This window comes from Gigantopelta aegis, chromosome 10 (genome assembly GCF_016097555.1).
Source record: "Gigantopelta aegis isolate Gae_Host chromosome 10, Gae_host_genome, whole genome shotgun sequence".
Lineage (NCBI taxonomy): Eukaryota > Metazoa > Mollusca > Gastropoda > Neomphalida > Peltospiridae > Gigantopelta > Gigantopelta aegis.
The window spans coordinates 60,008,740-60,080,828 of record NC_054708.1 but is presented as its reverse complement, the minus strand read 5'-3'; the positions used below and the strand labels follow the sequence as shown (position 1 = coordinate 60,080,828).

The window sequence follows — 72,089 nt, the reverse complement described above, 5'->3', positions numbered from 1 at the left end:
AAGACTAGTCCAAGATTCCGGCTCTAATGCCACAACAATCCTATGTTTGATGTCAAATATCTTGACATCAAATATTTTTGAGTTCCGTGATTAAAAAAATCCACATATTAATTACTAATACACACACTACAGAAAGAAACCTGACGGCACCCACATTCAGCTAAGCTTCGGAAAACTACAACACCAGTTTACTAAGGTCACTGACCTATATTGTGATGTATCGTCACATGATCGCCCACTCGGTGATTTCATCTTCCAGTTCCCAGAGTCCATCTCATATGAAAATATGGCAAGTTTTTCTCTAAATATAGTACAATGTGTGTGTGTGTGTGTGTGTGTGTGTGTATATATATATATACTGAACAAAATAAGAAACTTCCGCTAACTTTGCTTGACCATAACTTGATGAAAACAAACCGGGGGAACAATTGTTATATATGCATTTAAAGAGTGTTCCATGATGCATCGTTTGGTGCAAAAATCATGGCCATAGGTTAACAGAAACTGGGAATTTTTTTGACCAAGTGTGGTAGGGGTTAAAAAAACAACAACACCCACTTAATAACGGGTATGACCACCTCTTGAATTGGCCACTGCAGTGCATCGCAGGTGCATAGAATTGACTAAAGTGTTGATTTCTGCCTGTGAAATATTGTTCCATTCCTGAATGAGCGCTTGACGAAGTTCGTTGACGTTAGCGGGTGGGTTGGGACGACGCCTCAATCGTCTGTCCAGACTATCCCAGACATGCTCGATGGGGTTGAGATCAGGACTTTTAGCGGGCCAGTCATCAATGAAATCAATATTATTTATCCTAAGAAAATTTACAGTGTCTCTAGCTGTATGAGAGGTGGCATTATCATGCTGAAAAATCGAGATGTTGGTGTTGTTATGGAACAGAGGAATGACGTGATGAGCGAGAATGTCATCGCGGTAACGTTGAGCATTTAAATTGCCATCAATGACGACTAGTGGTGAACGATAACCATGGGCAATGGCTGCCCAGACCATGACACAACCCCCACCCCCGAAACGATCTCGTTCAAGAACACAGCAGTCAGCATAGCGTTCATTTCTCCTACAGGAGACGCGCACCCTGCCATCACCACGTTGTAAAGAAAATCTGGATTCATCCAAAAAAAGAACGGTATTCCAGCGTCGCCGTATCCAACGAGTGTGTATATGCGCCCGATTTAGACGATGACGTTGCGTTAAAACGCATCCGACTAAAGGACGTCGTGCATGTAAACCGTTCTCCCGCAGACGATTACGAACAGTTTGACCACTGATTCGGTTATTATGAAGCCCAGGTGTGTTAGCGGCAGTAGCAGTGGCAGTCTGGAATCGATTGCGCAAATGCGTGTTCTTGATATAGCGGTCTTGAAAACGCGTTGTAACACGTGGACGTCCACAACGTGGCAAGTCGTTGGTGCTTCCTGTCGTGCGTTCGAAATCTTATGCGAAGATGTTTTATTTAAATCATGTATGCACAGTGTTAAAGAGAAAAATATGTGACACATCATAAAGTAAGGCATAAAGTAATAATATTGTGAATCCCAACCCCCATTCATATAATCAGTTGTGGAAGAGTTGTAATTGAACCTTTATGCAAGTGAGTTGTGAGACAAGTCAAAGTAATAATATGGTGGCAGGGTTTCTGCCAGACGGTAAAATGGGTATGGCGCTATACACAGATTTGTTTGCAATTGTTTTTTTTTTAAAGTTAACCTTTTAACAAAATTAATTACTCTTTATCATTAATGTATGATTTTCTTAACCCTAACCCTAAACTTAACCCATTTTCTTTCTGGGGGAGGCTCCCCACACCCCCTGGTGACTGGTTGCATTCAATTCCATAGGCCATACCAAAATATTTCTTTCGAGCAGAAACACTGGGTGGATAACTGCCTCCCCCCCCCCCCCCCCCCCCTCCCCCACCTGCCCCCCTTCATGTAATCAGTTGATTATTATATATGTTATAACTGTTTTACTGTTTTAGGGTGAAGTTTCCTTTGAAAACGATAAGCTGATTGAAGGTGGCCAAAAGGGCAGGATGACGAATGGGACGTCTTACCGCGAGGTGCGTCAGTACCGTACGGACCACCATCTCGTCCGGTTCTACTTTGTGACGCGCTGTTACAACAAGTACGTGCGCACGGTCTTGGCCGACCTCGGTAACGAACCACAACCAGATGTTGTCATTATGAACTCGTGTCTCTGGGATATCAGCAGGTATTTGTTTGTTTGTTTTGTTTGTTAACTGTCTCCCCTTATGAAGTAAAAAGGCCAGATATAGGTATTTACTTTTCATCGCAATGCATATTAAAAACAAATTAAATTTATTAATTTGAAATTTTTAAAAGTTTATTTAAAATAAAAACCCTCAAAAAGTACATTGGGTTTTAACATGCACCAAGATTAATATCAGGTCTCGAAATTCTCACCTATGACAATTTTGAGCCTGATGACAGCATTTTAACCGGATTTCTTTAGCAAAAATTAAATACACAAAAAGTATCCCCTCAAAGGACAGCAATGGTATTTTTGTCAGTTTTGACAGGGTTATGGCCCATGAATTTAGGAAATTTATAAAATTTAGCAGCACTCTCAGAATGCGTGGGGTTTTTTAACTCTTAAAGGAGGGGACAATTAAGGCATTTGGCCTGATATGCATAGTCAACAATATATAATGCACATTATTGCTTAATATCAACAAGTGTAATCGTATAGTTAATTAATAAAACGCTTAAATGTAACGGCTATCATATATAACGGGCGCAGCCATTTAGTACCATCCCAGCAATGTTCGAGATTAAAAATTTTGGGCAGTATCCCAGTTGGATACTAACATTTCAAAATCTGGTATCCTACCTGAGAATTTAGTATCCCACTTAAATGAAATTCACAGGGCTAAAGATTTGTGCAAATCTCGGAATCTGATTCGTGCCAGGATTTGCGCAATCATAAAACATCTGAATCTATTTGGATTCGCGTGATATATTTCCACAAATTTATTAAATTGAATAATCAGTGAGTAAAACGTTACAGAATTAAAAAAAATTAGTCTGTTTAAACTGGCTTAAAAAGCGTAGCATACATGTGTATATTCGCATCCATGCATGTTTGAAACAAAGGTTATCTAGAATAGTCTGGCCTGGAGCCAAGCGGTGGTTGGTCCATTTCTATGAACCAAATTGCCAACGAAGAGAACCGAAAGGAACATGTTTCAGTTATTACATAATAACAATAGACAATAGTGCCACTTTTAGTAATACATCAAACATTTCTAGTTCGCTGATATTATGTTCCTAACCTTGAATTACCTGCTCTTTTTAATCAATAAATCTTTGTGTCGGTAGTGAAAATGTACTTCAGTAATATCCATACAAACAATGAACCAATGCGCAAAATACATCGGCAAAAGTATCCCATGCTCTGTTTACGAATAAGCAATCTTTGAAAAGTAACCTGGGCTGCGTTCAGCCAGACCGAGCGGAAAAACATCCGCTAGACTGGTTTATGCGCTTCACAGTAAACCAAATGGCCAAGTTAGATACCAGTCAGTTAGTTTGCGACCATTAGCCAAACGTTTGCTGGCAGAACTTGGGGCTGGTAAGACACCAAAAAGAACTTGACTGCAAAGAGAAAATGGAATCAACAACTAAACAAACTGTTAGTAAAAAAACACTTTTGTTTGTTTGTGTTTTTTGTTTTAAACTTTGATACACTGTTACTGACAAATTGGTTATTCTTTCCAGTCAATAGTAAGGGCTGTTTTATATACACTAATCCATATACCGTATTTTCCAGTGTATTATGCGCATTGGTGTATAATGCGCACCCCCCACTTTGAACGTTTATTCCAAAAAAACAACATGAACAGCTATAATGCGCACCAGTTTTTTTAACCCACAAAATTAACTAAAACTAAAAGGGAAAGCAGCGGTATATTTAAGAAACAAAACTTAAGTTAGGTACTTGTGTAGATAGACATACATGTCACACATAACGTAGGCTAGTACTTGCATACTTCCATGTCACACATGCATAAATCAAGACAAAAGTATATACCCATACACTGTAATAAATAATTGAAAACCAAAATATAGCATATAGCATATTACATTTGGTTCTCGTGCCCAATGTGAATGCGCGAGATATCTAATTTTATAGTCGTATCGTATATTTCCGGTTTGACGGAAATGGCCGAATTAAATCTCATGAAAATTAAAAATATTTACGGTCTATTTTTGGGCACTTTTTGGCTAGATATGGATGCTTTTGTACATTTATTTTACATTTATTACAACCATCACAAGTGAAAAGCGATTTTTAAGAGTGTTTTGGCGTTTCGTTGTAATGAACACTGTCAAAAACCTGTAAAGTACCGTAAACTACCGATCAACAATTTTTATGGGTGATCGCTGGACAATTTATAAAAAAAATGAAATTCTATTGTTATGTATAATGCGCACCCCCATTTTTAACCTGTATTTTTTTGAAAAAAAAGTGCGCATAATACATGGGAAAATACGGTACGGTTAGTAGCATATGACACATAAGTCTACATACTAACAGTGTTGATAAAGTTCTCTGAAAATGTTTACAATCGGAGGATTCCCGTGGACTGGTTCCATGGGAATCTACATGGATTCTTGTGAAAAAAGCTGAATGTTTAGCCCTGCCAATAACATTGTAACAAACTTCGACGACACTCTTCTCGTTCCAAGTCTATTGCTATGCCGCAATCAAAATAGCAAAATTTGCAATCAAATGGAATCTGTTTTTGAGTAATACTGACATAAATTAATATTTAGCAGTAATCTGTAAGTGTTTCTAACACTGCAAATAATAAACCTACCTGTATCAATTTTCTGCAACCGTGGAATCAATATCTCAAATACAATTTGAAGGGAGGAAACATCCAACAAAAATGATATCGACTTATCGGTTCCCAGTCTATTGCTACGCCGTATTTGCTCCAGTGTAGCATTAGACTGGGTATGAGTTGGTGAGATATTGTTATGGCATAGCATTAGACTAGGTACGAGCACGAAAATACTGTGACTTAACTTCACCAGTAAATGACGACTTTCATTGTTTCAGCGAAAAATAAAAATGCAGGATTAAAAAAACCAACAACATTATATGGTATCCCGGTGGGATATTGGGTTATTGAAGTCAGGTATCCAAAATTAAATTCTGGTATCCCAGGGATATCAGGATACCATTAATCTCGAACACTGCCCAGTGAATACGCCCTCTGGCAAGCGGGTTGTTATGTAATACCTAACGTGTCACGTCAGGAATTAGTCTTAGAGATGAAGAAACAAAACATACCTGACTTTTGCAGATGCATCGCAGTGTTATGTAATAATATACATCTCAGTAAGCCAGCACCATGCAGGCCTCGAAATTCAATGTTAAAAGGGCAGGCTATAATAGCCTTTAAAAATCTAGGAAATGAAGGGCACCAAGGCTAACCTAAAAGGCACAAAGGCTACGTTCATACATTTTCAAAGGGCACCAAGGCAGTCTTTTTTAGGAAGTCATTTTGACCAGAAAAAAACCTTTATCTGTAATTCTGTTAAATTGGTCATTCATCAATACATCAAAGTATTGTAGTGGTGACATTAAACAAAACAGTATTTTAATTTTTTTGTGGTGTCCTTAAAGACAACTTTGGTGGAGAGAGATTATGACGTATCTGGTCTCCTTGAACAAACACTGCTGCTGTTCTATCTCATTACAGCAGGTAATGGATCAAAGTCCACTGGTTTCGGACCATCTGAGCAGATGGAGTATGACTGAAAGAAAATTATATTTGAATGGCTGGACAGTTATGTTAAAGTCTTAACATTAAAGAAATAAAATAAAATAATCTATAATAAAAGTAGATATGTTAATTTTATCTATTATGTTAATTTTATCTATTAGTTTGTGAAGGTATCTCCAGAGAATCACTGTAGAATACAGGTACTAAGTTTCAGAATTAACCAATCAAGATTTCTATTTCAATTTTACAATCTCATTAATTAAAAAAAAAAACCCCCAAAATAACAACGTTTTTACAAGTTTAGACACTTTTATTATTTTGTGGAGACTACCAAGAGAATATGTGTATTACGTTTCAGAACAATACAATCAAAGCTTTAGGAAAAGGGATGAAATGTTCAGTGTTAAATTATTTGAAATACAAATAATTAAATAAATAAATGTTCAAACCAAATGATTTAGGTTTTTAAAAATTTAATCTTTATATTATTTTTGTTGTAAATTCTATATTTAACAATAATAAAAAAAAATCCACCCTAATTTTAACTTTTTCTCCAACATACATAGTTGTAATAATAAGATTAACCAAATGACCCATTTAATTATAGAATAAAAAATGTGGAGGGAAATCCCATTCTGTCATGTGACTGTATCCACAAAAACGTAAACATTGTCGGAGGACACCATGGCCTATTTTCTTAAGTATGTTTTCATCATTTATGGATTATTTTTAATGTGTCTGTGTGTTTTAAATGGAGGTTGAGGGGTGTGCATGTGGGGGGGGGGGGGGCAGCAGTGATGGTTTTTATACACCCCCACCCTACTTTTTGGCACCTTCTTACGCCGTGCCCTGGACCCAATCACTGGCTTTGTTAGAGACTGAACCCAGACTAGACACGCCTGGACGTTGAATGGATATGAGCATAACTAATTTGTTTGAAATTGGAATCATACACACGAGATCGCATGACAGTACAGTAACGTGTGTGGCGATTAAACGGCTTTTATTACAAACTGCTAAATACTGTAGGCCTATAGAGGAAAATATATCGTATTATCGTAACTCCAGTCATCTCATACATTGTAGGTTTATTTTCCAAAAACAGCAACGTGCGATCTCAACAAAACAATCAAGGATTTCTCGATACCACATGCACAGACTACAAGTCATCGCGGTTTTTTCCCGCATGCAAAGGTGAAGGTCATTTGAAGAAGACATGGTACAATTTTCGTTGTTGGCTACTGCTTAGGCCTAGTACCCAGAATTTGTTAATATACACGGGTGTAGCCTGTAGGAAGATACCAAAAAGTGGAGTGGGTGGGCACACAGACACACGTATAAAATTAATATATAAACCATCGATGCTGCTACAAAGTACCCCCTTCCCCCACTTCTTACGCCAGTGAATGAGTGATGTATAGGCCTATCAGCTGCCGAGCATGGGTAATAATTAAACGGAATATTCAAGAATAACCACAAACATTAAACAGTTAACATTTATTTCAGTGTTTCAGTTAATTGGGAATAAATTAATTTAGCATGGGTCTGTTCAATAGGCTAATAAATATTAAAACTATAAGTCCGTCCCACAGGGAACGCCTTTTTTATTACTATGAAATTTACTACAAGTTATTCATTTCTAAGCCGATTGATTTGTAAATTGTACACAAAATTAGTATTGTTTTGTTATTTCCAATACAGTTTTACTTTTCTTGTTATGTCAAACAAAACTGAAATTAATAGCAAAAAACATTTTTTATAGAATGATGGGACAGACACAAATTTTTTATAATTTAAAAATTTGTCATGAAGAATATCGATAACAACAGCCCCAAGTTCAGCCAGCAAACGTTTGTCTAACGTTCGTGAACTATTAGATTGGTTCTCAACATGGCCATTTGGTTTATTGTGAAGCGTATAAACCAGTCTAGCGGATGTTTTTCCGCTCGGTCTGGTTGAACGCAGATGACATTTAAATAGCTAATAATAATAATAATAATAATAATAATTTTTACCTGAAATAATGAAAAAGGTTTGACAATTGCCCCAGGATTCTTTTTCGGCTATTTACGTTTTTTTTCGTAAATGTACGACGTTAAAACTTTCGGCAATTTATGATGGGTTTTTTTCCCCCGTAACGCTGTACGTTTCAACCATAATTTATCATTTGTTACGTTCGATGTGCAATTATAATACATGACCAAGAAACTGTATAAAAACACTACCGAGGAACATTGAATTCGTGCATGTTTAATGTTTTAAAATAAAAGTTATACAAGTTTAAAAAAAAAAACATGCACAAAAGGGGCACCACGGCAGGTAATTAAAAGGGCACGGTTATTCATAGCCGTAAAGTAACTGGTATTTTTGAGGCATCACGGCAAAGGCACAAGGCAGTACGGCAAATGCCGTGGAGCCGTCGTGAATTTTGAAGCCTGACCATGTATATATTATTTTTCAATACAAAATACAAAGTGTTGAAATAACTGTATTATGTTTTGTACATAAATTAACCCATGTACTGAAATAATAATTGGAGTGTTTTCTTGGTTAATTGGTCTTTTTTTTCCGTGGCCTGTACCTGAGGTTCCTGATTGGCAGGTGTATATTTAGACAGTCCCCAGACACTATGTCTAGTCACACTAAAAAGACGTGCCTCTTTTATTAAAATCACAGGGTATTGTATGATAACCGCGTGGACACCCCTCAAATCGTAATGGACATTATCAGCCGTCCTGCTTTATTACTGTAAGTAATTCTGTAAAACCCTTGATTAAGTAGACTTTTCCATCTAAAATCACAAACTGACCAATTATATAGTCCCAAAGAAAAGAAAATTATCATTTGGGTGTCGTGAGTGGTCGTATTTGCTCAAACATACCCAACCAATAGGCCTAATAATATGCATTTTTTTCGTTCTATCGATGCAAATTGAAATATATTTAGTTAGTTTATTATACTATGTATCAAGTCATTTATGTTGTTTTACAAGTCAGGTTGATGAAAGCGAAGTGCCTTGTCATAAATTAGAGCATTTGTTTACACTGTGCATAGAGCCGTTGGACAGAGCTGACATCACTTTGCCCCAAGCTATACCACCGGACGTCACAAAAACGACACAAAATGGCTGCCCCCAGTTAGCAGGAATAATCACGTTTTTTTTTTATTAACTCTAAAATTACGCGTTTTTTATTTCTTAGTGTCAGTATGTTGGTCGTCTGGGTATGATCTTTCCAACACATCAGGCTCATATTTGAGTTGATCCTCCCTTTAAGTTGCTTACTACCTCTTTTACAGATATGGTCCTTCATCCATAGAGGACTATAAGAAGAACTTGAAAACACTGTTTGCTCGGTTAAATGAAGTTGTGCCAGAAGCCTGCCTGCTTATATGGAACACGACTATGCCTATTTCGAAGAATGCGCGTGGCGGATTCCTCATCCCAGAGATTGCCTTCATGAACAGTACCCTGCGTCTGGACATCTTGGAAGCCAATTTCTATGCTGCAAAGATAGCTGTGGACCAGAACTGTGACGTGCTAGATCTTCACTATTATTTGAGACATCAGATGAGCAGACGGGTACAAGATGGTGTGCACTGGGACATGCTGGCACACAGAATAATCACAAATCTAATTCTTTCACACATCACTGATGCATGGGGAGTGACGTGCTCCAGTAATAAGCGTCAAGCTGTCAAAAAAGAGCCAGACTTTAAGTTTGGGTTGGGACAGAACCGTGACCATCAAGACACTAGCAGAGAGCAGAACTGTAATTCTAGCTTGGGACCGGACCGCGAACATCAAGGCACCGGTAAAGGACATAACTGGAAGTTTGGCTTGGGACAGAACCGTGACCATCAAGTCTGCGATCAAGGACAGAACCTTAACTTTGGTATGGGACCGACCCGAAGTGGCTCCTCTCACAGGCTTCACTCGAACGAGAGTCGGTTGTCTGATAACCAGAACTTTGCCTTTCATGGTGCTAAGAAAACCAGTATGGACTCACGTAGAGGTAGAAGTTTCCATGGGATGCAGTCAAGCAGATGTTATTATCAGGAACTACACAACTTCAATGAAAACAACTTCCAAGCAAGAAGTAGTATTATCTCCAGGGCAAGACACATGATTTCAAATATGCGCTTCAGTCCTTACAGTGGTAGAAGACATCGATGATTATGAAGTTTACCATGCATTTCACAATCCAGCATGCATTCAATATATACTACTCAAAAGAATTTAAGGGTCAAAAATTTATAACCAAATAAGTTTCAGAGTGTATTAGATTGATGATGTAAACTACACCAAAAATTTAATTTATTGTTCCATATTTACAAAAAACCACAAATAAACGTCACTGTATACAAGAAAGTCACATGACATGCTGTCAAAGTTGAAGGTTGTCAAACATGGATTTTATACATTAGAACATTCGTTTAATAGTGTGTGAATCCACCCCTGGCGCGAATACACTCGACACATCGTTGCCTCATGCTGTTGATCAGACGTCTGAAGAACTCTTGGGGAATGGCCTGCCACTCTGCCATAAGAAGTTGACCCAGATCATGAAGGTTGGCCGGAGGGGCATGGTTATCCCGAACTCTCCTGCCTAATTCGTCCCAGGCGTGCTCTATTGGGGCCAAGTCAGGCGAATATGATGGCCAATCCATCCTGGCGATACCTTGTTGTCTGAGAAAGTCCGTTACCACCTTGGCGCGGTGGGGTCTGGCATTGTCATCCTGCAGAACTGCCCCGCCGCCAATCTGCTGAAGGCCTGGGAGAACCAACGGCCGGATAATCTCATTCAGATAGCGGATTCCATTCAGATTGCCATCCACCACATAGCGGGGGGTCCTGTGGTGGATAGAGATGCCGCCCCACACCATGACGCTGCCACCACCGAACCGGTGACGTTGTCTAACGTTAACGTCAGCAAAGCGCTCCCCAGGACGTCTGTAGACACAACCCGACCGTCGTTGAACTGGAGACTAAACCTGGACTCATCAGTGAACATCACTCGACCCCACTGAACACGTTGCCACCGCAGATGAAGCGTGCACCAGTGACATCTGGCCGTTCTGTGACGTGGTAGGAGTGGTGGTCGAACAGCCTGGCGACGGTAGCGTAGATTATTGGCTCTCAAACTATTGCGTATGGTTTGATCAGACACTCGAGTTCCAGTCGCAGTCCGCAGATTGTCACGTAATCGGCGTGCAGTGGTTGTGCGTTGACGTAGAGCCATATTTGGAGTGCTTCGGGGTCTTCCCGAACGTGGACGATTTCGAACAGAATTCGTTGCTTGGTACCGTTGCCACAGTCGGCCAACGACACTCTGACTGACACCAAGTCTCAGAGCAACATTTCTTTGCGTATTGCCATTCTGGAGCCAAGCAATAGCCCTTCCTCGATCTTCGATAGTCAGTTGAAGTCGTACCATTGTCGAATTTGGAGTGTGCACCGTACACAAACGCAAGCTCCAATTATACGGAAATTCAGCATTGGGAACATGGAATACACGTGCAAAGCGTGCAAATGAAGCGCTTTGTGAAAAAGCAAGTTATGGGCACTTAGCAGACCTTTCGCTTTCGCCCTAATTTACGTGCAAATGTAAGCTTGTTTTCGCTATTAGAACTAGTCGACAGTGTCAATGACAGTGGATTTTAATTCATTTATGGGTTGCTTAGACCCACTTTCGTCAAAATGGAACAATACCATGCGTGACATTATGGTCTAGCTAATATAATTGACATTCAGAAAATAATGTCGAAAATATCGTCTGACCCTTAAATTCTTTTGAGTAGTATACATGTTGGAAAAGAAAACCTTGTGCTATTTTAAAAGTGTTACAATGTTTGCTCACTTCAATGAACATTTTTGTGAGATGGTTAATTGTTATTAAATGTTCAGTTACTTGAAAGAACTGGTAATTTGAAAATATATTGTTTTTATGCGTAAGTTCTTTATTTTATGACAATAGGAATTGGTGAAAGTGCACTTACATATTGGTATGTTTCAAGTTGAAAGCTGGAAATGTTGGCGCACTTTTTGAGTGACACCATTTCACCCATTGCGATTAAATTTGGTTTTGAACTGGCATTTTTTGTAATATTGCAACATACAACATACATACGTTGTTTCGCATCTTTTCTTTTGGGTTTATTATCTGTGTCACTTTTGTTATATATTAATTTTGTATGTTATAAAATGGAACAAAGAGTTCTATGCGGAGGATTATTACAAAAATTTTAAAAAACTTTTACGAATTAGTGTTTAGAGCATCTAATTTTCAAAATTGTTCAGGGTTTCATGATCCTCGCCCATTATAAAATCTGCTCTCAATTTTAGTGTCAGTGTGTGCTACCATTGTAGCCACCGGCCTCGGTGGCGTCGTGGCAGGCCATCGGTCTACAGGCTGGTAGGTACTGGGTTCGGATCCCAGTCGAGGCATGGGATTTTTAATCCAGATACCGACTCCAAACCCTGAGTGAGTGCTCCGCAAGGCTCAATGAGTAGGTGTAAACCACTTGCACCGACCAGTGATCCATAACTGGTTCAACAAAGGCCATGGTTTGTGCTATCCTGCCTGTGGGAAGCGCAAATAAAAGATCCCTTGCTGCCTGTCGTAAAAAGAGTAGCCTATGTGGCGACAGCGAGTTTCCTCTAAAAACAGTGTCAGAATGACCATATGTTTGACGTCCAATAGCCAATGATAAGATAAAAAAATCAATGTGCTCTAGTGGCGTCGTTAAATAAAACAAACTTTACTTTTACTTTTACCATTGTAGCCATTGTTCATTCACTGCCATCTCCCCTCCCCCCCCCTCCCCCCTCCCAACGCCACTGTTCACTTCTGTCATGCTTGTTTGTGTCCACATCCAATCAATATTTATAACATTTTATAACTATGGCATCAAAATTATACACATCCATTTTTTGTGTGCTTATTACATAGACCGTTCATGAAAACCTAAACAGTATATATTGACATTATCATGAATTATTACTATAAAAAAGCCCAACAGACATGATAAACACGTATCAAATAATTGCTTGGTATAGATGAACAAAAATAATTCAGTTTAATACACTCTACAGGGCTTCTAGATTATGGTAGCCCCACTTCCATGGCTAGTGATATTCAATGTTGGGCTAGTAAATAACTACTATTGCCATGCCCGACAGCTAGTGAAAAAAATTAAAGTTGTCAAATGCTGCAGTTAAGTCTATTTTGTTAATATATATAAATACCACCTCCACTAAGTGTTAGTGTTTTTAATCTCTATCTCCCCCTTTAGGTGACATATCTGATTATTACTATTAATTAGTAAAATTGTATTAACTTAAAGGAAAGTAGGGCTAGTGAATTTTTAATCGTGGCTAGTGAATTTTTAAAATCACTGATCCTATGGCTACTGGATTTTATAAAAATTCTAGAAGCCCTGCTCTAGATATTATATTCAAACACGAACAATCTGAATCTTACTATATAAAATCAATTGCAATAATTGACAAAGCTGGACTGTACTAATATTCATGTCAGATGATCCCATCTGTTTGATGTAATGTTAGGTGTAGTAGTGCCTATTACAGATGGGTATGAATATTTTCAGCACAAACATTTTTCATTTATAAAAGGCAACTTAGAAAAACGCCCAACAAATCATGTCTCCTCTATGTGTATATTGTAGCCATCATAATAATAATACAATTTTTAGGTTTTCATTCCAGGAAATTTCATGAATGTTGTGTCATAAGCAAAAAAAGTTATTGTGTATATTGTTGATTAAAACTTTAGCATTTGAAGTGTTGTAGATATCGGCCATGGCTCGTCAGTTAAAATGGGTTTTGCATATCTGTAGATAAAAGAATACAATACAGTTTGATGTAAAATTTTAATAGATTCATTTTATATACTGTACATGGTTTACGTATAAGCAACATTTTTCACCCACTTATAAATGTTTTGTATCAAACCTGACACCTTGCACCTTTCAACCAGTGTATATTATTTTAAAAATTGCAGTGGGTTTTCCTCAGAAGAGGAGTCAAAATTACAAAATGTTTGACATTCATTAGCTGATGATTAATTAATTAATGTGCTCTAGTGGTGTCATTAAATAAAACAAACTTTTTTTTATATGATTATATATAAAACAAGTACATGTAATTTGTTACAGATATTATTTTGAAGCAAAAATAAATTGCTATTGCAAGAAATGCTTTTCTCCTGTTTTGATTTGTTCTGTGGCAATTTCCAATGATAGCATTGTTGTGCAGTGAAATATAATGTCTTCATAGTAGCCATGTATCTTGGATTTGTCCTTAAAGCATCTCATTTTGAAAGATGTTAGATAACCATGTATTGATTTTTCGTGTGGAATTGTCCATTTGAAGACAAGTACAGCATTCAGCAGGTGCAATAAGCATTTGTCCTTGGTTTCCTTGTGGGAATTTATTTTGAGTGGGAGATTTCTTTGTCAAGGCTTTTGCTAAGAGACCTCCATTTAGAAAAATAAATCTGCTATTATTGCAAAAACGTTATACAATTTGTTTTATTTAAAAAAAAAAAAAAAAAAATGCAATATAGTAGAATGGTTTTTAGCTGCATAAGTTTACATCCGTTCTAATTAGTAAATGTCAAGTCTTTTGTCAAACATAAAAAAAAATATTGTTTCTCAGGTGTGGGAGTAGGAAGAATTTGATTTGTCCAATTTTCAGATATGTAGAATATATATATATATATATATATATATCCATTATAAAAGATGGGGTGGGATTTAGCTCAGTCAGTTGAATGCTCGCTTGATGTGCTTGTGTCACAGGATCGAATCACCTCTGTGGATCCATTCAACTGATTGTTTTTTTTCTCGTTCCAAGCAGTGTACCACAGCTGGTCAAAGGCCTTAATATGTGTTATCTTGTCTGGAAAAGTGCATATAAAAGATCCCTTGTTGAATTGGCGGGTTTCCTCTGATGACTACATGTCAGAATTACTAAATGTTTGACATCCAATGGGCAATGATTAATTAATAAATGTGCTCTTCTGTCATACGTTCTTTCCACAATGCCTCAAGATATTGAGTTGAAATTTTTTGTATAGCGTTATCAAGTACTGTTACAGATCAAGTTTTGACATTCATAATGATTTACCCATATTTGATGGAGTTATGGTCCTAGAATTTAGGAGATAAGAAAATTTGTTGCTTTACCTTTTCTCTCGGAATGCTCGTTTCAGATGATGTAAAATTGTATGATTAGTCAACAAGAACGGTCCATTTAATGGCAATTTAACATGGTTAGTGACATAATATGCAATCTTTAAGAAGAATCCTTTAGATTCGCTGGCCAGACACCATCAGCGTCATCTACTTTGGAGGAGAACAAAGATGAAATACAAACAAGATGGGAGTTGGATTGGTCATACTATCTGGAATCAAACATCACAAAACGGGCTCTCACATCGATCCATCAGAGCAAGAGGAAAAGACGCTGTCCAAAGAATGCATGGTGAAAGGGACTGCAGGTGGTCTCCAGGAAGACATGATCCACCTGGGGGGGGGGGGGGGGATTTAGCTCAGTTGGTTGAGCGCTCGCTTGAGGTACTTGCGTCGCAGGATCGAACGACCTCAGTTCAACTGACTGGTTTTTTTTTCGTTCCAACCAGTATACCACAACTGATCAAAGGCTGTGATATGTGCTTTCCTGTCTCTGGGAAAGTGCATATAAAAGATCCCTTGCTGCATTAGAAAAATGTAGCGGGTTTCCTCTTAACTAAGAGTCAAAATTACCAAATGTTTGACATCGATAGCCGATGATTAATTAATCAGTGTGCTCTAGTGATGTCATTAAACAAAACAAACTTCTGATCCACCTGGAAACAGCTTGAAACAAGGGTCATGCAAGGATAGAGGATCAGAGGATTCTGCATAGCTGTTGTTGACAGCCAATGCCCCAAGATAAGTAAAGTAAATAAGACTATACCACTTGACAAGTGAGCTAAATCTTGTTACATTTGTTTTAACTTATTTTTGTGCTTCTATCTAAGCAAGGTTCAAGCAGGCTATCCTGGCCCCATTCCATGAAGCTTTCTCGGCCCTAAGGTGATCTTAGTCCTGAGATTGTTTCATGCAACATGGCGTTGGACACAAGCGACAATTCACGGTCTGCTATCTGGGCTGTTTATCCAGGACCTTGTTTAGCTGTGGGTGATTATTGAGAGGAATTGCATCTTCCTACTGTGCCATTGAAATGCATTAGAACTGGATGGGAGCCACTATTGAGATAAAAAGCTTGTATCTACAAGCCAATGGACTACAACAGTGGGGGATTCAGCTCAGTTTGTAATGTGGTATATCAAAGGCAGTCTTATGAAGAATATTCCAAATTCGTTGGCATCAACATCGTTGACTTTGGATGACAAAGAACAAATCAGAAGAAGATGGAATTTGATTGGTCATACTATCCGAAAACCAGCATCAAGCATCACAAGACAGGGTATGTGCTATCCTGTTGTATTGCTGATGGTGGATATAGAAGATCTGTGGCTAGTAATGGAAAAATATAGCAGGTTTTCTCTCTATGACCAGTTGTCAAAAATGACAAAATGTTTGATATACAATAGCTTTAGTGGTGTCGTTAAACAAAACGTTTAACTTTGGTTGTCCAAGATAATGGGTAAATGGTTACTTGTTAGTGGTTGGCGAAATAAAAGTTAGTGTAGTGATCTATTAATAAATTTAAACTTGCTCTGGGTGGAAACAAAAACCAAGATGCGAACTCGGTACCCGCCAGCCTTGCGCCCAAAGACCTATTCAAGCATTACTGAGGCCGGAGTGGAGTGGAAACCTTTTGGCGTGCCTCTATCCAACTGAGGTTCGGGCACGCCCGCCCTGGATTTGGCCTCTGACTTCGCCAGTGAGCAACCCCGGGGTGGGAATAACTGAGGCCGGGATGGGATGGGATGGGAACTCTATTTACGTGTCCATATCCACAAAGGTTCAGGCACGCCCACCTCGGATTTAGCCTCTGACAACTGAGGCCGGTTCTTTTTCAACGTGAGTAATTCTATTTATAGCATGCATCGAGTACCTGTCCCATCATGCATTGCGGTGTAATGTCTGTTCTTTCAAAATCTATTTATAGATCAATAAGTTCATCTGTTTTTAACATTGGTGTTTGCTCTTACTTCTTTTAGAGTGGGAACCAAGCAAATCATATTTATTCCGTAAGTATGTTGTTTCTTTCCCAAAGTCGGTATTTTTGCTATGATTAGGGATATTTTAGAGTTTCTTAGACCCCTCTAAGTGGGGTAAAATTGTCTTTTAAGCTGTCAATTATCAATAAACGGACCGTCGCCGAAAAACTGGTCCCTCAAAATTCTTGATTGGAGTTGAAAACAATGGATATGTAATAATGTTTTACTACGGATCACTAGCATGCGCAGTATAGCCACTGATGAAATAAGATATTACAAATTTTTATTATTGTGTCGTTAATAGACATGTGATGGAAGTAAACACTCGGACAACTAGTATGTTACATAGGTTTATAAATTAAAGGCACCCTGTCGCTTTTTCAAAATTTAAAGCTACAATATCGTCTTATAATCTGTACTCATACAAAACAGAAACAATAACAGTTTTGATAAACATGTGTTTCTTCACAATCTGTGAATATCATTAACTGATTTCTCTCATTTCCTAACTGGACCTGGCCAAAACCCAAACCGAAACATACCTAACCAAAACAGTAGATTTTTGTAAAAATGTAACCAGTTTTGGGTCAAAACATACCCACATTTTCATCAAAATGTACCCAATTTATATACTCTAAAACTTGTAAACATTACAATTAATTAGGCTAACGAATTTTGGAAAAAAAACATACAGGCTAAACTAGCCCGACTGTAGAGGGCTAGACGGACATTTGGACAGATATTCAGCCATGACTACAGTCAGAGACCAACCTATGTAATTTTCTAGCAATTGCTGCCCACCACACAGTAGTCAAAAATTCCCGCTCTAATACCACAACAGTCCTGTTTACATCGATCATTTTCGAGTTACTCCTTTTAAATAAATCCACATATTAATCACTAATACACACACTACAGAAAGAATCCGACAGCACCCACATTCAGATAAATTTTGGGACACTCCGTCATAAGGATTACAAAGCTTGCTTAACTATATCATGACGTAAGTCACGTGATCGCCCGCTGGGTGATTCCGCTTTACACAAAGTTACAGGAGATGTCTCATACCAAGTGACTTTACCAGTTACTACCGGTACCAATCTTTTTCAAATTGGCTGATTAACTTTTTGTTGTAAATTTGGCTCATTGGTTATTATTATCCTGTTCAAGCCAAATGATGAGTTTATGAACATAACAGTTACCTCCCTTTGTTGTCAAGCATAACAATGTTGGATACAGCCAGCTTTGGTGGCATCGTGGTAGGTACAGGCTTCGCAGCTCGGTACCGGCACCAACCCAGAGTGAGTTTAACGACTCAATTGGTAGGTGTAAGGCACTACACCCTCTTCTCTTTCAGTAACAATTAACACTGGACAGCCCAGATAGTTGAGGTATGTGCCCAGGACAGCATGCTTGAACCTTAATTGGATATAAACACAAAAATAAGTTGAAATGAAATGACATGGATACATTTATCCAATGTGGGGTTTTTATGAGCTAGTTTTATCGTGTACATGTATATGCAGTCTGGGTATAGAGAAATGTTTTCTGTATAGAGAGATGTTGACTGGGGTACCAGTACAGAGATATATTGACTAATGGCCCAGTGTAGTGAGATGTTAACCAGTGTACAGGGTTTTCACTATACCCCTCTATTGTGTTTTTCTGCCACCCCCCCCCCCCCCCCCCCCCCCATTCTTCTGCACCCCTCTATTTTTTTGCAACCTAGTATATTTTACTGCACCCAGCTTTGCTATTTTAAAATGCACACTTTTTTCACATGCTATTAAAAAATCAATCATTCTGCACACTCAACATCAAACTAAACAAGCGGCGGCATGCACCAAAACTTCAGTAGCTTACTGTTACATAATTTGGTCTCATACCACTATCCATTTGTCTGTTTTATACACTCAATAATAGTTTATTTGAGAAATGAAAATATTTACTTAACTTTTATCGTGTCTGCAAAACCATTTATTTGGCGGTAAATTTGTCACATGATCAGAACAGTCCTTCTGTCTTCTGACTGTTGTCTGATATTTGACCATCAACTGTAGATTTAATTGGTCGTAACTGATGATTTTTGCCGTCATTTGCTTCCCATATGTATGTCATCACACTTGTTTGTGTTGAACCATATTGATAATCAGTATATATCTTGTTTCAGATGTGTAGTGTAGTTTGATGCATCAGAAAGTCAATAGCCCATCACCTATCACTCTGGAAGGGCTACCTCCAAATCTTGGCCACAGAATGCCAATCCAGGCTCCAATGCCCGGTCACATGGGCCCAATGGACCGGGATCCACATGGAATGGGGTAAGTTTTTAATATCTAGGCCTATATATGCATTTGTTGTCACAGGTCAGTTTGTGTAGGTGTAATATAAAAAAAGCATGAATCAGACCTTGTCTTTTAAGGTGTGTGGGTGCGATCGCACTCGTACAGCGCACATAAAAATAATTATGTATATTGATTGCCACTATTTACCTTATGTAGCTGATAGAAAGACCTGTTTAATAAGGCGTATCATAAAATATTGTTTGTTTCCGGTTACCCGGCCCGACCCTAATTTGAACCTGCCGACCCTAAAACTTTTTTTGTATATCCAAAAATGTTTTTTTTAATATAACAACGATTTCCACGAAAACATTCCAAAACTATCACAAGCACTAATTTGGTGTCATTTAGGGGATAACCCTACTGTGTTTTCCGATTTGCGGACGTATATCGGTGGTTTTACTGTCGCAAATTTAGTTTTATTGGCAACCCGTTAGCCATGAAATGTTTTCTTCTGACAATTGATTGATGGAGTTACTTCCCTTCAAATTGAAGTGCGGTAAATTTCGTGAGATATCGGGCGAAGAGTCGGAAAATTGTTTTCACGAATATATGCGATCTTTTCCGATTTACTCTACATCTAGCGTAGCGAGCTGTTCCGATTAATAATAATAATAATAATAATAACTATATTTAATGATTTACTCCAGTGACAAACTGGCCTTGTAGAAATTTAGTGACCTTCTGATAAACTAGGGGAGGGAATGTTTACCGATACTGATGGAGTTTACTGCCAAATCAAATGATTAAATATGTCAGTAAGATCTCGATGCGTTTCGTAATTTTTTGTAAGTGGTCACTGGGAACTTCGCAGGTTTCCGCTAAAAATAGTGTCAGAATGACCATGTGTTTGACGTCCAATAGCCGATGATATTAAAGATAAAAAAATCAATGTGCTCTAGTGGCGTTGTTAAGTAAAACAAACTTTACTTTTCAACATTTGTCTGAGCATCCTGAGCATTTCTATTCATTGGACCAATTGATTGCTTCAGACCAAGTGTGTACTTTAATACTGGATGCATACAGAATAAAATTAACATTGCAAATTATAAAATTGGTAAGTCTACCATTTCTTAGATACACTAGGAAAGATAATATTCATAAAAAATTTTTAAATGTTATTGTTGGACAGATAAATATTGAACCCTTCTTTTAATTTTTCATTAAAAGAAATATTTATAACTTATTTACTGGTTTCTATCCAATTACGGTTCAACCAAGTCTGTCCTGGACCAATACAGAAGTTAAGTGTTAGTATGAGAGTAAACCTGCCTATTATTAAACAGCAAGGGGTCTTTTGTATGTACTCTCCCACAGATAGGTTAGCACCATGTTGCCCTCAAAATCAAAATGCTTTGCCTTTTATAAATTTATAAGTTGCCCATGTAAAAAGAAGCCTTTAAACACACCTATGTAGATAGTACTACATATTTCGTTTTTTTAATTAAGTTATGAAATAGATATAGAAAATAAAATGGCCATATGGTTTTTGTCCTTTTGAAAATTGTATAATGGGGAAAAAAGCCCTTATATTTAAAACTGCACATAAAATATGCCCCAAAAACGTCACTTTACCATGCCTTACTTCATTTCTAGGAAAACACTGTGATGAATGGTATTGTTGGTTTGCATAATGCATTTCTATAGATGCAGAGGATATTTTGGATACCGGTAGTTAACACCTTTATTTAATATCCATAAATAAAATTATTTTCCAAAATAAAATGTTTTTCCTACCTACCTACCCTATATTTTTCCAGCATGTAATAGGAAACGGAAGTTAAAAAAAATTCCCGGCCTAATACCAGAAAAAGTAAAAAATTTAACGAGAACGGCAGCATTCATGCTTGTAATATATAACTGGTACTTATCTTTGCTATACAGATCGGAAAACACTGGTCTAATAGACATCTTTGAAGACGTACCAATCCCATCAGAACTCCTACGCCTATTTAAGTTATTATTAATTAGAAACAGTCCACTTTTGTAAGGTGATAGATCACAACGTAGTATAAGCAAAATATTGTGGAAATATTTCAAATTTACTGATATACAATACATTTTGAATTTTATTCATGTATACTAATCTATGTCAAGTGCCTGTGGACTGCCGTGCCTCGCACAAGAGTTAGATCGCAAGTAGTATCGTGCGATCGCAAGTAGTATTTGTGTATAGTACATTCCCGTGGCTGGATTTCGTCAGCTTCGCTGCGAATAGCCAGTTTTGTCCAATCCAGGATATGCTATTTGAAAGCCTTTGTTAGACATGGGAAGAAAGTAAGCTTGATAATAAAAAGAAGGAAAAGAAATAACTGGTATGTAAGAATAGGCTTAGGTCTCGTTTACAAAAACCAAAAGTCTGGGGGGTTTTACATCTATAATTTTTATTTTTTTTATATTAAAAAAAAAAATCAAATAAAACTTCATTTAAATATTTGTATTTCAAACAGAGGTTAATGAATGTACATCTGTTGTTTATATATGTACATATGTACACACTATAGTAACAGTAATCATACCCAACTATTTAATTGTTGTTTGTTTCAATACGTATGTTAGAAAGTCACAGACCATGTGACTGGAACATGATTTGATGCACAGTACTCTGTGACATTTTGACCAATCGGAGCAAGCAGGGTCAGATTATTTTTACTTTTGGAACTCTGGCTGCCTGCACACACTGGTCTACTTGACAGCTTGTTACATTTATGATGGTGTCTAAAATTATTGGTTTTTAGGTTATCTTTATAATAGCATCCCACGTTCGGAATAAAATCCTTTGTAATGACAGATTTTGGATATTTTTTATCAACAACATTGGGACCGTTCTTGATCAATAACTTAATGCTGACTTGATAGATGTCAAAGCCGTTTGTAACTGGTAAGGGTAGGTCAAATGACATGTTACAAAATGTTGAGGGAGGGAGACTGGTTGAGTAATTGTTTAATTAAAAATGCCACTTGCATGTTATTGTCCCAACCAACACTATCACTTGAACTAATTGTAGGCCTACGTTTAACAAGTTATTTAAAAAAAATTAAAATAATAATATGAGGTATCTAATTCAGTCGGTAGTTTGGGTACACACCTAAAATACCTGGGTCGTAGTTCTAATTGAACCACCTCAGAACCAGTGGGTTTTTCCCATCCCAACTATCCTAATCATGTTTGTTATAAATAATAATGAAATTCAAGACAAGTTTATTCCTACACATGTTTAGCTGCACATTCATCGAACCATCTAACACTGAAAAGGTATCTATAATCAAAATTAGTGCGGAGGGACATAGAAAGTGTGGTTCTTTCTACGTCCGAATCTTGTTACATACTCAATATATAACCTATATTAAAAATTTGTGGCACCATGTTTCAACCGTTTCTCAACCAAAATAGAGCAACAAATAGACACACAAACCAAAAATGTATAACCTACCATATTCACAAAAACCCAATTGAAGTACTTGCATCATTAGTAAAAAAAAAAAAATCTTCAACAATAACCTTAAAACCATACCTCCACCATTTTAAATTTGCTAAGTACAGGGAAGCAATTCACTGTGCACGTTAAGAAAAATATTAACTTAATGTGCCCTGTGCACTACATAAAAATATATTGTAATTAAAAAAATCAAATTGTCTGCATCAGTGTATGTCATAATTATATTTCTGTAGCACTACTCCTCCTGTAATTTATGAATAACTCCATTCCTGAAACTTGTGAAAGGGAAAAGAAGTCAGTCTACACTAATGAACCAAGCAACATAAAATTGGGAAAAAACATTATTGATTTATTGGTTCATTTTTGCAACATAGGTCTCTACATTTACATGTAACAATTACTTCATAAATTAATAATGCTTGCTTTTCACTCGCCTTAGAATTTCAATGAGTGCGATTTTTCACTCGCCTAAGCATTTTGAGGTGTGCGGTTTTTCACTCGCCATGGTTTTTCAAAAGCCAAGGACTGATGAATTTATGTTTCATGTTGCAGAGGACAATATTTTAAAATATGAGGTAACCTGAAGTCAATTCATGTGTTAGTATAATGCTAGGTAACCAGTTGTTTGGTTATGTGAATTATATTTCAGGGTTATTCAGCAATTGCTGTAGGTGCCTTCCATACTTGCCGTTATGCCCTGAAAGTCTTATAGCGTTGACGGCAAGAAATATTTCGCTGTGCCTTACCTGATTTGCCACCATATCCTTTCCATATCTTCCATGTTGTTAATCGGTGGTGGATCCAGAAAATCCAAGGCCACAAATGTTCTCCAACGTAAATATATGTCCCTGTTTAATTTGAAATATTGAGTCGGCTTATACACTGTGCCAAACATTTGTATTGGATATAATAGTATTAGACATGATAAGTACTCTTAAAAACATTGAAATGGTAATTACACGTGCATTTTCTTTGAGCCAGTTTCTCTGAACCATAGCAACAGTCAACTCACTGATGTGCAGCTCACTGGTACATGATTAGTTTAATAAAAATAAATATCAGCATTCTCTTTGGGTGAAAAAAAAGAAGATAAAAGGATTGTGTGACCATTTCAAAGCTGGGTTACTGTATATTGTGGACACTGGGGATGGGCTAACTACTTATATTGCCCCTCAATATCCGATATAAATGTTTGGCACAGTGTATAAGCCGACTCAGTATTTAAAATTAAACAGGGTTATCGAGATAATGTCGGTCTGTCGTTCAAAGGCATTTGTTTAGGTGAACCGATCAAAGAACAAATATTATATATTAAGATTTTAAGATGCATAAAAAAGAATTAATATTTTTAAAAGTGTTGCATTCTTTTATTCTGATCTCCAGATGAATTGATCACCAGCTGATAAATGTAGTTTCATTTTTATATGGCAGTGTAAATAGTATTTAGAACCCAAGATAGATAAGTATAATGATAAACACTATCACATCCGTTGCTGTTGATATCCCTAATATAATGAAAAGTCTTAAATTCCTTATTAGGAATTGCAGAAAGTAAGTAAAAAAAATCATCAGTTATATGACCAATTAAATATGCAATTGGGGACAAAATATTTCAGTCAACAGTTAGTCAACACAAAATAATGAATGACCGTTCTGATCATGTGACAAATTTGATGTCAAATATGTGGCTTCAGCCAGAAATTGCTGACAAGATAAACAAATTAATGTTTTCATTTCTCGAATAAAATAAAACTTTTTTATTTGTATCAAATAGACCAATGGGTTCCAGAATGTGGTAAAATAAAAGCTGTTAAAAAGGCTGGTCAAATTGTGTAATGGTTAGCTATTGAAGAATCAAATGACTGGTGCATTTTTGTCAGTGATTTATTTTTGTATACACTGAACACTGTATTGTTTTGGTTTTATTGTTGACTTTGTATTGATTAAAGGGGAAGTAAACTCAAAGATGAGCCTTATGTGTTGGAAAGATGTATATCCGGACCACCAACACATACTGACACTTTAGAAATGAAAAACAAGTAATTTTAGGGTTAATAAAAAAACTGATTATTCATGCTAACAGGGGACAGCCATTTTGTTTTGTACTCATGTTGCATTCTTTTATTCTGATCTCCAAATGAATTGATCACCAGCTGATAAATGTAGATTAAAGGGGAAGTAAACTCAAAGATGAGCCTTATGTGTTGGAAAGATGTATATCCGGACCACCAACACATACTGACACGTTAAGAAATGAAAAACAAGTAATTTTAGAGTTAATAAAAAAAACTGTGATTATTCATGCTAACTGGGGACAGCCATTTTGTTTCGTTCTCGCGGCATCCGGTATTCTAGCTTAAAACGACCATTCATGATACCCATGTGATAATTTTCTTTTCTTTGGGACTATGTAATTGGTCAGTTCTGTGATTTTAGATGGGGAAGTCTACTTAATCAAGGGTTTACAGAATTATTTACAGTAATAAAGCAGGGTGGGTGATACTGTACATTACTATTTTAGGGGTGGCAGGTTATCCCATAATACCCTGTGATGTTAATGAAACCGGCACATGGTTGGGGTTGTTTTAATGGTCTAGGCAGCGGTAATTAATTACCGTGACTGGTTACCTTCCAAATATACACCTGGAAATCAGGAATCACAGGTGCAAGCCACGGAAAGAATATCATTAACTAAGAAAATACTCTGTTTATCATTTTAGTACGTAGGTTAATGCATGGACAAAACATGTTATAGTTATTTTGACACTTTGACAACGGTGGTTTATTTTGTTTTGAAAACTAATATATACTTATTGCTGGCTTACTGGGATGGATATTACAGAACATTGCGATGCATCCACAAAAATCGGGTACATTTGTTTCTTCAATTCGAAGACTAATTCCTGACGTGACGCGTTAAGTATTACATAACCATCGGCTTGCCAGAGGGCTTATTCACTGGGATGATACAAAATGGCTGCGCCCATTATATAATAGCTGTCACATTTAACCGTTTTATTAATTAACTATACGATTATACTTGTTGATATTAAGCAGTAATGTGCATTATATATCATTGAATATGCATACCAGGTCAAATGCCTTAATTGTCCCTTCCTTTAATGCAATTCATTACAGATTTTGTTTTTTTACAGAATATATAGAACTTTTGGTTTTGTAAATTATCTGTGAACCGTGAATGAAATAAAAAGTTAAAGCAATACCCAGAACAGTAAAGTAGTTTACATCGTTTCTATATACATGGACATGTAGCCAATATAGGCTATATTGCAAATAAAGGCTTTAAAAAACCCCGAAATAACTGGGGTAATAAATAGAATAACAAACCCGGTACCAGTTATTATCAAATTTATGTCCCTTGTGAAAATTATTTCACTTGGAACATAAATTTGATAATAACTGTTAAGTCGTTTAATATTCTCTATTTATGGAACATGGAAAGTATATATATATTTTTTTTTTTTTCATATCGAAAATGTCACTTAATTTTTTTTTAAGTGGCGACAGCGGGTTTTCTCTCAAAAAATCTGTGTGGTCCTTAACCATATGTCTGACGCCATATAACCATAAATAAAATGTGTTGAGTGTGTTGTTAAATAAAACATTTCTTTTTTTTCTCCAAAAATGTGAAAATTTTATGTATAAGATCAGGGCTTAACTTTGACAAGAATTCCCAATATCTGCTATGGGCTTTAAGAGTCGATTATATAATAATGTGTGTTGTCTTGTAGGCAAGACTTTTTTTTTAATTTCTGTTTTCATCTTAACAATTTTGAGAGATGGGGATGGGATTTATGGGAAATTAAAAAAAAAAGGATTATTTGTTTAATGACACCTCATCACATTTTTTTTAACTACAGCGTTTTTGGTGTCTAACACATAACACTAGATCTGGATACTGAAAGAAAAAACCTACTACTACCAAATGAGGTCTTCATTCATTTCATTTCAACTTATTTTCGTGCTTATATCCAATTACGGTTCAAGCATGCTGTCCTGGGTACACACCTCAGCTATCTGACAGTTGATTAGTTGTTAATTGTTAGTGGTTAGTGAGAGAGAAGAGGGTGTAGTGGTTTTAAACCTACCCATTGAGTTTTTAAAACTCACTCTGGGTAGGAGCCGGTACCGGGCTGCGAACCCAGAACCTACCAGCCTTATGTCCAATGGCTTAACCACGACGCCATCAAGGCTGATCTTCTGTGTGGACTATCCCACAGACAGGACAGCACATATCAGACTTTAATGTTGAATGTATTATCAGTACTGTTCATTTGATGCTCCGCCACTCAAAAGCTGTAATACTGGGTTATTGTTGAGTGCCCATCAGCTTACCGAGGAAGTGTCACATCTTAACGAACTGTGCGCATCTGTGCATCATGCAACATTGGTGTTAATTGGGGTTAATAAATAGCCAGGCCTATTCGAAAATAGCCCACATTTATAGATCCTAGTTAGTGATGGGCACCGGCATTGAACAACTGATAGAAGCTGCTCAAAATACCATGGCAACCACCACATGACCCATCTCGGTTAACAAAAGATAGTTAAGTGGACTTCCACAGGAATCCATAGATAAAAACACACAATTTAGTTTGCATCCTTTATGATTTTGGTATAATATTAATAATCCATTGAGGTTACTGCCGAGCTGGTCAAACAGTTTTCATCCCAATCACATGTTCTGTCATTGTCGCTGAATGCTAGTTGTTTAACTAATAGTGTATGGACACATTTTCAGGTGAGTTTAATGATAAGTTTACTGGGTATAAATATTTGTTTTATATTGTTTGAACATTGATTTTGTTCTTGTAATCCTGGTAAAATTGGGAAATGACAGCAGAAGGAATTTCCTCTTAAACAAATATTTATTGTCTGGATGCTAAATAGTTTCTGTGTTAATTTTCCTTCATTTTTAACAATTTGCTGACAAAGATATGTTTGGAGTCTGGAATACATTTTTGGTACCAAATTACTTCTCATGCTATATTATTATAACTTTGTGATATAAGGATCATGCACAACAAAGTGAATCAATCAACTAACTTACTAAATAAAAAAGAAAGATTGATAGAGACAAAAGTTGGACAGTTGGTATACCATTACTTTATTAAGTTTACTGTATTTGAATAACTTTGTGTCTGTATGAGCCGTGATACACCACATAGCTAATGTAAGTTCTGTGAACAGTTTGCTAGAACCCATACCGGTATATGTTTTATCTTCTCGGGATGTCTCAATAGTGGTAGGACAAGTGATAACTTCCTGGAACTAGTCACTCATGATGGGTTGTATTATGGTATGGCGCTGTCTGTCCGTCCATTAATGTTTTTTTGTCCGGACCATATCTTGCATACAGATGCATACAGGACCATCAAACCTCACATGTAGGAACAACTTGGTATAACGGTTTGTCGCGTACTATTACTATGTCACTGTGACCTACTTTTCACGGTCTACTGCACATAACAGTAAATCGTTGTCCGTATCATATCTTGCATATAGATGCATACAGGATCATCAAACCACATGTAGGAACAAATAGAGATGGTGGTTGGTTAAAAACAAACTTCATCCATCCCATTACAAACATTTCACTTGAATCATGCCAATAACATATTCATTAATTTAGATATTGTTTTCTATCAAACTCCTGATGGGCGCATCATGTACCTTACCGGTACTCTTTTTTAGGTTAGTAGTTCTCCAGACCAGTGTAAATATTTCTTAATTGATATCCCGGAAACGGCAGTCAGTAGCGTGAAATTGGACTGCATTTATATTTCAAAGTGAGAAAATAGACAGAACCACATACCAGAACTTGTTTTACCATGTTATTTATTACACAAGTTTATAGTGCACAAGAATATTCTGAGTGGTATAAATCTTGCGCACTATAAACGAGTGCAGTAAATAACATGGCAAAACAACTTGTATGTGGTTCTGTATTTAATACATACCACCTTTCTATATTATGATTAACAAAAGATTAATTAAATAACACAACTTACTTCGTCTTGAAAGTTGGTTGAATTTTATGGAATTGACGGAATGCTGAGCGTCCTGGCTAAGGACATGACAGCATTCGGGTGAACACGTAGTACACATGCGAGATTTTGTATCACAGATATGTTAAATATATATATATTTTTATTGCACTGTCAAAATTGTCTTTATTACTATATAAGAAGATTAAATGGGTATGTAATAAAATAGATGTGAGGCGGGACGTAGCCCAGTAGTAAAGTGCTCGCATGATGCTTGGTCGGTTTAGGGTCGATCCCCATCGGTGGCCCCATTGGGCTATTTCTCGTTCCAGCCAGTGCTCCACAACTGGTGTAACAAAGGCCGTGGTATGTAGGCAATTTCACGGTTACTCCCATTACATTTTTATCATACTAATTCTTTTGATTTACTCAGGATTAATAATTATAAATTCAACACTTATTTTCTTTATTACATTTTATTAGTTAAATAATCAATGTATATTATAAAAAAAGAAAAAGGAACAATGATGATTAGTTTTCATACTGTGAATGTGTAAACATCGGTTACTTGCGTTACAAAAAAAGGACATGACAAAAAATGAACACACATAAAATCCAAAGTCTCCTCATACTGTAATAGCTATGATAAAAGTGGATATATTGGTGCATAGCTATGGTGTTTAGGTATCTTTATATGAATAGAGTTTTGAAATAGTACAATTAATACATTTTTGGTTATCAAAATAGTCGGTTACTCGTGTTACGGCTACTTGCGTTACAATTTGTCCGCTATTTGTTAATGGCTAAAAAAAACAGATTTTAAAGAAACATAACAGTTTTTAAATGTAAACTTTTATTGAAAGAAGCATCAGAAAGCCACATAAATCAACTGAGTAAATATTACCAACAAATTAAACTTACAAGAAGTTAAGCAATGAATAAATTAACCATTTTCGGGAATTAACGTCAATTTTTAGGAAATTGAAATTTGAATTAAAATAACACTCTAAAAAGAAGTAGAAAATTTGAAATGTCCACGACTATTACCAAATAGCGGACTATTTTGATAACCAAAAATGTATTAATTGGAATTGCACATATATATTTAGGCTTATTAGATAGTAACTGGCAGCAAAAACTAACTTGGTGTTAGTAAGAAATATGTTGGCATAATTATTCATACACTGGTATTGTTTTATTAAAATAAAATGTTGGTAAGTCGCGTTACATATTTTTTGGTTACTCACGTTACAATTTTAGATGTATCCGTGTTATGTTTCATGTCACTATTATAAAAAAACTTGTGGTGTCACTACCTGTAGTATGTATTAGTGTAGGAAAATATCAAGTGTCGTTTGTTAGAAACAATAAATACATGATAGAGAGGAAAAAATAGCTATTTCGGTTACATTGTGTTAGGTGGTCTAATTGACCAAGAATTACAAACATAACATATATTATGTAACTGCAGTGGGTGTAACATGTAGGTATTAGATATGCTATTACATATATGCAATCTGTATTTGATTGTATAAAGCATAATTTATGTATTATGGCCTTAAAAATATGCTTTTAGTGTATTTATTTGTCAAAATAATGGACACCTATTCAGCATGTGATATCTTTTTGGGAACAACCTCAATGACAATTTGTTTTTTCATCTAAGAACTTCAGCATATTGTTGATCACAAAACTCATTCATTAAAATAATTGATATTTAAATTTTGAGTCTTTGTCCGCTTTGTCGTGGAATTGCCCATGTACTATTCTGCATGTGGTATGGTGCATATAAAAGATCCCTTCCTGCTAATCGAAAAAGAGTAGCACATGAAGTGGCGACAGCAGGTTTCCTCTCTCTATATCTGTGTGGTCCTTAACCACATGTCTGATGCCATATAACTGTAAATACAATGTGTTGAGTGCATTGTTAAATAAAACATTTCCTTCCTTCTCACTGTACATGTAATATTCATATTAAAAAGCTATACCCTTATCAAGCAAAAAAGAATTAGTTTTTTTGTCAGTAATTCCAGTTTTATTGTTATATAAAGAAAGTGAAAATTGTTTTGAAAATAACAAAATTAAAATTTTATATGCAAATTATGAAAACTTTTGTCAAAGTATGAATAAAACAGCAATTTGAAATTATTAAATTATTATTCTAAAACAACTTTCATATACGCCTTTTTTCCATTGGTTAATTTTCGTGATAAATCGGGACGGTAGATGTATGCTGTCATGGGCAACCAGGATTTATCACGATTACAAAATTCCGAGAACTTGTCCAATATACTGTCACTTAGCCTCATGTGTGGTGTTTTCATTAGTATATTAATTCCGCGTCTTCCATGATGATTAAACGTTGATATAAATAATTTTTAACAAAAGTACTAACTTCAGATAATAATAATAATAATAATAATAAAATTCTTTATTTTCAGAGGGTAAACACATTCAGTACAAGGTGACTGGTCTCCCATGAGGCCCTCTCTAATCTATACATGATATTATACATACATACATTCAAAGAAACAACATCAATATACATGTAATAAATATAGCATGAGGAACAATAGCACATATTATGAATATATAAATAATATTTAAATCAATTTGTTAAGAAACTTGAGTCAGGTATGAAAATGATGTTATTGTTACTATTTTGTTATTATTTCGTGCCATTGTAACTTTTAACACTTCGTTAGCAGCAATGAACGTGTACCCATCCACCCCAAGTAAGGTCCGGTCACTGATCGATTGCAGCAGTCACCAGCATGTGTCTTGTGGTCCGCTTTTCTAGTTTGTGTTCTCAAAAGTATGCAAGCAGGTTCATCAGAAATAATTATATCACAATTGGAAGTACTTTATTTTTGTTTAGAACATACTTTTTGTGACAATAAAGAAGACAATATGGAAATGACTTGATTTTTTAAAAGCAATTTTAAGCAACATTAACTGTTTTAAAATATCGCACAATTCTGAAAAACTATTGAAAATAATACTTGCCCTTTACTCAGCGGCTTTAGTAAATGCATATTATTTTATGTATTTATATATAAACTTTAAGTGAAAATATGTTATAAACTTATAGACCTACCCCATCAATATGGTTTTTGTACATAATTAAACCAGGCGAATTCCTTGAAATAATTCAATATGAGGTTGAAACACCGCTCACAAATGTAAAGTCCAATCATAGCCATATACATGTACCTTGCAACAGAAACTATCAGCCAATGAAAATATGCCTTTTAGTGTATCCTGTATTACAATAAATCAAGCGTTTTCATTGAATATCGTAAGTAAGGAGAATAGATTAAAATTTTTATATATATATTTGTGGGATTTCTTTAATAAAAACACAATAAAATGTCTTACAGATACTCCTAATAGGTGTAGTATTAGAATAGGAATAATATCACTGGGTTTCATCTCGTCCCTAAATCCAAATTGTGTGATAAATCCTTATAGTTAACAACGAAACACAGTGATATTTTCCCCTAATTATTATATAACATTAGTGAAATATCTTTAAATTTTACTATTTCACTCAAAAATGTGTTATCGTCACTATAGAAAGTTACTGTATAAAAGCCAGAACTATTTTGCTGCTGGCATTTTAAAAATAAAGATAAGTTGCCAAAAGTTATATAATTTAAATGGAAAATTTTAAGTTTTTTGTCAAATATGATTTATATCTCGTGAAGTTTACAATCAGATCACACTCGTGATATGATTGCAAACTTCACTCGATGAGATATAAATCATATTTGACAAAAAACATGAAATATCCTCTATTTTTTTTTTTTTTTTTTAATTTATGTATTTATTGAGTTTTTAAATTATTTGTATAGTTGTATAGATTATTTTAACCATTTCCAATTAAATTTGGTGGGAAGCTTCCTTAACCCATGGAGAAACAAAATCATGAATTTTGTTCCTACTGTTAGTGTACCTTTTGACAGTTTTATTTGAAACTTATTTGTTTTAGATACAATTTTATATAAAATATAGATCTGATAGATACATTCGTAACATGACATATGGGTGATTCCATGAAGTAATGGACATGATCTGCAAACAATAAAATTTAATTTCATAATTAATTAAAGCTTAGTTTTTGAAAAACTCAAGCAAACTGCAAGTGAAAAATTGCACACCTCAAAACGGCTTTAAGAGACTCCAGTAGAGTTGGGTGGTATACCGTATATACTGTTTGGTATCGGTATCATATCAATGCCAGTTTACTGTACTGAACAAATATCAAAATACAAAAAATTTTGGTAATGAAAAATGCTTCCTGCCATTTAGTAAAGCACTAACAATATATCTGACAAATGCAAAATAGCTGAAAAGGAGGGAGGGAAAGAGAGAGAGAGAGAGAAGAGTGAGTGAGTGAGTGAGTGTCAGTGTCAGTGTGTGTGTGTGTGCATAATTTAAAAAAGAAGAAACTTTACCCCCACTTTATGACATACTTTATGCAGACAATGATTTTTGTTTTACCGTTATGAAGTAAAAAGGTGAGATATGAGTATTACATTTCTGAAGGTGGCGTCAACTTTTGCATTAGTTTGATATTGAAATTTCACATTTAGATGAATTTCTCACAAACTGCAAGTCCTAGGTCACTGAAACTTGGTTTGTGGTTGCACCTGTGGATGTTCATCACAGTGCATATGAATTTTTTTTTTTTTTTTAAATTAAACATTTTTATTTAAAATATATTTGCATTTAGCATAATATTATATTTTTGCTTTCAGCTCATTTTCTCTCAAACTATAAGTCCTATATTGATGAAACTTGTTTTAAGGTTGTTCCTATCGATGTTCCTCACAATGCATGTGAAAAGAATTTAAAAATTTAATTACTTTGTGTTTAGATTTGTTGCTCACAAACTATAAGTTCTACATCAATGAACCATGGTTTATAGTTGCACATATGAATGTTCATGACTGCATGTGCAAAGAATTAAAAATAAATGAATTAAATATTTTTAATTAAAATACTTTTGCATTTAGCTTAACATTAAAGTGTATACACAGTTTGCTAAATTTTTTGATAACTTAGAATTATTAATTAATTGTAGAAACAAAACATTAAACAAGTTTTTGTAGTTCCTTTGTTTTTATTGTTTAGGTTTTTAAATCAAATTATGGATTTTTAATGTGAAAGAAATTAATTATCTCCTTGAGCACGCATTTCCATATTTTAATTTAAAAAGAAGCTTTTGAACACGCAGTTCTTGAAACTTGATGGCAGTTGCCAATGTTGCAGCAGATGTTGTTACAGAATTAATTTGCAACCAGATTTTAATTATCATCGAGTATTAAGTTATTAATTGTACCAAAGTGTCGTCACAAATAAGTCAGAATTTCTAGGGTTGAATAAACAGAGTAGCTCTAAATTGCAGAGTTAATTTGTTGTTAAAAATCATATGATATGTGTATGTGTGGCGTTTGGTTTTATATCTCTTTACTGTGTTTTAAACTTAAAGTCACCCAGTCACAGATGGTTGATCAAATTAATGATCCAACAAAGTATGATCTGAAGATATATACATTTGATTTGTATCTAAAAATACTTTATTGAACCATCTACATAACCACCATATCCCACTTATTATTTGTATTTATAAAATAAAATAAATGAATTATGTCGACGGTACATAATTCAGAGAAAACTATCGGCTATTTGGAGAGCAGAGGTGTGACGTATTATTCTTGAGTCATGTGACGGGCATCCCCCGAATAACTGCAGTGTCAAAACAATTTACCAAGCTCGTGTAACGAGAACGCTGGACCGTCCTCTGCAACGTCGGGTAAATAGAAAACAAAAACAATGAAAATAAGTTATTAAAAATTAATGAAAACTGAATGATAGTAAGCTTATGCATTAATTTATTTCATAATATAATAAATAAAGCATTTGTCAGTTCATGTTCCAACTGTTTATTATTTTATTTCAGTGTATTCGCTGTTATTTTGTCATGAAATAATATATTTTTAATTATTTGTGATGTATATAGCCGGCCCTCATTTGCCAAGTCTCTATACACGGCAGTCGTTTATATAAAATTTAAGAATACATTATACGGCTGTCGTATATGTAGCCTCATCACTACAAGTTGGTTTTGCTGTACGTTTGACTTTCTACAAGAAGAGTTCCAAATTTTAAAAATGAAGCATGTCATGGAATTCCCTCGATCGTGGTTCAATTAAAATGTTTAGTATGATACCATAATGAGATTTGATATTCCAAATGAATGTAATTTCCATTTATAATCCATATTTAGATAAATAAGGCTCACTAAATCCGTGACTGAGTGCCTTTAAGAACACAAAAATACTTTATTTTTACAATATAGATGTGTAAAATGCATTAAATTTGTTTGGAACATGGTTTTTGAGGCTATGTAAGAAATAGAGTACTGTCATCTGTGTCCGTTGGATACCATTTATCTCACTTTCACTCATTAGATGCATTTTTAAACAACTTGTGAGTTAAATGGTATCTAACTGCCACTCATGTAGTATTCTGTATTTAACATCTCTGTAACATCACATATTTTAAGTGTACAATGGTTGAATTTTTTTTTTTTTTATGTTTAACAAACACCATTAGAGCACATTTATTTATTAATCATCGGCTAATGGATGTCAAACATATGGTCATAGAGAGGAAACCTGCTACATTTTTCCATTAGTAGCAAAGGATTTTATATGCACCATCCCACGGACAGGATATCACATACCACGGCCTTTGATATACCAGTTGTGGTTCACTGTCTGGAACGAGAAGTAGCCGAATGGGCCTACCGACTGGGATTGATCCTACACCGACCACACATCAGGCATGTATGTGCTTTACCACTGGGCTGCGTCCTGCCCCGTACAATACCAATGGTTGAGAACATCGTTAGTTTTAGAAATGCAAAGTACACATAAGACTGAGTTTCTGTAAAGCCTAGTTCGTTTCATATCTGCTTCTTAGGTAAGCATTGTTGCTCAGTGCAGTCGGCATTGATTTACAGTCTTGTTAGGCAGTGTGACTCAGCACATCTAGCGTGTATTCAGATAGAGCAGTTAGGCCATAGAAACCGAGATTGCCCAGATTGGTAAAATATCCACATTGATATAGTCATCGAAAACTGGAAGCTACCCAAATGTACAAAACCACTAACTGACAGGGACCATGAAAACTGCAAACCAATAAGATTGCTTAAAACCACTGAACTGACACAGTTCATAAAAACTGGTGACTATCCAGATTGGTAAAACATCCAAAACGTCCACAGTTCATGAAAACTGAGGACTACCCAGATAGGTAAAGCATCCAAAACATCCACATTTCATGAAAACTGAGGACTACCCAGATAGGTAAAACATCCAAAATGTCCACAGTTCATGAAAACTGAGGACTACCCAGATAGGTAAAACAACCAAAACGTCCACAGTTCATGAAAACTGAGGACTACCCAGATAGGTAAAACATCCAAAACGTCCACAGTTCATGAAAACTGAGGACTACCCAGATAGGTAAAACAACCAAAACGTCCACAGTTCATGAAAACTGAGCACTACCCAGATAGGTAAAACATCCAAAACGTCCACAGTTCATGAAAACTGAGGACTACCCAGATAGGTAAAACATCCAAAACATCCACAGTTCATGAAAACTGAGGACTACCCAGATAAGTAAAACATCCAAAACATCCACAGTTCATGAAAACTGAGGACTACCCAGATAAGTAAAACATCCAAATTGTTACAGGACGGGGAAATAACATAGTGGTAAATGTGCTTGCTTGATGCGCAGTCAGTCTAAGATCGATTATCATTGGTGGGCCCATTAGGCTATTTCTCATTTTAGCCAGTGCACCACAAAGGCCATGGTATGTGCTATCCTGTCTTTTGGATCCCTTGCTACTAAATGAAAAATGAAGCCTGTTTCCTCTTTAAGACTGTATGTCAAAATTACCAAATGTTTGACATCCAAATAGCTGATGATTAATAAATCAATGTGCTCTGGTGCTCTCATTAAACAATTATTTTTATTATTATTGTTATCTTCCATTATTGGTGTGCGCACTAATATAAAATGGCCGTGTCCACGATGTCGGTACAAATGTAGTTCTTCAATTAAAATGCAGGAAACGCATGACAGACGCGAATCAAGAATTCTGGGATATACTGGAAACAATTTTTAGAAATAAGATAGAAAGCAAAAGCTGCTTGTGAAATCTGTTTATTGGAAAGCATTTTGTGCGGTTTTAGCGGCTGTTACCGCCTGCCAAATTTGAGCCTTGAAGATAAACAAAAAAAGAAAAAAAGAAATGTTTTATTTAATGACGCACTCAACACATTTTATTTACGGTTATATGGCGTCAGACATATGGTTAAGGACCACACAGATTTTGAGAGGAAACTCGCTGTCGCCACTACATGGGCTACTCTTCCGATTAGCAGCAAGGGATCTTTTATTTGCGCTTCCCACAGGCAGGATAGCACAAACCATGGCCTTTGTTGAACCAGTTATGGATCACTGGTCGGTGCAAGTGGTTTACACCTACCCATTGAGCCTTGCAGAGCACTCACTCAGGGTTTGGAGTCGGTATCTGGATTAAAAATCCCATGCCTCGACTGGGATCCGAACCCAGTACCTACCAGCCTGTAGACCGATGGCCTGCCACGACGCCACCAAGGCCGGTGAAGATAAACAAAACTACCCAACTAACAAATTTCTGAAAACTGGGAACCAACCATCAATCGGTCACAGTTCATCATAAAAACATTTTACCAGACCCACCTTCATTTATACCCACCCTGCTATTTCAAAATGCACACTTAATTTTTTAAGTCTGCAACTTCAACATCAAATGAAACGAGCCTCTTTGTCACATGGTTCTCCAAGCCAATCAAATACGAAGATAAAAACACCTGGACAGATTTACGGATCTGAGCACTCTATATGTTCTGACTGAAAATAACAACCTGTAAACTCAAAGCATATAAGCTTATCTGTTGGCAATTAGCAGCTTGATATTACATCAGACTAAACAATACAAGTGTTTTACTGTATGAAGATGCAAAAAGCAGTCTTATTCTTCAGACCTAGCCAGTGAAATGAAAATTCACCTGCTAAAAGCACCAACAAAAAAGTGCATTTCGTTTTTCAAAAAACAAATATATGTACGATTATATCATCTGCTATTTAACTCTGTCATTTTCTCATAGTTTAAGACTATAATATTGGTAAAAACACCCCCAAAACACCCCCCCCCCCCAAAAAAAACAAAAAAACCCCAAACAAAACAAACACCCCAAAACAAACCGAGACATCTGAGAGGTGCTAATTTTGCACACCCTATCCCAAACCATCCCCTCACCCCGTACTGTTTTATTTCCAGTAGGCCTTGTTTCTTAGCAGGACATATTTCTTTTGACCTGCTATTTAAAAAAAAAAAAAAAAATGCAGGCCATATTTAATTTCTAACTGCAACATAGCCTGAGGTGTAATGGGTCACAGAACAATACCACTCAGTGGATTCATTGGGTTTTTACTCTTCTCACCAGTAGTGTTTCAAAATGGGTACATATGATATATTACAAGGTTGTGGTATGTGCTATCCTGATAGGCTTTCTGTGGAAAAGTTTATAATATAAAACACCCTGGGCTGCTATAATCAGTACGAAGGACATATTTGTTGGTAGTGTTTTGTTTTGTTTTTTTCTCATTCTCTTGCCATTTTGCATCCCAACCAGGGCCCCACTACTGGTATATCAAAAGCTGTAGTAGGTGCTGTCCTGTCTGTTAGAAATAGCCCATGCTGCTAATGGAAAAATGCAGGGCATTCCTTTGAAGACTATAAGTCAAAAGGGGCAGGACATTGCTCAGTGATGAAGCTCTCGCCCGATACATGATAGTCTAGGATCTATCGCCATCAGTGGGCCCAACGTGCTATTTCTCATTCTATACAGCCAGTGGTCCACAACTGGAAGGCTGTGGGATGCTGCATATAAAAGATCCCTTGCTGCTAAATGGAAAGAGTAGCCCATTGCGTGGTGGCAGCATGTTTTCTCTCTTTATTTGTGTGCTCCTTAACCACATGTCTGACGCCATTTCACCGTAATTAAATTGTTTTGAGTTTGTTATTAAATAAAACATTCCTTCTTTCCATGAGTCAAAATTACCAAAGAAGACTACAAGTCAAAATGACCAAATACTTGACAGCCAATAGTCAATCATTAATTCATAAATATGCAGTACTGGTGTCGTCGAACAAAACAAATTTTACTTTATTTGTCCTAATATCCATAGTGTAAAATGTACTGGGGTATCATTAAACAAACATCTCTCCTTTTTCACCCCATGAAATTCATGACTGGTGTCGCTGCAAAAAGCTGTTTTAAAGTTGACCTGCAACACAATGTTTTTCATTATTGGGTATATGCTTTGGTATTGCTTGTACTAAATATTACTATCGCAAGATCATCAGAATTTCAAGGGCTGTTTTTCTTCTGTTAGGTACACAACACATGTATTTACTTTCTGCTTATTTCATTTTATATAATTGTTTTTCTTTTCAAAGTAAAAAAGCAGATTATTTTTTTTAGCAGAATATAATGCGTGTGTGCTTATCTGCAAAGTATGGTAAATTATTTTTAATATTTAATATCAACATCTTATATTTGACAATTTAAACAAGCATAATTATATTCTTTAGTCGTTTACTATTTTGTGCATTTTGTATTTCAACATGAAGTAATTTGCCTAGAAAGTTGAAGGGAGATTTGCGCTATACTACCACCAACAGATGGACTATTTTACTTATAAATAATTCTTTCTATATTATGAACCTAGTTTTACAATGATCCTGGCAGAGAATGCATTGCCAGTGAAGGCAAGTTTCTGGGCCAGGTTGCATAAAGCATGTTGTTACAAACAGCACAGGTAAATGAAAAACACTCATTTAATCAATAACAATGCTACAAGGTACTAGTATTTGTTGCAAGCAGTTTTCACATCTAGCTTGAAATCAAAGTATCACAGCTATGCTGAATACAACTTAAATAACAATCTCTGCTGTACATGCAGTGCATACTTCCTGCGAATTCGTATATAAAATGTTAGTGTTAAAAAGCTATGGTAATGCACAGTGTCCTTGTAAGAAGCATCCTGGCTTCAGGGTAGACAGTGGTGTGTTTACGAAACGTCAGCAAAACTAACTATCAAAGTATACTGAACTTACCAGTTTTGCCCAGTAAGATGGTATACTTAGATTAATGAAGAGGTATATACTTGGGTGCACTAATAGTTTGTGGCCAGTACACTACGACTGGTATATCAAAGGCTGTGGTATGTACAGTTCTGGCTGTGGGATAGTGCATATAAAAGTTCCCTTGGTACTAATGGAAAAATGTAGCGTGTTTCCTCTATAAGACTATATGCCAGAATTAGTCAGAATTACTCAATGTTTGACATCCAATAGCCGATGATTAATAAATCAATGAGCTCTTGTGGTGTCATTAAACAAAACAAACTTTGAACTTTTTAAAAATATTTCGAGGGAAATAAATTTGCAATGACACAGCACAGAAAAGAATTGTTTTTTAATTCCTCACTGTATACATGCATCAATTATTAAATATTAAAGTGCCACACTCGAACTAGTACATCAGTAAAATATTGTTGCAATGGATTTCTCAGCAGTTAACTAGTATGGTTGTCCTTAAATTCAAGTAAATGCAGATCCATTCAGCAGGGATGCAGATATGGAAAATATTTTACTAGCTTGCCAAACCAGAACCAACTAAAATTTGCTGCTAATGCACCAACCTATATAAGAAAATGTTATTGTTTAACAATTCACTGTCTTCACTTCAAACGATATATATTTATTTAATGAAAAAATCATTATTAAGGACATTTGGTAATTAGTTATTAACATCATGTTGCAAATGAAATCAAGTCCAAACATTGATAGACAAATCAATAAATTTGTTAATATTCTGGTAAAGAATTAAGTTTTTCACAATACTTTTATATAGATTTAAAAAATTCAAGTGATATGCTGCAAGTGTTTAACAAAACCATCTATTCAAAACACATCAGCAACATACTTTCATAGTAAATCTATTAGTAGGAAGTATTGACCTTTGACCAGCTTTGTTTCTGGAATGTCACGCTTGCACAGTTCGAAAGTCCAAAGTTTTTTTTTTTAATGGTTTTGAATTTTGGTATGCAGTTGCAGATTCGATGAAAAGAAGAAGAAAAAACCCCCATTTAAAACAAAAGTTAGTCAGAAAACGACAGATCGCCTGTTGGACTGGTAGTTGCATTTTTTAATTTGTCCGTCAGAACATTTACTTGTATTTGGCGAGTGGGCGAGTACTTTCTGCACCCCTGTGTTAGGTCAGTCGGTAGAGGTGCTTTGATTGCTGGATTGAACCTCAGTGGACACATTATCTTATTGGGTTTTTCCCATTTAAGAAAGGTATGTGCTTCCCTGCCTGGGAAAGTGCATATAAAAGATCCCTTGCTGCTGTTGGAAAGATGTTGTGGGTTTCTTCTAAGACTTTGTTGGAATTATCAAAATGTTTAACAACCAAAAGCCGATGATTAATAAATCAATGTGGTCTAATAGGGTCATTAAACAAAAGAAACTTTAATTTTTGCTTGCAACAATTTACCTCTGTTCATAAAATCCATTCATGTTTGCAGTCATGCAGTGCTTTCACAACAAACAAATCTACAAGCCATTACCTTAAATAATAGACCAGTCAAATCCCCCCTCAAAAAAACCCCCAACAACAAACAAACAATGGTTATGACCAAAATGGTATTTACTGTTACTTGTATAATACTGCATTTAATGATATAGGTACCATAAGTTCTTTGCATTTCAATGATTGATATAGGTAAGTTCTTTGCATTTCAGTGATTGATATAGGTAAGTTCTTTGCATTTCAGTGATTGATATAGGTAAGTTCTTTGCATTTCAGTGATTGATATAGGTAAGTTCTTTGCATTTCAATGATTGATATAGGTAAGTTCTTTGCATTTCAATGATTGATATAGGTAAGTTCTTTGCTAGCAGAATGATCACTGAAGGAAAATCACTAACTGATGAGTAATATATTTCATTTATGTGCATTTTCCCCACAGTTGGGAGTAGGACATAGCCCAGTGGTAATGTGCATTTTCCCCACAGTTGGGAGTAGGACATAGCCCAGTGGTAATGTGCATTTTCCCCACAGTTGGGAGTAGGACATAGCCCAGTGGTAATGTGCATTTTCCCCACAGTTGGGAGTAGGACATAGCCCAGTGGTAATGTGCATTTTCCCCACAGTTGGGAGTAGGACATAGCCCAGTGGTAATGTGCATTTTCCCCACAGTTGGGAGTAGGACATAGCCCAGTGATAATGTGCATTTTCCCCACAGTTGGGAGTAGGACATAGCCCAGTGGTAATGTGCATGCTTGATGCGTGGTCAGTTTGGGCAATTTCTCGTTCCAGCCAGTGCACCATGACTGGTATATCAAAGGCTGTGGTATGTGCTATCTTGTTTGTGGGATGATGCATATAAACTATTATATCCCTTGCTACTAACAGAAAAATGTAGCGGAACTATATGGCAACATTACTAAATGTTTAACATCCAATAGCCGGCGATAAAAAAAAAAATCATTGTGCTCTAGTGGTGTTATTAAACAAAACAAACTTTATACTTTTTCTAGTCAGGATAGAATGTACAACAGCATTTGATATACCAGTCAAGGAACACTAGTTGGAATGGAAAAAACCCTAAATTGACTGGTCAGTGATTACTATGTGTGGAAGCGGTGTTGCTTAACCAGTTTCAAAACTGTGATTCCTGTTGTTATCAATACACGTAATAGATAAAATAAATTTAATTTGCATATCGATCATCCTACATCAGCAACATCATGTACATAGATTTAGTTATAGTTTTATAATTTAAAACTATGTTTTGTGTTCATTAAGAAAATATAATGTGAATTTAACAATGTCATTGAATTGGCAGATTTGTTTATGTTAAAATCCTGTTAATGACAGAGTTTTATAGTATTTACTGTTGTCCATGGATGTTAATCCTCCTAACATTAAATACAGTGTTAGCCATACTTAATTCCGATATCTTGATTTGTGCGTCTGGGCCTGCTCAGCTCTCTGACCTGTTACTGCCTGCAATGTAAGCTAACATTAAGGGGTAGTCTCAAAACATGGGTAATCAGGAAAATAACATTTTATTGAATACTGTGTGAAATTACTGTATTTTAAACATTTGCAGTCTAATTTGAGTTTGTAATGAACATTACGGAATGTTTTAGTGGTAAAATATGCACTCTGTCTTCCACATACATGCACACTCCAGACTTTACGGTTAGGGTTAGGGATAGAAAGAAAGAAAGAAATGTTTTATTTAACGACGCACTCAACACATTTTATTTACGGTTATATGGCGTCAGACATGGTTTACATGGTTTACACCTACCCATTGAGCCTTGTGGAGCACCACTCAGGGTTTGGAGTCGGTATCTGGATTAAGGTTAGGGATAGAGTCAGATTTATGAGTCTTAACTGAAAATCAGGGTTAGGGTTAGGGTTGGTTTTAAGTTTAGTGTTAGGATACTGTTCCCTCTTTATATTAGTATAATGCTTATAATCAATATCTTTCTGGATTATATTTTGATATCTTGCTGGTAGTTGTTATTACTACTGGTCAAAGGTATGTGCTTTCCTGTCTTTGGGAAAGTGCATATAAAAGATCCCTTGCTGCTAATGGAAATATGTAGCAGGTTTCCTCTTGTAATGTATACAGCTCGCCTCCGTGGTGCAGTGGTTAGTCCTCAGGTTTACGGGCGAGACGTAGCCCAGTGGCAAAGCGTTCGCTTGACGCGCTGTCAATCTGGGATCGATCTCTGTCAGTGGACTCATTGGACTATTTCTCGTTCCAGCCAGTGCACCACAACTGGTACATCAAAGGCCATGGTATGTGCTATCCTGTCTATGGGATGGTGCACATAAAAGATCCCTTGCTGCTAATCGAAAAAGAGTAGCCCATAAAGTGGCGACAGCAGGTTTCCTCCCTCAATATCTGTGAAGTCCTTAACCATATGTCCGACGCCATATAACTAAATAAAATGTGTTGAGTGCGTCGTTAAATAAAACATTTCCTTTCCTCAGGTTTAAAACTGTAGGAGGTTGTGTCCGTATTCTACAGTGCTGGCTCCAGTCCAAAGAGAAGGTGCAGAATGTGGCTCAGTGGTAGAGCACTCGCCTTAGTTATGATGTGTCATAGGATCGATGGCATATTTTCCATCCCAATCAGTGTTCTTCAACTTGTAAATCAAAGGCTATAGTATATTATTTTATTACCCATATGGGCTCAAATATATGGGGTAATATATTTTTTTTTTTTGATAATTGCACAGTGTGCAGATTGCTTCTACGGCCACTGATTGGCTGGCTTAAAAATGACAACGCTTGGTTAATTGTTCACCACTGCGGGAACTTCACTTTCTTTCATTTAAGGTTTCCATTTATGAGTCAGGTTACACATACATTATATTAACTACAAAGATTTACTGGACAATTTTTGGCTCATTTGTTTCATAAACGTGAAATGGTATATTTTAATAAGCAGTGGCTTTAACAGCATAGAAAAATAATTATTTTCTAATGCAATCGGTCATATTATTTTGTACTGTTAACATTTGGCAGTAAAAAGAATGTCATGTAATGTGTGTAAGGTTATATGATGTAATGGCTGATGGCTTTGTTGTTAACAGTGAAGGAATTTTATGTTAAAAACCAGTTTAAAGGTGACAATCACAAAGGTAATAAAGAGAATAACCTACTCTCTATGAGGAGTTACAAATTATGTCCCTCGTGAATGAACTTGGGACAGATAATCTGTAATTCCTCATAGCTCGTTAATTATTTTCTAAATTCCATCTATGTGAAAGTGTGTATTAAAAATCCCTTTCTGCTATTCTGTAAAAGTTACCTATGTGGCTGCACTAATCACTAATTACTAATGTTTATAATTTGTCCCTGGTAGACAACCCAAGCTAGGTCCACTGGTTTATGTGCCCATGGCAGTGTGCTTAAATGTGCGATAAATTATAAATAATATTTGTAATATACATAAAATTACTAATTAATGTATTCTATTTGAAAGTAAAATCTTAGATGTCAGTATAATGAGCTTAGCAAGTTTGTTTACCTCAGTTTATTTGAAATTGACATGGCAAAGTACAAGATGTGAAATAAACATAAGAGATTTCCCACAGTAATCATTTTGCAGGAGTTAAAATCTGAGTAAACATGAATTAAAAATGTAGCCTTTGAGACGACCCCCAGCATACTGTTATGTATTGGACCAACCCTGCTCCTTCACAGTTGAATTACTTGGGCTGAAGATATAAATAGGTTGTGACTGGGTGTTAGCACATGGGTTGCAGTTCCACACAGCAGGATCGAAGTGGGGGTTTCTCCTATGATGTGATATGCGTTGGCTATGTCCTTAAGAGTGTCACCTGCACTGGAAACATGCATGCACCATGCATGTCTGGATACTTAAAACAAACGTGTGTGACTTGTGCTAGTAAGCTAATGCAGACAAGATAACTGTTGGGTCCTGTGCTGTATACCGGTCCATGTGGCGGGTTGTAGCCATGTAAACATTGTCCACATTTGCTGTGCTCTGCCGAGGACAGACAGACATGGATACAGTCTGTCCTGTGTAAAACCTGCTGTTTGTAATCCTGTGCTGAGGCAGGGATACAGTCTGTCCTGTGTAAAACCTGTCATTTGAAATCACAGTGCTGAGGGCAGGGATACAGTCTGTTCTCACGTTAAACTGTTTATTATTATATTGTGTTGTGGATAAGACTATGCTGACTGGGATACAGTCTATCCAGACTTGAATGTTTCATTGTATTTGTTAACTGAGGACAGGAATACAGTCTACCCAGACTTGAACTTGTCATTGTATTGTGCTGAGGACAGCGATACAGTGTGTCCATACTTAAAACTTTTTATTGTGCATGTACACGTTAGCTAAAAATGGATAATCTATCCACTCTAAAACTTTGATTACATTCTGCTGAATACAGGGATACAGTATATCCATACTAAACATTTCATTGTATTTGTTACCCGAGGAGAGATACAGTCTGTCCATATTTGAACGTTTTCATTGTATTCATAAGCTGAAGGACAGACAGGGATGTCCGGAGATTGATACAGTCTATCCACACATTAAACTTTTCATTGTTAATACTTGTCGAGGAATACAGTGTGTCCACGCTTCAACTGCTCTGTTGGTTCTCTTGAGAACAACTGGATGGACAGACGGAGAGACAAATACATGTGTAGATAGCAAACGACACCCTGTCAACATTATATTGTTTTATGTTATGAAATTGGAACCTGCAGTCATGAACATGAATGCTGATCCATTCTATAACTCTCCGTTTTCTACCTACTACAGGCGCCCGACTCCGTACATGGGACAGCCCGACTACCGAATCTATGAGCTCAACAAGAGACTGCAGCAACGAACAGAGGTAAGTAAGATTACGTCTCCTCGTCACAGTGCTAATATTAATACTACTTCAAATGTTGTGTCATTAATCACAGCAGTATTGTCATGCAGTCGAATGTACTGACAATTGCAAGGGGTGGGGGTCTAGAATGTTGAAAGATGTTTTAGGGGTGGGGGTCTAGAATGTCGAAAGATGTTTTAGGGGTTGGTGGGTCATGCTCACCTGGAAAATGAATTTAAAATTTGAGAGAAAATTACCTTTGAGCAGGAGGCATTTCAACCAACAAATCCCCCACTCGGCATATATGCCCATCATTCAAAATTGTCAACATTTTCATAAGTAAAGCATACTGTTTTTTTCGTATCTCCTATCCCTTCCTAAAAATATACACATTAAAAAAAAAAAAATGGCTTTAACACCCATTCCTCTCTCCCCTCTTTCCTCTCTCCACTTTCCTCCCCTCTCCTCCAATCTCCGTCCAGTGTATGGTTTAAATTTTTTTGAAAATGTTAATAATTTTGAATGTGTCAATCATCACTGTTGTGATAAAAATGTGTTGGTGTAACATCACTTGTTTTGTTAGCAGGCTGGGGCGGGACATGCCCCAGTGGTAAAGCGCTCACCTAATGTGTGGTCAGTCCCTGTCGATAGGCCCATTGGGTTATTTCTTGTTCCAGGCAGTGCACCACAACTGACCGGCCTCAGTGGCGTCATGGTAGGCCATCGGTCTACAGGCTGGTAGGTACTGGGTTCGGATCCCAGTCGAGGCATGGGATTTTTAATCCAGATACCGACTCCAAACCCTGAGTGAGTGCTCCGCAAGGCTCAATGGATAGGTGTAAACCACTTGCACCGACAAGTGATCCATAACTGGTTCAACAAAGGCCATGGTTTGTGCTATCCTGCCTGTGAGAAGCGCAAATAAAAGATCCCTTGCTGCTAATCGGAAGAGTAGGCCATGTAGTGGCGACAGCGGGTTTCCTCTCAAAATCTCTGTGGTTCTTAACCATATGTCTGATGCCATATAACCGTAAAATAATATGTTGAGTGCGTCGTTAAATAAAACATTTCTTTCTTTTGCACCACAACTGGTATATCAAAGGCTGTGGTATGTGGTATCCTGACTGGTATAGTGGATATAAAAGATCCCTTGCTACTAATGGAAAACTGTGTCAGAATTACCAAATGTTTGACATCCAATAGCCAATGATTAATAAATCATTGTGCTCTAGTGGTGTTATTAAATAAAACAAACTTTAACTTTTGCTAGCAGACCCTAATCTGAAATTAAAAAGTAGGAAAGGTTACTTCTCCCTTCCCGGGAGAAAGGGGAGAAATTTGATTAAAACGGACAAAATAAACATTTATCTGGTACATTTTGTAATGTTTCACCATGTTTCTTGTTCATTCCGAAAGGTTTCCAAATTATACACTCGGTTCGAACATAATATTTCGTTATCATATACATGTACTACTACTTCTGGTAATAAAATTTATGAGCCATTTCGCCAGCTAGATTAGTGTCTGGTTCTAAAGACCTTAAGGTGAACAGTAGAGAAACTTAGATCTGAATGCATCCACAGTGCAGACTAAAAACACATTTAACTAGACATCAAATATAAGGACAAAATCATATTCGCATTGCAGATCATACACTCCTACAATTGGCCAATTGTTTCTTCTAGACCTGAAAAAACAGTGTAACTAATACAAGTGCAAACCATGAACGCATACATCCAACTGTTAGTGCTCACTATTATGGTGTACATATATCTGCTAACATTCACAGTACAAACCCTAAACTTGTACAAGCAGCTGCTAACATTCACAGTACAAACCCTAAACTTGTACAAGTAGCTGCTAACATTCACAGTACAAACCCTAAACTTGTACAAGCAGCTGCTAACATTCACAGTACAAACCCTAAACTTGTACAAGCAGCTGTTAACATTCACAGTACAAACCCTAAACTTGTACAAGTAGCTGCTAACATTCACAGTACAAACCCTAAACTTGTACAAGTAGCTGCTAACATTCACAGTACAAACCCTAAACTTGTACAAGCAGCTGCTAACATTCACAGTACAAACCCTAAACTTGTACAAGCAGCTGTTAACATTCACAGTACAAACCCTAAACTTGTACAAGTAGCTGCTAACATTCACAGTACAAACCCTAAACTTGTACAAGCAGCTGTTAACATTCACAGTACAAACCCTAAACTTGTACAAGCAGCTGCTAACATTCACAGTACAAACCCTAAACTTGTACAAGCAGCTGTTAACATTCACAGTACAAACCCTAAACTTGTACAGGCAGCTGTTAACATTCACAGTACAAACCCTAAACTTGTACAGGCAGCTGTTAACATTCACAGTACAAACCCTAAACTTGTACATGCAGCTGTTAACATTCACAGTACAAACCCAAAACTTGTACAAATAGTTGCTAACATTCACAGTACAAACCCTACAATACAACTACAGTAAAGAACTCTTATAACGAACTGCTAGGGACCATGATAGTTCATTATAGAAGTAGTTTGTTGTACACATTTGCATAAGTTGGTCATTAATATGTAGGTAGATAAAACAGGACTATGCGATCAGCTCGTTCTAAGCATGTTTGTTATTGGTGTACTTAACTGTAGCTGCTAACATCCATAGTACATACCATAAACACATACAGGTAGCTGTTAACAATCACAATGCAAATCATAAAACTGTACAACTTGCTATTAACAATAGTAAAAATTATAAACTTGTAAGTACTAGTACCTGTTAACATTCACAGTACAAACCCTAAATTTGTACAGCTAGATGTTAACAGAGCATTCACAGTACAAACCATAAACTCAGGCTAGTACCTGTTAACATTCACAGTACAAACCATAAACTCAGGCTAGTACTTGTTAACATTCATAGTACAAACCATAAACTCAGGCTAGTACCTGTTAACATTCATAGTGCAAACCATAAAATCATATAGGTAGCTGTTAATGCCTACAGTACAAACTGTAAACCAGTACAAGTAGATGCCATCTTAGTGCAAACCATAAACTCATACAGGTAGCTGTTAATGCCTACAGTACAAACCATAAACCGGTACAAGTAGATGCCATCTTAGTGCAAACCATAAACTCATACAGGTAGCTGTTAATGCCTACAGTACAAACCATAAACCGGTACAAGTAGGTGCTATCTTAGTGCAAACCATAAACTCATACAGGTAGCTGCTAATGCCTACAGTACAAACCGTAAACCGGTACAAGTAGGTGCTATCTTAGTGCAAACCATAAGCTCATACAGGTAGCTGCTAATGCCTACAGTACAAACCGTAAACCGGTACAAGTAGGTGCTATCTTAGTGCAAACCATAAACTCATACAGGTAGCTGCTAATGCCTACTGTACAAACCGTAAACCGGTACAAGTAGATGCTATCTTAGTGCAAACCATAAACTCATATAGGTAGCTGTTAATGCCTACAGTACAAACCGTAAACCGGTACAAGTAGATGCTATCTTAGTGCAAACCATAAACTCATACAGGTAGCTGTTAATGCCTACAGTACAAACCGTAAACCAGTAAAAGTAGATGCTATCTTAGTGCAAACCATAAACTCATACAGGTAGCTGCTAATGCCTACAGTACAAACCGTAAACCGGTAAAAGTAGATGCTATCGTAGTGCAAACCATAAACTCATAGAACAGACTGTTAACCAAGTGAACAGTGCAAGCAATAAACAGTTGACTAATTTAATTAACTATTAAGACTGTTTTCCACTAGACCTGAAAAAAGCATGCAACCACATTCACAAAACTGAGCTGATTTTTGTGAGAAAAGACTGATAAAGCAATACCAAGAGAAAGAGGTTACAATTTTATCAACAAAACCCTGGGAAAGTGTCAAATTCCTTCAGAGTTCATTGCCAAGATAATTTGTGGGGTTTGCAAGGTAACTTTAAATTAAGTACATGGCAGTGTTACTTTCTCACATCATGATGGCAGATGGGTTGTGTAGACGAAGACAAACACACCCACCACCTCCTAACAAAGTGGGTTGTCAGCTGTAGTCAGCACTGTTTCAAATTTTGCATCTGAACTATGTGTATTATGGTGTTTGTTCACATGCTCGTGAATTGTATTCGAGATATCAATGGACAGTTGACTTTCACAGGTGCAAAATGTCTTTCCTCACTCTTAACAAGGCATAAGTTAGATGTAAAGTTAGTTGTTACATTATGCCCAAAAAGTGTTAAATCTCAACCGTGTGTTACTCACAGGTACTTCTAAACAAAAACCCTGGGGTGCTGTGCTTATATTTCATATTATATAATATAACTATAGTTATTACATACCTATTCAATCTTACTATAGTAAAAAAGATATTTTCAAACCGTGTAATAAATTTATCTTGTATCACACATATGTGCGATCTGGACTGGACCTTTTAAATGGTGAATTCCCTTTTTATTTTTACTGGAGTTTGCGTCTTTTAGTTACTGATGTCATATATGATTTACAAATTATGTCACACAGTGTATTTAAAACATTACACAAGGCTACTGCAGAGTATGATTCTTAACGTTAAGTAAATCCATTAAAGGAGTATTGATCATATATTTAAGAAAGTGTCGTTATGACGTTAAATTAAAAACTTTTTTTTTGTAAAAAATAAAAGAAGGTACGTAATAAATACAGAACTTCACATAAGTTGTTTTCACTTCGTATATATTGCAAAAACAACATATGTGAAGTTCTTTATATATATATATATATATATATATATATATATATATATATATATATATATATATATATATATATATAATGTAGCACTAATACTAGGATGACCAGAAACACATTTTATATACAGCCACTAATATGTTACACAGAAAGCTATATTTAATGTATAATTAGTCATTAAAAAGTATTAATAATTGCAGCAAACCCAGGAGAGTCTCTTTTAGAATTCAACAAAGCTGCTGATGTTCAAACTAAATAGTTTTTAATCAAGCTAAATAAAATATTTTCAGTGTATTGCCTTTCTGACAAAAAACTCCCACTCATACATTTGTAAAAATCAAATACTTCCAACAGTGTGTCAACTAAAGACATCGAATCAATAGAATATGTATTATTTATTTCACCATGTGTTGTAGTCTAACCTAACGGTAAATGTAAGAAGAAAAATTATTTATAGATATACTTGAAAATAAGTTTGTATGGTTTCAAACTGGAGTCAAAATCTGGCTAAACCAAGTGCACTGTCATATACAGGAATAACCTACGATGTCACACTGTTGGTATTTTGAGATAATTGAATTTTAAAGTGTACAACTCTGTAGTAATACAATTATGAACTTTTTATTCCTAAGCAAGCGTGTTTTACCAAAGTTCCTCAATGGCCTACAATAATTATAGAGTTTTATTTCATTGTGTCACTGTGACCTTGACATGCACAACCTTTATAACATTGACTATCTGTTTGGATATCACAGGTTATTCCTGTGTATTTTTGTATTTTTTATAATATGACGTCTGGTTCACAATGACTCCACATTATTTTCATTTCATTATTTACTACTTTCTAATGTATTCACCAAATGTTCCATAAATATAGTGGTTCATTAATTAACTCCACCGAATGTGAGGTGTATAACTATTACATGTTTAAAGTAACCTATTTTGCTGTAATGTCACTGAAATATACATAACTAGCGTATATATAATATAAAATATATACATTGTCATATACATACCAGTGGGGGGGGCAAGGGGGGGGGGATGTGTCCCCCTCACTTTACTTGATCCAGTAGCAGCAGCGATGGTTTTTATATATATATATATATACTCTTAAAAAAAGTAGGGGAATGTTAATATCAACTATTAGACCAAACATACATTTTGATCACAGACATCCTAGTAAAGAACATTCAGGTCTGTTTATCAACACACCGAAACACATTCTATAGTTTGCATCTGCATCACGCAGTTGCCCCGTACATGTGCTTGGGGTGTCATTCTCGATTTTGACCATTTCCAGGAAGGTCGATTAATCACTATGGAACATTATTTCTGTCAGTCATTCTCATTCTGTTGATCATACAGTTGTTTACTTGTTATTATTTTGTTTTCAGTAATTTTTATTGTTTGAATTTGTGATTTACTGATATAAAAAAACCCTGTCAACTTTCAAATTTCACTTCTGACTCGAATCGTCCTTCAAGATCTTTGGTGGTCATAAAACCCACTGTAATACTGAAGTACCGGTTGTAATGTTTGCCCAATTAATTCACTATTATCATATCACCATTCCCACAGCTTATATACCTTACAATTTTGGCAATTGTAAGTTCTTTTAGAGTTCCCCTACCTTTTTAAAAAAAAGTATATATGTGTGCGTGTGTGTGTGTTCCATCCACTTTTTGGCACCTTCCTACGCCACTGCATACGTATGACTATATTCTTTCATTGGACATGTCTGTGAACCAAGAAAGATAAAAATTAATTGAATGTACTCGTGATTGTAGAGAATTAAATTATAAGAAGTAAAATACAAATTATATTTACAGTAAAGTACACTTACAATGAACATGCTTAGAACAAACTACTGCATAGAACAAACTGATCGTAAAGTCCCATTTTATTTCCCTTATAATTAACTTAATGCAAATATGTACAATGAACTACTGCTATAACAAACTATCATGGTCCCTTCCAGTTCATTATAAGAGTATGTTACTGTAATTGATTCACTGGTTGAAGGTCCCATACATGCATATAAACTTTACAAATTATTTCTGAACTTAGACTTTAATTAAGTCTCAGCTTAGAAATATTAGTATGTACTTAAAAGTGTGGGGACTTCGCTCAAGTCTTGAGACTCAGATTAAATGTGTTATAACTATAAGCAGGTACAGAGATATAATTAGTTTGTTTTGTTTTGTTTTTTGTTTGTGTTTTCGTACAGTATCACATTGACAGTTTACACTGTATGACATCAGAACCGGACAGTAAAACATCCTAGTACAGTAAAGTTTCATTCAGGTGTTATCTATGTTTTGTATGGAATAATACCAACAACAAATGTTGTGATTAATAAGTATATTAACATTTATAATTAAATTTAAAATTAAAATTAAAATTAAAATTATAATTAAAACTATTACCAAAGGCTTTTTGCCTTTGGTAATAGTTTTAATTATAATTTTTTTAATATAGCTATGAAACTCATGCTTAGCATGAGAACATTTACAGTTCGTCCCAGCACGGGAAAGTTTGGACAGGGTGTAGTGGCCTTACATTGGGCATTCCCAAAATAATTCTACCACTGTGCATATATCCAGCCCTTATTAGGCTGTATACCTGGACACCATATATGTAACCCATTTTGTTTTAAGTCATATGATCACAAAGGTGGTCATGCCTATATTGGCTTTTATTGTGGAGTTCACCTTTGTACTCATTATTTAGCACAATGTGTATATATACACATATGGTAGTTAACTGAACATGAGCACAAAAAGTTTGTTATGTGGCATCAGTTAAGTGCAAACAGTGGTCAGCGGTGCAGATCAAAATAGGAGACGTGATCAGAAGGATTGGAAACTGTCAAGCACCCTTTTACTATCTTATGTGTTCTTTGTATGTAATGTTCATATCCACGTCCCATCTGGGTATAAAGTAATCAACATTTGTTTTTGTTTTTGAACTGCTTTATTTAGTATTGATAGATATTGACTGGTACATTAAAGACCATTGTATATACAGACCTGTTTATTAGAAAAATAAATATATAAAAGATTGCTTGCTATGTTTTTGCCTCGCCTTTAGGAAGTAACGAAGTAAGACATAGGTATTATTTTTCCAATGGTGGCATTAACTTTTGCATTACAATTGAACATTAAAGTTTCACGTTTAGATCAGTTTCTTACAAACATAAGTCCAAGGTCATTAAAACTTGATCTATAGTTGCATATGTGGATGTTCATGACGGTGCACTGAAAGATTTTATGGTAGGTGAGACAATTGAATTATGCATAATTCTTGTTTGGTAGACGTAACAGCAATAGATTTTTTTTCTATCTCACAAGAAGTGTGGAAATAACTGTTAGAGAACAGATGGCCATAGTTTAAAAATGTACTGAGGTGGTGTGCCTTGACATTCCTTTCTTTTTATTTGTTGATGTAGCTCTTAAACTTCACAAGCTAAACATTTAGGTAAGTCTGCATCCAGTTATTGTTTTATCTACTTGTTGGCCTACCTGACTTAGCATTGGTGCAGATGTTAAACTTCGATTCACATTCAAAGACTTAGGTAAATCTGCATCTGTTTGTTTTATTAACTACTGACTTAGCATTGGTGCAGATGTTAAACAAAGACTACACCAGTAGGTAAATTTGCATTCGTTTATTGTTTTAACCACCTCACTCCATGATTGGCTACTCATCTTTGAGGGACTGTCGAATGCTACGTGACCCTTCACTAAGTGATGTCAGATTGAGTCCAGTTTCCATGGAAACTCTTTAGGATAAAATTCAATCTGTCCAGTGCTTGAACTGATTTGCATTGTGTTGGTTTTGGGACCATTTGTTGTTTCACCTTCAACCCTTGTCACGGTCGCCAAAATGTCTTGTCTCTCAAAAACGTGTTATTGACGTTTGAATTTAGTTTACTACATTTTGCTACGTTCGCATATTGAAAGTGATAAAATCAATATGTAGCCCGCAACAAGACAACGTCAGTAGTGAGTTGTCACCGCAGGTTGATCGTCAATCAATACAAACTGTACTGACCATTTTATTGATCCTCACTCTCTGCCTCGACAGTTTACATCGCAAGACGCCACTCCCTGTGTTGTCCTGCCGAGACGTCTCCTCGGGGGGTTGGGGATTTGGGTGTGGGTCTGTGGTGGGGGGGGGGGGGGGGGAAGAGGGGGTTACAGGCAGCATCTTAAAACTGAACTTTAAGATTTCATTCTCCATCTTTTTTTAAGACCTAATGGAGAGCTTGAGATCTCTGAAACCAAATGACTGGTACTCAGAGTCATCATGAGACATTTGTTGAGCTTCTCCCCATTAGATCTTTTACTAAGACCCCTTGCAATTCCGAAAATTGTACATTGGCAAAAACAAAGCTGAGGCAAACTTAAGTTTGCTTCAGCTGAATTACACTTTGCCTCAGCATATGTATTTATTTAAAATGCTAATGTCTTCACAATACTCAGTTATGTTTTATGGGTAGGTCACAACATATTTGACTAAAATATAATTTGCATTGTAATCAGAAAGCATTTATCATTGGATGTTTTGATCATGTCAAAATGTCTCATCAAGACTTTCATTGAATTTGTTTCACAAAAAACCACCAAAAAAACCCCCAACTCATCCAACGATTAGAAATACTAACGTTCATTTTATTTCAACTTTACGCAATCAATGATGTTGAATGCCGACTTAAAGACTGTCAAATCTTCTTACAAAAATGTTTTTTGTAAATAATTTCAGTTTTGTTTGACATAAAAAAAGTAAAAGGAAAAACTAAAAAAAATACTAATTTTATATCCAATTTAGAAAACAATCTGCTCAGAAATAAATAACTTGTAGTGAATTCCATAGCATGAAAAAAGGTGTTCCCTGTGTAACGGACTATATATTGCGAGGGCTGTTACTATGATACTTGATACTGGGAATGCAGTTTTATTTTGTTTAGATTATTAATCATATGTAGACTGACTGAAGATACCTGGAGTGACTTAGTGGCAGCATTACCATTATTCCCACCCACTAGTTCAGTGCTCACACTGGAAAGAATTTTGGTTTAGCCAACTTTCATGTACAATTGAATCGCATTGGCTCGAACCCTGTCGGTGCCCAACAAAGTGTTCAACCCAACAGGTAGTTTGACCTAACTATTTGATTGAAACATCGGGTAAGTGTGACTGGGGACTTCGTTTTTGGTTCGAGCATTGCAGTATATTCAAACCTTCCGAGTTCAACCCAAAGAGATTCTACTGTATGTAGAGTATTTCCTTGAAAATTATACTACTTTAGAGGAAATTTTATTAGCCAAATCCTAAATGTTGTAACCACTTTGTATAAAAATTAATAAATGTCTAATTTGGCAATGGACAGGGTGAGCCCTGTAGTTAATGTCAGTGTTAAAAAAGAAAATGTTTTATTTAACGATGCACTCAACACATTTTATTTACGGTTATATGGCTAAGGACCACACATATATTGAGAGAGGAAACCCGCTGTCGCCACTTCATGAGCTATTCTTTTCGATTAGCAGCAAGAGGTCTTTTATATGCACCATCCCATCGACAGGATAGCACATACCACAGCCTTTGATGTACCAGTCGTGGTGCACTGGCACTGATCGATCCCAAACCGACCACGGAGTTTGGTGTTAAAATAACTTGACTGAACAATGGAGCAAAGCAAAGCCGCCGTTAAATTTGAGCCCTGCAATTCTATCATCTGAACTGGTGGAATGATTAAAGTTGACATTTTCCCACACAATCGATTATGGATTTTTTTAACCGATCGTCACATTCATAGAGCCAAACTGATCAGTTTTCGATTATAATCTATCACTGAAACATCACTAGTACCTGGGGGAAAAATAACAAAAATGTTATCTTTTTAGTGTTAGAGAACATTTTATTTTCCTGATTAAAAAGAAAAATGGGATGGAGGGGGGGAATACTGCCCCATGAGTATTTTAAGCTAAGTACAGCAGTCCTGATGTTGACAGGGATATGACTTAATAACTACATTTACCAATATGTTATTATTTGTACAACTGATCCATATAACTTTAAAATAGGGTTACATATTTCTTCTAGGGTATGTATATTTGTTGACAGGATTTTCAAGTCGACAGCAATTCCTGTGGAATAATGTTTATTATTTATGTGCGCTAGAGCAAATCAGGTCGGATTAGCCCGAGAGGAGAGGAAGATCGCTTGCTTATGCTGACTGCATGTGTTTTAACCCAATTATATACTTTCATTAAAAAAACCTGTATTGTTTAGGGCTATGTACATGTTATGTGAATAACAGCTACTTGATTATTGTATACCCACATGTATTATTAATAAAATAAAAACTTCATTTCGTTAACTGGTGGGGAGGGGGATGGTGGGTGTGTAAGGGTTTAACTTGTACCTCCTTCAGAAAATTATGTGAAAACAAAGTGTCCTATTTCACAGTGCACCCAACATATTTTTTATGTACTGTTTATATATGGTATCGGACAATATGTAGTTACGGACCATATGGATAATGAGAAAAAATATCTCTGTCACCATGCTGTGGGCTACTCCTTTTGATTAGCACCAAGGGATTTTTTGTTTGGACCATCCTACAGACAGGATAGTACATACCATGTTTTTTGTTACATTAGTTATGGAGTGAAAAAGTGCTTTAGACTGTAGGATAGAACCTCATCCCAACTAGTGCCCAAGGGTTATGGTATGTGCTGTCCTGTTGGAAAAGTGCATATAAAAGATTCATTGCTGCTAATGGAAACATGTAGTGAGTTTGACATCCAACAGCTGATGATTAAGTGGTGATGTTAAACAAAACAAACATTAACTTTTGAAAGTCGTTTTAACTGCATCACCAGTTAATTTACACTGGATACAGCCCATTGTGGATTGCTTAGAAACAAATGTTTGCTTGACATTATTGATAATTTCTGTTTATTAGCCAACTCTAGCTCACAAATAGAAGAGAACCTCTTATTGTGAAAAGAAGGTAGAATATTAGTGCCATTGGGAAAGGGTCACAACGTAAAAATGGTTTTAATTTTATACTATTACTAACCAAAATTAGCCACAGCAAAAGTGTTGAAGTAAACCTAAATCGCATTGTCTTGCCTAGATATAGGCATTATTTTTCTGACAGCACCGCTAACTTTTGCCTCAAAGTTTGCATTTAGATCAGTTTCTCATTCATTTACTGTAAGTACTAGGTCAGTGAAACTTGGTTTATATTATCATGTGCAATGAAAAAGTTTGTTATCATGCATATGGTTCAACATAAATGAGTTAATAAAAATCATACAGACTACATGTGTAATAACAAGTGTAATGATGTAATTTTGGGAAGTGATGTCATAACATGATGTTGCTTCCACAGTCCTAGCCCAGACTTAGCATGTTAAATTATTAATACAATGGCAATTCGTTGTCTCCTAGTAATGGATGAAACATTTTGAAATGACCCTTGTTATTAATTTAAAATAACAATAATAATATGGATAATAAAGAAATTATTTACATCCGCGTGTGTGTCGTACTGATTTTACGAAACTTGTGTCAGGATTTATGCATTACTGTTGCTATCTCTCAGCAATACACGTTACATAAAATCAGTATGACACATAAGCTTGTATAATAATCTCTATGTAGGCGAGGCAGTGTTTAATACCACAGAATTCTTGTAGTTAATATGTCGGCCAATTTTTCAGTATTCATCCATTGACATATACTAGTATGAGCTGAAATCATGTAAAGTGTTTTTGATAGAGATGTCAGTGAATTATTAAGCTCTTTTCATGTAAGTTAGTTGGACATTTTAGGCATTTTGTACGACCTGCTGGTAATCACAGGATCAAGATATTATTTTCTGTATTAACGTCAGGTGCTGCACTTTGGGTGCTAAAAAGTCGCATGTGGCCTCGGGCTGCAGACTGACTACTGCTGACATAGTGTAAAATGTTAGTCTGTTCTTGTTTGGGTCTCTCTTGTTTTATGTCTCATTTTCAAAAGCAATTTATGCCGGATATACCGGTATCTATCTATCTGTCTATCCATGGGTTAGAATGTATTGAAAGGAATTACTTGTTTTCTGTTTTTAAATTCATGGTTTTGGAACAAAACAAAAAACAACAACAACAAAATGCTATAAAAAAACCCACCCTAAAACCCAACCCCAACCCCTTCTCCAAATCAGTGTTGTTACTGTATTATCATAGTTACTATAAAAAAGATTTAGTTAAGAATTTATGGTCTGGAAGTATCCCAACCCCAATCCTCCCCATCCCCTCCACTAGCTATGGTCAAGGGTAGTGTTGCCATTGATGTGAGAAGAGTATTATCATTATTTTGATCGTTAAATGTTCAGTATATTATGATTCATTTCAGGAAAGTGATAATCTTTGGTGGGATGCCTTTGCAACTGAATTTTTTGAAGATGATGCTCAGTTGACCTTGACCTTTTGTCTTGAAGATGGCCCCAAGCGATACAGTGAGTATTAAGCGGAAATAATTCCATAAATGTAGTTTTATTAGTCCCTTAAGCTACCAGTCCAACCGGAGGGGACTAGATTTCCCCTCCATCCTTCTGTCTATCTGTACATCCGTCCATCTGTCCCACATACAATTTTTTTTTTGCATTCTGTAAGATACTGAGCTGACATTTTGTGTATGACTTCAATGTACTGTTACAGATCAAGTTTGACATTCATGGTGATTTGTCCATTTTTCACAGAGATATGAAATTTTTTTGGTCCTGGTAGAGGCAGTACTGTTGTTATCCACTTGATTCATAACAAGCAGTACCTACTATCAAAGACCACAAAATTTGTGGCAATTGAAATGAATGATTGAATGAAGTTTTGGAAGAATTTCATTTTCTCTCTTCTTCCATGAGCAGTGTATCTTTTCTTTAATCCCTCATAAAGCCTACATCTTGCCCTAACATATTTAGAAGAAAACACTTTTAGTAAATAATATTTTCATAAGTTAACAATTAGAATGAAAAGTAATATGTAAAAAAACATTTAAGAATCTTGAAATTAGTTTATTAGTCTCTCATATAGATTTACGCATGGATTTTTTTCTTTTTACAATGCTTTGAGCTGAAATCTTGTATATTGTGTACTCTTACAGATCAAGTTTGACTTGCATGATGATTTACCAATTTTTTGACAGAATAATGACACTTGAAGTTGATTTTTTTAGGGGGGGGGGGGGGGGGGAGGGGAGTGGGTGGTGGAGTAATACCTGAAGATATCAAGATGAAATTTTGTATATAGCTTTATCATGTACTGTTACAGATCTATCAAGATCTCTCAAGATTTATGGCCTTGTAATTCTTGTTAATTCTTATTACAGTTATGTGAGAGAAAATTTGTATCATGCTCAACACTTGATATGTTTATTAATTTCCATTTTCAGCAATTGGAAGAACGCTTATCCCTCGGTATTTCCGTAGTATATTTGAGGGCGGTGTCACAGATCTGTATTACGTACTCAAACACCCGAAAGAATCATTCCACAACACCACAATCACACTGGACTGTGATCTAGCAATGATGATCACACAGCATGGGAAACCCATGTTTACTAATGTAAGTACCAATGGAAGTCGGGCACAGATACAGCTAATACACAGTGATAAACAGGTAACTAAATCATGACACAAGCGCATGTGTGGGGGATTCTGTTGTTAGTTTTTACACTTTTTGTTTGACAAGATCAGTGAAACAGTGCTATGGGACAAGAAATGATACATATACAGCATGGAATGTATTGGGAGGGCATAGTAGCAAACTACAAAGACCACACAACATTTTTCTTGACATCGACAACCTCCAATTAGCATGTACAGTCAGTTCAGAGTCATCTGATACGTTATAGAGCAGTTAATTTTGTTTGTAAATATTTCATTGGATAGTATGGCTTTGGTGTTCGGGGTCATCGTCATGGAACAGCCAATCTAACGTTTTTAAATCAATATCATATGTACATTGGAAATTGCTGTGTGATTTTATTACATCTAACTCTGACAAACTGATTTAATATACTGTTTATTTGGTGAGATTCAACAAATGAATAGTGGATGATTAAAATTAAACAAGACATAGATAATATTACACGGTGTGAGGTATATTGGAATATGGTTACTTTACACTTCTTTTTTATAATGCAGTTTCAACATTTTATTCTTTTAATTTTATTGCATTGTAAATTTTGTTACAAAGGACATTGATTTGTGGAGTTCATTATCACGTTTCTTGTAATATATATATATATATATATATATGTTCCTCATGGGTGATAAATATTATTTTATTGTAATAATTGTAGGTAATCACTGAAGGGAGGTTGATTTTGGAGTTCACATTTGATGATCTGATGAGAATACGATCTTGGCATTTTGCCATCCGCCAGCATCGAGAGCTGATTCCACGCAGTGTCATTGCAATGCAGGTTTGAAAGCTTTTCACACATAAAACAACATTCCTCAAAACTAGTGATGTTCTTATTAGCCAGGTTTGTCAAACATTTGTACACATTTCATGACTGAGTCCTGTACAGAGTGATTTCCCTTAGTTTCATATTCCTTGGGGAATAATGAATGAATACATTTACATTTATTCTTTGTTCAAAGTTTGACAACAAAATATTTATTCAATACAAAGACATGCAAGGACATGAAACGCTGTTCAAAATATTGTTTATATAATTATTAATTTCTGTTTTCCCCAGTAGTGGTTGAAGAATTTATTTATCTCTTACTTATTTATTCTTTATTAGTTTTAAAAACAACAACAAACAACTATATTTCCAAAGTGTTTGGCACAGGATAGCAAATAGATTTAAGTCCCCCGAATAAAAAGGCCATTTAATAATTATGCTTAATACAAAAAGTTTGATCTAATTCCCATCACTACCCAAAATATAAGAGAGATGTGTTAATACATGTATTTGTAAGTGGGCTGTTTGTACCATCTAATCCGATACAGTGTTTACAAAAATATGACATATTTTTAAGTACATGTGTGTAATTGGATTGTATCATGTTATATCCCAAGTGAAATAATTTTCAGTTGTCAAGAGCTTTAGCGACTAACAATGAAAATTATTTCAAAAGGGACATAATCATGATACGAAATGGTAGCGAGTTTAATATCCTATTTATTACCCATAATTTATCTAAATTTATGTAACTCAACTCGTTTGGTTGACGTTCATGTCGGGTCGTAGTGCGCCAATCGGTGATGTTATCAAAGTGTTATGTCCCATATGTACCAAGATATTATTAAATATATGGTGATCTTATCAAAGTGTTATGTCCCATATGTACCAAGATATTATTCAATATATGGGTAATAAAGAGAGAATGCTACATGAGTAGCTGTTGGATACCGTTTATCCTATGAGTTGTTTTAAAACATCTAACAAGCAAAAGCAAGATGGATATGTATTTAAACAATGAGTTGTATGATACCTGAGTTACTCAGGGTTTAACTTGGACCAAACAATTATTAGTAATTTGGTGAATTTGGTTAAAAAATCAGCAGCCACATTTAAGATTCAGTTATCTAATCCGACAGTTTTCAAATGAACTTTTTAGCAAATTAATAATGCAGTATATTCTCTAAATTCAACTTAAATTTGCAAATGTCAGTTTGTTGAAAGCTTCAACCCTGGTTACTTACTATACAGAGCTTTACACAACAACTATCTTCTGTTTGCAGCAAGATCCAGCAATGGTGGAACAGCTTTCAAAGAACATCACAAGGCAGGGACTGACAAACTACACGCTCAACTTTCTACGGGTATGTAACCTGAATCATTGGCATATTGGAAGGGTGCACCCACATTATCTGAGAGTCATGTTATCAGGCGACAAGCAAATGTAAAGTGGGAGGGGGGGGGAGAGGTGTGATTGGGGGGACAGCCCATGGCCCCATTTAGGCAGCGCCAGTGATCTGAATGATTGAAAAGGCTAATTACATAGTCTTTCCCAAGACAAGAGGACTTTTTGCTTTCCTTCAGTTTTATTTGTTTGGTAGGGGTTTTTTTGGTGGGGTTTTTGTTGGCCTTGACAAGAATTATTAATGTGTTAATCTCTTTAAAAATAAATATGCATAGAAAAGCTGTGCTATTTAAATGATACTAATAAAAAAAAAGGTTTTCATTGAAATATTTGATGAATACAGAGAAAGTGGAATATTTTTCGTGTGCTTTATTTCAGCTGTGTGTCATCTTGGAGCCGATGCAAGAGCTGATGTCGCGCCACAAGGCATACGGTCTGAACCCGCGTGACTGTCTCAAGACGACGCTCTTCCAGAAGTGGCAGAGAATGGTGGCGCCGCCAGGTAAAGGCAAGCATTGTTTACGTACTTCTGTTGTTACCTAGCAACACCAGTCACTAAACACGGCATACACAATGGACTCCAGTGAGTACTCTTGCTGTTACTTAGCAACGCAGACTTTTACAAAAGCCTTGTAATTACTTTGAATCTGAACGACAAAACATCCCTATTAGTACCCGACAAATGGTATATATATATCAAAAGTTGTGGTGTATGTGTTCCTGTGATACCAGTAGCCTATGTGGTTGCAGCGAGTTTCCTCCCACTTTCAAGACTAGATGTTGAAGTAAAAAATCATATGTTAAAGGAAACATGACACGAGACCATATTATAGCTCATTTTAAAAGAAAAATGATATAAAAATAATATACAAATAACTTTATAACAATAAAATACGTGTAGTTAACTTAAAATGAAGAAATTACGCTAACCAGTATCAAAGTACGATTTATGCATATTTCTTCGTGAGCGTTCGGAAAAAAAGGGAAGTGACGTCAGAGTCGCTGTACTCTTCCATTGTTGTTAACTGTTTATATATGGAGTAAGGGGCTTACGATCTTTTCAGTCCAACAGTGCCGTACTGCGCGGCCTTCGGGTGTAAAAATAAACAGTTTAAACGATCGGGATTGTCTTTTTATGGTTTTCCAAAGGATTGTATCCGAAGAAAGACGCGTGTATTTTATCGCAAAAGAAAAGATTGGACACCAACACCGCATAGTACTTTGGTGTCCGCCTAATTACAGCCCGGAGCCCGAACGTTACCCGGAGACAAAAACAGTACTCGGTTGCGAATGCTGAGGTGTACATTGTACATATTTGGCACAAAGATACACCTCAGCATGATGTATTTATATATGTTAAAACAAAAATGTAGAATTTTTTATTTATTAATTTTTTTGAAAAAAAAAAGATTTTTCATGTTAGGGCTGTAGGCCAGATAAAAAAATCTGTATTCACCGTCCGAAGAAGGAAACGTCAATAAGTAATTAAATATGGCATATACAAACATGGGATTTGGCATGAGGATACATCTCAGTACGATGTATTTAAATATGTTTTTAAAAAACGTGTAGAAAACAATAATAATTTTAAATAATGTTTTTAATCTTCGGGCGGAATACGTTACAAAAACGTTCCTCATCGCCCGAAGCCCCAAAGCAACACGAAGTTCAATACAAAAAACCCCACTACTGTCGGTGTCGAAATAACTATTATGTTTCATCCACGGGCTGACTTGAGAATCGGAGTGTTGTTTTAGTTAATTGGTCCTTTCTTTCCGTGGCCTGCACATGTGATTCCTGATTGGCAGGTGTATATTGCAGGGTATCGACCAGGTAAGGATTACCACGGTCTAGACATGCGTACAAAATACGTGACAGGTAGTTTTTTTTTAAGATTACAGGGTATTGTGGCGTAACCTGTCGCGACTATAGTACAATGTTAATGGACATTATCAGCCGCCCTGCTTCATTACTGTAAATAATGCTGTAAAACCCTTGATTGAGTAGACTTTCCCATCTAAAATTACAAAACTGACCAATTACGTAGTACCAAAGAAAAGAAAATTATCACTTGGGTATCGTGAGTGGTCGTTTTTACTCTAACGCACCCTACCAATAGGCCTAATAATATGCTACTTTTTTTTATGAGAGAAAAATACTATAACCCCATTTCGTTCTATTGATGCAAATAGAAATATATTTAGTTTAAAAGTTGATTATACTCTCAAGTCATTTATGTTGTTTTACAAGCCAGGTTAATGAAAGTGAAGCGCCTTGTCGTAAATTAGAGCGTTTGTTTACACTGTGCATACAGATTTCATTATGTACAGCCCGAACATAAAAAATGCGATATTTTCTAAAAAAAAAACAACCCAAAAATGTTTGTCCTACATTTATATTTTTTACATATTTAAATACATCATATCGAGGTGTATCTTTATGCTAAATATGAACAGTATACACCTCGGCATTAGCATCCGAGTTTTGGTTTTGTCTCCGGGTTACTTTCGGGCTCCGGGCTGTAAATTGGTCGACCGGTCTGGTCTGGCACCATCAGTTTCTCCACCCTCCGACTCGCTATCCGTTTTTTCTTCAGTATCACTGTTGTAAGTAAATGTGTGTCTTTCTTCATTTACTAACAGCTCATATTGATACGGCAAAACGTTTTGCGAACGAACACTCATTGTTTTGGTAAGCTGTGCAAGTCTTAGATTCTTTATGAGTGGTACGGACTAATGCTTTTAAGTGTAAGGCTTCAGATCAAGCGACGCGTCTCTGACGTCAGGGACCTCGTGATTGCCCTGCTCATTAAAGATCGGCAATTTCCGCTAAGAGCTCGTATCTGGGGTTCTTTTATGGAGATATTTTAAGTAATTAATTTTTTATAAAAAATTTTTTTAGGTGATTCAATTTATAATTAATTGTACATGGTTGGTGCCAAATATGGTTTACGTGACATGTTTCCTTTAAGACACCATATAACTATACTTCAAAATATACTGAGGTGCCACTACCCAGATATTCTCTTCTTTTCTTTTCCCCCTGTCTTGTATTCATGTTGTATGTGCTTCAACACACTGATGTAAATATCGATCAATTTTTTCCTGTTTCCAATATTTTACATTGCATAAAAATCTAGGTAGATAGTTTTTTCTGGCTCGTACAGATAAACCTAATTCCATTTAAAACACTGTGAAAAGTTCTCCGTTTCCTTGCTTTTTCACCTCTGTTGTAATCATGTGTCATTGGGCTGTTTTTTAAATGCATGTAATATCTGTTATGAGAAGTATTGACTTGTTTCTTTTGTCATATATACATGTAATATCAGACCTTGCCTACCGTTTAGATATTACTCTTGCTCCCCAACACTCCTCTGAGCCTAATTCAGTGAGAGTAATTTTTAGCTCTCCTAATAATGTAAATTTATACAGTGTTGAATGATTCCCATTAATCTAAGTTATGGGAGCTATTAATCAGTCCCCTTAATTTTGTTGATGGTGAGGTCTGAGGTAGGATTGCTATTTCTCATATTTGATGTGTGTGATCTGACTTACAGAAACAACAAGACCTCCAAATAAGAGACGGAAACGAAAGGCGTCGGCTGGGAGTAACGCTTTGAACAGTCAGGAGGGTCGAGGTGGTAAAAAGAACCGCTCACCAGGACCACAGGCCTTTAACATTGGGTCGTCTGTACCTGGGGTAGGTGGTGAGGTCATTTTCATCCCATCATTAGTAGTGATTTTAACATTGGGCCGTCTGTACCTGGGGTAGGTGGTGAGGTCATTTTCATCCCATCGATAGTGATCTTGTAATCAAATTGTTCCAGCATTGCTTGTTTGAACATTTAACCAGTTAATTGAATAAAAAGTTCTAAGATAAAATTTAACCAAGGACAGTACAGAGTTAATTCCCTTACAGTTCCATTTTTCCATGGTGCACTGATGAAATGTTTTTATTTAGTTGGTAATCAAAGACTAGCAACAAGATGTTTATTAATACACTAATTACTTATGAATTTGGTCTTGTTTGCCTCATGTTAATTTTGTCCAATGTCCAAAAAATAATGATAGCATTTTAGTTAAATGATCATCAGATGGTACGGTAGTATATTCTGGAAAACTAATGTCATTCACTGTTGAATAGATTAATCATTATTAACAAGCAAAATAATTATATCCCATGTTTTAGCCTATTGGTGGTATTTTGAAGTTAGCATGGGTGTTGACCATTTTGTTCATTAATATTTCTGCACCTTTTTAATTTTTGTAAATTTAATAATGAAATACATCCCCCAAATCAAACTTAAAGTGCATTTGCCACTTTGATTTAAACAATATTTATTTCTGTTTATATTAACAAATAGGATTTGTCAACAGGCATAATCTATATAAAGACCATTTGCCACTTTGACAAATGACAGTTTAAACATTGTTTCTAAATCTGCATCATCATCTTCAGTCTGTGTGTTTACTAGCGTGTTAAAATAATCATGTATCTCTGCAGGATGTGATGGTAGTGGGTGAGCCGACCCTGATGGGCGGAGAATTTGGGGACGAAGACGAGCGACTGATCACGCGGCTGGAAAACCAGCAGTACGAACCGAACGGTGCAGAGGAGGAACACCAGAACTCTCCCGCCCTGCAGCAGAGTCCGTGGGCGGGGCAGGACAAAAAGACCCCCCAGCCCACCACGACCCCTGTGTCCGAGCCAGAAATCAAACAGGAATGAAGCGTGTGAACAATGAATTGTGTACACCACGTATACCAGCGTTCACTTGTCAAATAACATCATGTTACAACATTCTCTTCTCGAACTGTATTGTATCGTGTGGAAATGAAAACCGTGAAACAGGATTTGGTTTATCAAGTCTACAGACACGTATAAAGACATCGTAATGTAATGTGTGGACTGGTGCTCGGAATGCAAGCAGTACATTGAAGAGATAGTGGCCAAGATGTCTGGGGAGATGTCACGTTAGTTGTAACAGTTACTGGTTAACATGTACCATGTTAATCAGAGCAGAATGAATGTTATGATAGGGCAGCTTCAGATCTGACTTAACTCACCCTGATTTGGGGGGTGGTCATTTTTATCGTACCCCGTTTGGGGGTTTGAGGTAAAAAAAAATTATCTCATTCTGATTGGGTCTGTGTGGTCATTTTACCTCACCCTGTTTAGGTGTCTGGTAGTTTTGCCATGGGGCGAGATTAATTTGACTATGTTAGGGATTGAAGTGATGTTACCCCGTCTTGTCTGAAGGTGCGGTCATTTTATACTGGCTTTAGTCAAACTTGATTGTGGATTCATGTTGTAATTGTGTTGTTACATTTGGGTGGATGGTTTTTGATATTTAAATATGTTGATATTTTGTCTTTTTGTATGTCTGTATTCCACCTTTTTTTTAAAGTTGGATTTTGTAAAAATCAACTGTGGTTTCTGTCATTAAGAAATTAGGTGGTTTTGTTTGTTCTAGAAAATAAAACAATCTGCAGTTGTTTTTGTACCCACTAAACAAACGATGCACATTAATATTGTATTCATCAATTTTTTATCTGACAGAAACCTATTTAGTAATAAAATGAAATATTTTATAGAATGTAACAATACTGGTTATAAATGCAAAAGTAAAAAAAGAATTGGCTGCTTTTGAAACAACTATTATTAGATTTGCAGCTTTGTGGAGTCTTCGACAGAAAATCAACAGCAATGAAGATTTGATATGAAACATTAATTATAAAATTAAAATGCCAAAATAGTTATAAATCATTTTGCTGTCATAAAATGATGAAATGTAAACAGATTTTGATAGAATTTCAGAATATGCTATAAGATTATTATTTTACTAAAATCTGTCATCAAATTGTCTTGTCAATTCCCCTCCCCCCCCCCCCCAATTTATTTATTTATTTATTATGTTGCCATTTATCTGTTGAAATGTTTGTATATTTTGTAGATGAATAGTGTAAACGAAGATGCATACTGGGTTATCCCATATGTGTAAAATAGTGTAAACGAAGATGCATACTGGGTTATCCCATATGTGTAAAATAGTGTAAACGAAGATGCATACTGGGTTATCCCATATGTGTAATAATTAAAACTTCAGTAATGTTTTATTTCATCAGTTGCCTTACTTTAATCAAGCCCCAACAGTTTCTCTTCTTCTTTTTTAGTCCAGTTAACAATCAAAACCAGTCGCCTTGGGTAGCCACCATTAAAATATGTAAATACCTTCCAAAACCAGTCTGTACATCAAAATTCATTTGGGAAAATCATATCTAGTTCTTAGATATGTTCTATAGCTTTGTTCTTCTATACCACAAAGCATAGAGGGAAAATCTTGTCCACATTGTAAAGGCAGTGTTATCAAACTGTGTAAGCAAGACATTCTGTATAGAGGGCATCACAATAATCGGGTGGCTTATTTTTACACACTGTTAATCAAGAAAGCCATGCATACCTTCTAAATACTGTTGTAGCAGTATTTTCCATTAAAACAATTTGTTAATCACTGCCAATCAAAATGCACTTTTTTTTTTTTTTACACATCTTCACATTTATTCAAATCGTATTTAAACTTTTTGTCGAAATCGTGGATTTTGACAAATAACAGTACATTAGGCATGGAAGAGAGTAATGTCTATTCTTCAGTAACATGTTCTACATTTGATTTTGCCTTTGTGCACAATTTAACTTTAAATGTTGGACCACAAATGGTGGAACAGTAGTGTAACAAAATAGTAATGGGCATCTCTGAAAACCAGTATGAAATAAATATTATTGTACAAGAACTTGTTTGTTGTGATATTACACATCGCAGTACATAAGCAGACCCATGTTACAAAGTGATGTAGTCAGTCACTGTGGAATTGCCCTGTAATAAATATCTAGTGACAATTCAACCAGTAGTACATTTATTCTGTGACAATTCAACCAGCAGTAAGTGTATCATGATAATACACCCAGTAGTAAGTGTATCCTGTGACAATTCAACCAGCAGTAAGTGTATCCTGTGACAATTCAACCAGCAGTAAGTGTATCCTGTGACAATTCAACCAGCAGTAAGTGTTTCCTGTGACAATTCAACCAGCAGTAAGTGTATCATGATAATACACTCAGCAGTAAGTGCATTCTGTGACAATTCAACCAGCAGTAAGTGTATCGTGATAATACACCCAGCAGTAAGTGTATCATGATAATACACCCAGCAGTAAGTGTATCCTGTGACAATTCAACCAGCAGTAAGTGTATCCTGTGACAATTCAACCAGCAGTAAGTGTATCCTGTGACAATTCAACCAGCAGTAAGTGTTTCCTGTGACAATTCAACCAGCAGTAAGTGTATCATGATAATACACTCTGCAGTAAGTGCATTCTGTGACAATTCAACCAGCAGTAAGTGTATCGTGATAATACACCCAGCAGTAAGTGTATCCTGTGACAATTCAACCAGCAGTAAGTGTATCGTGATAATACACCCAGCAGTAAGTGTATCCTGTGACAATTCAACCAGCAGTAAGTGTTTCCTGTGACAATTCAACCAGCAGTAAGTGTATCATGATAATACACTCAGCAGTAAGTGCATTCTGTGACAATTCAACCAGCAGTAAGTGTATCCTGTGACAATTCAACCAGCAGTAAGTGTATCGTGATAATACACCCAGCAGTAAGTGTATCCTGTGACAATTCAACCAGCAGTAAGTGTATCGTGATAATACACCCAGCAGTAAGTGTATCCTGTGACAATTCAACCAGCAGTAAGTGTATCGTGATAATACACCCAGCAGTAAGTGTATCATGTCACTATTCAACCAGCAGTAAAAAGTAAAGTTTGTTTTATTTAACGACGCCGCTAGAGCACATTGATTTTTTATCTTATCATCGGCTATTGGACGGCAAACATATGGTCATTCTGACACTGTTTTTAGAGGAAACCCGCTGTCGCCACATAGGCTACTCTTTTTACGACAGGCAGCAAGGGATCTTTTATTTGCGCTTCCCACAGGCAGGATAGCACAAACCATGGCCTTTGTTGAACCAGTTATGGATCACTGGTCGGTGCAAGTGGTTTACACCTACCCATTGAGCCTTGCGGAGCACTCACTCAAGGTTTGAAGTCGATATCTCGATTAAAAATCCCATGCCTCGACTGGGATCCGAACCCAGTACCTACCAGCCTGTAGACCGATGGCTTGCCACGACGCCACCGAGGCCGGTCTCAACCAGCAGTAAATTCTTAACATATTTTGACAGGTTATTTTTTAATGCCAAAATATACTCTTCAAAAAAAGAAACGCAAATGGGTTATAACTCCGATTTTATGTTTCCTACCGGTTCATGCTTTGTGAATATAAGGTCATTGCATGTCCCAAACACATTCCCACGGTTACATTCGATAAAACGCAGCTACTGTACAATAAAGTTCCAAAATGTGAATATTCGCAAAAACGCAGCCACGTGCAAACCATGTCACCACTGCACGTGCGTTGTCTGCACGTGCAACATGAACACCGACAGTATAAAAGTGCAGGGTGTTCGCTTGCCTGGCCTCTGTATCTGGCCGACAGTTGACAATCCAGGACATGCCACGTCTCAGTGAACTGCAGAGAAACAATGCCATCGGCCGACTAGACGCAGGCGAATCCAGAACGGCCGTTGCCAGGGCATTCCATGTGTCCCCAAGCACCATCTCCAGACTGTGGGACCGTTACCAGCAACATGGATCAACACGTGACCTCCCTAGATCCGGTCGACCACGGGTCACTACCCCCGGGCAGGACCGCTACATCCGGGTACGCCACCTTCGGGAACGATTGACTACTGCCACCTCCACAGCCGCAGCAATACCAGGTTTGCGCAGGATATCCGACCAGACCGTACGGAACCGCCTACGTGAGGTAGGAATTCGTGCCAGACGTCCAGTTCGAGGTGTCATCTTAACACCACAACACCGTCGACTCCGACTGCAGTGGTGCCAGATTCATCGACAATGGCCTCAACTGCGATGGAGACAGGTGTGGTTCAGTGACGAGTCCCGATTTCTGCTCCGACGTCATGATGGAAGATGTCGCGTGTATAGGCGTCGTGGTGAACGTTATGCGGCAAACTGCGTGCAGGAAGTGGACCGATTCGGCGGGGGT

The 72,089-nt window shown here is 36.2% G+C and overlaps 2 protein-coding genes across 4 annotated transcripts in view; both read left to right on the top strand.

The window, feature by feature from the left end:
* The window catches only part of LOC121384276 (PC-esterase domain-containing protein 1A-like), a 15,470-nt gene extending 5,355 nt beyond the window's left edge, over window positions 1-10,115 (top strand). The window contains exons 4-5 of the mRNA XM_041514593.1: window positions 2,000-2,232; window positions 9,074-10,115. Of these exons, the coding sequence (XP_041370527.1) occupies window positions 2,000-2,232; window positions 9,074-9,950 (1,110 nt within the window). The 3' untranslated portion in view covers window positions 9,951-10,115. The remainder of the gene's footprint in view (window positions 1-1,999; window positions 2,233-9,073) is intronic.
* Window positions 10,116-16,689: 6,574 nt separating this feature from the next.
* Window positions 16,690-69,738, top strand: LOC121382822 (LIM domain-binding protein 2-like). 3 transcript variants are annotated; one of them, XM_041512446.1, is made up of 10 exons: window positions 16,690-16,828; window positions 19,139-19,289; window positions 46,276-46,351; window positions 59,488-59,590; window positions 60,523-60,695; window positions 61,435-61,557; window positions 62,829-62,909; window positions 63,329-63,458; window positions 66,507-66,649; window positions 67,454-69,738. In XM_041512446.1, the coding sequence occupies exons 2-10, from the start codon at window positions 19,156-19,158 to the stop codon at window positions 67,676-67,678; spliced, it is 1,188 nt and encodes a 395-aa protein (XP_041368380.1). In that variant the 5' UTR covers window positions 16,690-16,828; window positions 19,139-19,155; the 3' UTR covers window positions 67,679-69,738. The 3 variants fall into 3 exon arrangements, with proteins under 3 accessions (XP_041368380.1, XP_041368381.1, XP_041368378.1); XM_041512447.1 differs by lacking the exon at window positions 16,690-16,828 and adding an exon at window positions 16,894-16,998 and having other exon boundaries at window positions 63,329-63,452; XM_041512444.1 differs by lacking the exon at window positions 16,690-16,828 and adding an exon at window positions 16,894-16,998.
* The last annotated feature ends 2,351 nt before the right edge of the window (window positions 69,739-72,089 follow it).

Excerpts from the sequence above, each read along its gene's own strand:
- LOC121382822 (XM_041512446.1), top strand. The coding sequence starts at position 19,156 with ATGCATCAGAAAGTCAATAGCCCATCACCTATCACTCTGGAAGGGCTA. Across the intron at positions 62,910-63,328 it reads ACACGCTCAACTTTCTACGG|CTGTGTGTCATCTTGGAGCC; the intron begins GTATGTAACCTG and ends GCTTTATTTCAG. Across the intron at positions 63,459-66,506 it reads GGTGGCGCCGCCAGGTAAAG|AAACAACAAGACCTCCAAAT; the intron begins GCAAGCATTGTT and ends TCTGACTTACAG.